A 54,705-nucleotide genomic window follows, 5' to 3' on the forward strand; every position below is an offset into this window, starting at 1 on the left:
ATATGGCGCTCGACTCATTGATCAACAGTTCCAACACGCCACAGCGAAAAACCGCACCGACCTCCTCACAAGACAAACACGGGACACAGTGGACAGAGTACCCTTCGTTGTCCAGTACTTCCCCGGAGCGGAGAAGCTACGGCATCTCCTCCGGAGCCTTCAACATGTCATTGATGAAGACGAACATCTCGCCAAGGCCATCCCCACACCCCCACTCTTGCCTTCAAACAACCGCACAACCTCAAACAGACCATTGTCCGCAGCAAACTACCCAGCCTTCAGGAGAACAGTGACCACGACACCACACAACCCTGCCACAGCAACCTCTGCAAGACGTGCCGGATCATCGACACAGATGCCATCATCTCACGTGAGAACACCATCCACCAGGTACACGGTACATACTCTTGCAATTCGGCCAACGTTGTCTACCTGATACGCTGCAAGAAAGGATGTCCCGAGGCATGGTACATTGGGGAAACTATGCAGATGCTGCGACAACGGATGAATGAACACCGCTCGACAATCACCAGGCAAGACTGTTCTCTTCCTGTTGGGGAGCACTTCAGCGGTCACGGGCATTCGGCCTCTGATATTCGGGTAAGCGTTCTCCAAGGCGGCCTTCGCGACACACGACAGCGCAGAGTCGCTGAGCAGAAACTGATAGCCAAGTTCCGCACACACGAGGACGGCCTCAACCGGGATATTGGGTTCATGTCACACTATTTGTAACTCCCACAGTTGCGTGGACCTGCAGAGTTTCACTGGCTGTCTTGTCTGGAGACAATACACATCTTTTTAGCCTGTCTTGATGCTCTCTCCACTCACATTGTTTTGTTTCTTAAAGACTTGATTAGTTGTAAGTATTCGCATTCCAACCATTATTCATGTAAATTGAGTCTGTGTCTTTTACAAGCTCTGTTTGTGAACAGAATTCCCACTCACCTGAAGAAGGGGCTTAGAGCTCCGAAAGCTTGTGTGGCTTTTGCTACCAAATAAACCTGTTGGACTTTAACCTGGTGTTGTTAAACTTCTTACTGTGTTTACCCCAGTCCAACGCCGGCATCTCCACATCGGTCAAAGAAGACAGAGGGTAACAGTGGAAGGGTGTGTTTCTGAATGGAGGACTGTGACAAGTGGCGTTCCTCAGGGATCAGTGCTGGGACCTTTGCTGTTTGTAATATACATATAAATGATTTGGAGGAAAATGTAACTGGATTGATTAGTAAGTTTGCGGACGACACAAAGGTTGGTGGATTTGCAGATAGCGATGAGGACCATCAGAGGATACAGCAGGATATTGATCAGTTGGAGACTTGGGTGGAGAGATGGCAGATGGAGTTTAATCCGGACAAATGTGAGGTAATTCATTTTGGAAGATCTAATACAGATAGGAAATATACAGTAAATGGCAGAACCCTTAAGAGTATTGATAGGCAAAGGGATCTGGGTGTACAGGTACACAAGTCACTGAAAGTAGCAATGCACATGGAGAAGGTAGTCAAGAAGGCATACAGCATGCTTGCCTTCATCAGCCGGGGTATTGAGTTTCAAAATTGGCAAGTCATGTTGCAGCTTCACAGAACTTTAGTTAGGCCGCACTTGGAATAGAGTGTTCAATTTTGGTCGCCACACTGCCAGAAGGATGTGGAGGCTTTGGAGAGGGTACAGAAAAGATTTACCAGGATGTTGCATGGTATGGAGGGCATTAGCTATGAGGAGAGGTTGGAGAAACTTGGGTTTGTTCTCACTGGAGCGACGGAGGTTGAGGGGAGACCTGATAGAAGCCTACAAGATTATGAGAGGCATGGACAGAGTGGATAGTCAGAAGATTTTTCCCAGGGTGGAAGAGTCAATTACTAGGGGGCATAGGTTTAAGGTGCGAGGGGCGAGGTTTAAAGGAGATGTACAAGGCAGATTTTTTTTATTTTTTACACATAGTGGGTGCCTGGAACTCGTTGCCAGGGGAGGTAGTAGAAGCGGATATGGTAGTGACTTTTAAGGGGCGTCTTGACAAGCGCATGAATAGGATGGCAATAGAGGGATATGGTCCCCGGAAGGGTAGGGGGTTTTAGTTAAGTCGGGCAGCATGGTCGGTGCAGGCTTGGAGGGCCGAAGGGCCTGTTCCCGTGCTGTAATTTTCTTTGTTCTTTATTAGCTGACAAAGATTTTATCTTGGGGAGGGGGGTAGGAAAGAGGATGGGGGAAGATTATATCAATTTTCCCTTTCCTACATATGCTGCCAATCAAAGTTAATGATCCTCCCTCGCCCAGAGCTAACCAGCTTAGATGTGCCCGGCAGTCACCATCACATCTCTGCCCACAATTATAAATAGGGATCAGCATGTGAAGCCAGGCAACAGGAGTTTGATTAGATGGGGTTATTTCAGACACAGACCGCACAGCCTCTTAACTCTCTTCACCTTCCTAGCCCTTTGACTCCCTGCAGAGGCAGAGGTATAACTGCAGTTACAAAAATTACTTAAGTGGTTTTCATAACATGGACATAAAAATGTAGATTGAAAAAAAAAGTTGACAAAAAGGGCGCACAGATGTAAGTTTTTTAATATATTATATATTTAATATTACAATGTCAGTGCCTGAATCATAACAAGGTAACAAATCTTATTTGTATACAAAGATGACACTGCAAAACACTCCCTCAAGCTACAAAGGATTTAATGTAGCACAACATTGCCAATAAAAAGTTAAATTTTATTGCATTTTGAAATATTGTCACAACCACAAATAAACTGCTTCAAATAATTTACAAATAACATTACAATAAAGCAAAAAGCTAAATAAAATAAATTCTCTTTCATTTCAAATAAGCGTAACATTATTTTGATGTTTTTACTTGAGCAATTATTCATGCTTCCAATTATTACAATAAACCCCAACTCAACAAGAAAACGATTGCTGAGATACTAAATTAAAGACCACTAGCTGTGTGTCAGCAATGCATTGCTTAAATATGAGTAGGAGTTAAATATTGACAAGTGGATTCTCCTTGCTGGCAGATTATCTGCCAGTTCAGAAAATAAATGGTCATTCAGTACAGTAGAAATATATTTGTTACACAGCCTGAAGCATTCAAAAATATATATTAGTTCCTGCTTTTGTACACCACCTCACAGGATGCTGTAAATTATAACTTGAAGTAGGTTGAATGCCAACACTCCTTATTGCTATTGGATTATTTCTAATTAATAATAAATGTGGTCAGAAGTTATGTATATATTTCTCATTTCTTTCCCAGTCCAAATGTGGGAGATTTTTTTTTCCTGTTTCTCAAGTCTTCTCTGCGCCACCTACAATTCTTCAACTGAGAGGCCTTTGTCAATACTCCTGAGTAAATGGTCACAAATGAGGCCTGGGCTGGAGATGTCTTTGTGTTTTACACTCCCTGTATGGAAAAGCACATTCCATGAGGAACCTGGCTGTGATCAGGAACTGTGTGTGAGTAAAAGTACAGAAGCAGTCTCAAAGTTTTTCCCAACTTAAAAAGAAATACACTATGTATATCCCCTTTTGTTTCATTCTCAAAAATTCATATTCATTTATACTGAAAACAAAACTGCAAGAAAAAAATCAGTTCAAATAAACATGCACAGATAATTCCTAGAGATCTGAAGGTGTGTCAATTAATGCAATGTTTAAGATGTGTTCTTTCTCAAAGTATTTATGGAACATAGTTTTGAGAGCTATGACAGATGATATAAAATTGGGATCAAAGATACTCGTGAAAATTTTAGCCCATTTGCGTCTCCCAAAAAATATATAATTAGGAAAATGCTACCGCATTCAATTTGCACAGGAATGCAGATCACTAACAAGCGCATAGGAGTTCAGTCTGGACAAAGCAAAAGTAGGAACCTACTAATTAATTAACAACCAATTTGAAAATTGCAAGAAACTTTTGTACAAAATGTTAATTCATAAAATCAAGATTTATAAATCATAGCACTCTTGTACAATCTTGTAGATAGTACAAGCTAATAATGGAGTAGTGCACCATTGCATTTAACTTCACAAAACAGGTGGATTATTGCTTGGTAAACTTCTTGCTAAACACCCAGGTAACTATGTACAGCATAGAAGTTTTACAGAGAAAACAAGGCCACATACTTACCACGAATGACTTAGAAAGAGAAAACTGGGGGAAAAGAGATGTGGTGGGGAGGGGGCAGAAAGTATATTTAATACGTCCTAAGATACTTCATAACAGCAAACTCATTTTTCAATGTGAAATATAATCTACAAAATTTGTGCTTTTTGCTGGTCACATTTTAAAACTGCCATCAAGCTCGTCTTTCTCCAGCATATATTCTTGCCACCATACTGCAGGGAATACCACAACTGGATTTATATTTCTGATGCCACTAGTGCAGAGCTCAACCAACGGAAATGCAATTCACAAAATGAGCAGCAGTACAATTGGAGCTAACCACGGAGGTGGCAGAGGATCAACAGGGATTCAGTTTACAAAAACCACTTCCATTCTTTAAAATGGAAAATAAGGCCATTTACAACACTTCAGAGAAATCAAAGCTGTGTTGAAGAAAATGTGATGTACTTTATGTTTTGAATAAGGACAAAACAATTACATCAGAATATATGATCTATTTTCTCTGCCTTCTTTCTCATTCTGCAGTAACTGACTAGTTGGAATGGAAACTTTCCTCTGCAACATTATTTTCTTCAGAAAACTTCACTGTATTCCACAGGCCAATTGTGAAAGTCACATGCAGTCGACAACATTGCTGGATCCTTGACCCACATCTCTGATTTGGCTGACCAGACAGGCACACACGGCAACCCCAGCTCCAGCCCTGCAGTGTGAAATAGATCCAACCAACTCCCATCTGGAATACAAGTAAATGCAAAAGAAAACAAAAAAAGACATCATGAAAAGCACCATCTGATAAAGCCATTGGATTTCTTCCCTGCCGGGGAGAAATTATCTACATTGATCCTTACCATTCTTGTGACCTTAATGCAGGAATGCATCCTGATCATTGTTTCTCTCTTTTAAGTAACTTTTGTCAGTATGCTCTGATGCACCAGAAAGGTAACTAAATTGAGTTAACTGCAGGCAGCCAGTCTGTTAGTATCACAGTGACCTTTATATAAATCATGATGTTTCCTACTCCAGCTGGAAAGAAACATCCAGTCCAAATGCTTTGTATTTGTATTCCCACTACATAGTATGTAGAGACAGAGTGGAAAGATATCCACCCAAATATTAGATTTAAGATAAAAAGGTAAAGTTGCCATAGTCTTCCCTTTGTTAGCATGGGGGTGGGGGGAGAGAGAGAGAGAGAGAGAACCGCTGCTGGTGTCACTCCACATCCGAACCAGCCATCCAGCCAACTATGCTAACCAACTTCCCATTAGATTTTAACCTCTTTACCCAGAGGATGGTTAGAATGTGGATGTCGCCACCCCAACGCCACCACGGGGTGTTGTCAGCTCTGCCACATACTCCCTTTCCTAGTCCCCATATGTTGTATACACAAAGGAGTTTAGAAGAGACGTGATTTTTTTTTTTAAACCTAAGAGTTAGCTCCATTTTCTCAACACCCACAGGAATGATCTATTGCCTTCACTAGTGACTCTCAGGATAGCTCTCATGAATTCATAAGACTATTGCAAGACTTAAAAGGGATTCGGAAGCATTGTGGGAAAGAGCCAGGAAAGTCGTAGAGGGACAAGTGCATATTTTCAGTCCAACAGTAGGGTTATGCTCAAGGCACTAAAGAAAATCATGTCACAGAATTGTTACGGTGCAGAGAAGGGCCATTTGCCCCATCATGTCTGCACCAGCTTTCCAAATGAGTAACATGACTTAATGCCATTCCCCTGCCTTTTCCCTGTATACCTGCACATTGTTTCTCTTCAAGTATTCATTTAATGCCCTCTTGAAATCCTTGATTGTACCGATGGGGTGGGGGCATCATGTTTCATCAAACAACCAAGTTACAGAAGTGTTAACACTGACAGGGGTTAGAGTATCCAAATGTTAAACTATGTAAAACGATCACAGGACGTTTATGTTACGATGATATAATAGCAGATGTGGTTACATTCTCATTCATTTTAATGTTGAAATCATCAGGTGAAAAGTAATTTCCTTGTTATTATTTTGGCAATGTATACATTAGACTACAATGCTCAAACTGATACTTCAACCCTGGACCACAGAATTTGTGTCAGGGAGGGGGTGACACGTTCTCTGTGAAAAACAAAACCCACAACACCAACTGATACAAAATTGACATTAAATATGTGGCAATACTAGAGGGGATTGGAGGGGTGAGTTTTGAAATTTTGTGTGGGGAAAAGGTTGATCTCAAAACGTAAAGAGTCTTATACTGTATCAAGTTACAACTTATGCAAATGAAATGTAGATCAGCCAAAATTTTCCTTTCTAGAATGCGCATTAATGGACAAAGTTACTAAAACCAATTACAACGTTCACATTTTGTTCCACATACAACTTGCTGAAAAACTAGACAGACATTTACCTGTTCCCCACCGGATCATAAGCTTCCACAGTATTCAGATAAACGTTGCCATTGTGACCACCAACTGCGAAGATTTTACCCATTAGAGTCGCCACCCCAACGCCACCACGGGGTGTTGTCAGCTCTGCCACATACTCCCACTTGTTCATACGAGGGTCAAATCGTTCAACAGAGCTGAGTGGAGAGTTATCATCAAAACCACCTAAATGAAAAATGCAAACATACCATGGGTGTGAGTACAAAGGGATAAAAACAAAATGACTGAACAGTGTGAAACATCACCATGTGTGAGGATACAAGTTACACTCTTTTCCAACATTAGATCTTGACAGCCGGGAGACACCAAGTTCAACTAATCAACTGTTAGCCAACAGGCCCTTCACAGAACAAACATTGTGTATAACACGTCAGCCAATTAAGAGTGCATTGGCCACGAACTGCATCCTTCTTCCCAACCACAGAAAGGTGAAGGAAAGGAAAGCTATTTAACTTCATAAAACAGAAACATTGTATACAAGAAAGTTAAAGTTCTGTTTTCAAAATTATGAAACAAGTAAAAGAGTAGTTACTTTAGTGTAATAAAGTGCAATTAACATAAAATATATCGATGCAGCAGCAGTTCTAACACCGATTAAAAACTGTCCAACCCAGAGATGATGCTATATTTCCCTCTTCTGGAGACAATGGGGCTGAACCAGAAGATGTTATTTATTTCTCAAAATCAGAAACACTCCTCCCAAATCTTGTTTTTCATGAAACAAAATTAATAAACAAGTTGTAACTAGAAAAGAGACATTATTCCACAAACAGGGGCTTCTACTGCTCCACAAGGTGCATTCATTGCTCCTTTAGGACTAAACAGCGGAAGATTAGACTCTTGTAGTTATGCAAGTAGATAGTAATCACATTGCAACAATGCAATGGTAAACCAAGTAGGATATTTAAATGCATTAGAGTTCACAAGTAGGTTCAACACAGCTTCTATTAACATTCCCATATTTTTTCCATTTCTTTCCTAGTCCCCATATATTGTGTACAGTTAAACAGGCTAACTATTACCAACTTCAGCCAATGCCTTTATGAATTAACCATAAGGATATATGAAAACAATCAAACATCTACATTTATTAAGACAGCATCTTGTTAGTCTATTGATGCATATTTATTATACGTTTTTCAGGAAAGTGCATCAATATACAAGGTTAATACTCGCCTACTATGTACAAGCAGCCATTTAATTCGCCAACTCCATTTCCAGCTCTTCTTTGTCCCATGTCCTTAATTTCCATCCACTTGTCCAAATAAGGATCGTATCTCTCAACGCTAGATAAAGATACCACCCCATCATTCCCACCAACAGCATACACGTAGTTCTAAATGTGGTGTAATGAACAAAAGATTAGATGCAGTTCCATCATGAAACAGGAAAACGAACTGGAGTAGGAAGTCACATGGAGGCAAGACCTGTGCTGCAGACAGAAACTCAGCATTGTGCTCTCACAACTATACAAAACGAAGGGTGATGCAAACAAGATATGATAGGGATTAAAATCCATTTCTGTTTGTGTTCAGATGGCAGACTTTTAAAAAAGACAAAATCGCAACAAGTCCAATAAAGGGAAGCAAATGATTGTATTAGACTCAGTTATTTGAAAGGTATTGCAGCCGATTATCACATCTAGTCTGCATATACAATAACGGAAATTTAACTTCTTGATGGGACCTCCAGGCTCTTGTCACAACTGAAATCCAGGATAGCTGCCAATGAACAAATTCTGCCCAATGTAATGGATAAGCTGCATCCAGGATTGCATTCAACATGCTCCGCGAGGACTGGTCATGTGATATTCACTATTTCCCCTGTCACATTGCATGTTTCATCATATCTCATAAACGACACCGATTACCTGTTATCCTCTCTTTCTGTCAACCAATTGCTCTCACCGGATGGATCTAGGCCAAAACCCCATTCAGAATCTGCACGAGTTATTTAACATAAAGGAAACTGAAATGTTGCAGGGGCAGAGGTTAATTCTTCAGCTTTAAATTCATACACCCCATACAGAACCTTTCTCACCAAGGCCCTTCGGGGCAGCATGGTGGTTAGCACTGCTGCCTCTCAGTGCCACAGACCCAGGTTTAATTCCAGCCTTGGATTACTGTTTGTACAGAGTTTGCAAGTTCTTCCTGTGTCTGCATTGGTTTTCTCTAAGTGCTCTGGTTTCCTCCCATAGTCCAAAGATGTCAGGTTAGGTGGACTGGCCGTGGTAAATGCGTGGGGTTGGGGTGGGCCTGGGCAAGATGCACTTTCGGAAAGTTGGTGCAAGCTTGATGGGCTGAATGGCCTCCTTCTATACTGTAGGGATTCTATGGGTCCAAGTTCAACATCACCTCTTTTTCAAATCAATGCCTTTCAAAATGAACAAGTTTTTCTTAATTTACAGGTTTAGAATTTATATTCATAACTTTTCAATGGATACCAGAAAGCACCTTAATATTTATTATTGACGTCAATTGCTAAGCCATTTTAATAATCTTTTTTAAGTCTTCAGAAATAAAGATAACTTCTGAGTTAAGAAATGAAGCAATACTTGCCCTAAGCGCAACTGAACCTACACCGCCCCTTGGTGTGTTCATTGCTGCCACGGTGCTCCACAGGTCTGAGTCAATGTCATATCTCTCAACATCACTGAAGCATGTATGGTCATCTAGACCACCTATGGCATAAATTGGACCTCCAAGTGAAGCCAGTGAAATGCCCCTCCTGTAAATAATAAAATCACATTAAGGATATATACTAAAAAGTAACTTTGAAAAAGTTACAATTTCTTGTGTTCTTTACTCAACATCAGCAAACTCCACTAGAGTAGCAAAAATAATGCAATGTGGTGAAGACAACAACAACTTGGAGGTAGATATTTAAACACAATTTAGCTCATGCAAATAATCTCAGCCCAACATCTGCCTTCAGAGGGCTGATTATGTGGTCACTGACCGCAAACGGTAAATTATTTCATTCTCTAGTACCAATAACCTGTCTACCAGGAGGAATGGGAATAAATATAGAGTGCAAAAGAAGTTATCTATTCATTCATTGGCCAGCATTTATTGCCCATTCTTAACTGCCCTTGAACTGAATGCTCAAAGAGTATTTTAAGAATCAACCACATTGCTGCGCATTTGGAGTCACAAGTAGGCCAGACCAGACAAGGATGGCAGGTTTCCTTCCCTAAAGGACTCTAGTAAACCAGATCGATCTTTACGACAATCGGCCTTCATTATTAAACGTTTTTAAATTTTAGAACTTAATTGGATTCAAATTGCATAATCTGTTGTGGTGGGATCCAAACCTGGTCCCCAGAGAATTATCCTAGGTTGCTAGTCCTGGCATTGCTAGTATTGGCATTGCTATTCCAGCAACGATCCCATAATCTCCTCCATTATTAAATTGAAATTCTGAAAACAAAAGCCCAATTTATCATTTTATAGGACGCCTGTTTTAAAATGGAAATGAAAGGGCAAAACGGAATACCAAGTTGATCAAAAGGACTTTTCTTACACCAAATATTATAATTCCCTGGATTTCTGAATATTTCACGGAATCTTTTAATCTGTTTACTGCACAATGCCAATCACGTTTCACTTGCTGCCATGCAAATCACCTTAATCAACTGTATCATATCCTGGGATTTGGACAGGTCAATTGGCAAGTCTGAGACTAAGGGAATGAAACTGCCACACTAAATGATTGTGTTATGACATCTTACAGCGGTTATAGTAATGTGGTGATAGTGTTAGAAGAATTTATACAACACCTTCACCATAGAAGAAGTCCCAAGCTGCTTCATACAGATGTGAGGAACATGGATACAAGATCAAAGAAATAATTAGGAGGGATGCCAACAGCTTGGTCAATGAAGTGACTTTTAAAGGAGAGTTTTGAAAAGTGGAGGTGGAGAAGAGGAGGTAGGCAAGTTCAGGAATGGAATTTCAGATTGTGGGATGAATGTCATTGAAGGCAGTCACCACAAGGTAAGAAATTGGCCAAGAACAGTTTGAAGAAAAAAGTTTGTAGAGCTGCAGGTGATTGGAAGTCAAGAATGAGCTTAGAGGGAGTTAAAGACAAGGGCAAAAATTTTAAGAGCCAAAGTAGTGAGCATGACTTAGTGCAGGATAGGACACAGGCAACAGGTGTAGTGGAATCTTCTGGGTGTTTCCAGGGCGGCATAATGGCACAGTGGTTAGCACTGCTGCCTCACAGCTCCAGGGACCCGGGTTCAATTCTCGGCTTGGGTCACTGTCTGTGTGGAGTTTGCACATTCGCCCTGTGTCTGCATGGGTTTCCTCCAGGTGCTCCGGTTTCCTCCCACAGTCCAAAGATGTGCAGGTTAGGTGGATTGGCCATGCTAAATTGCTAGTCAGGGGGACTAGCTAGGGTCAATGCATGGGGTTATGGGGATAGGGCCTGGGTGGGATTGTGGTCAGTGCAGACTTGATGGACCAAATGGTCTTCTTCTGCACTGTAGGATTCTATGATTTCTATGAAAATACCATCACAACCTATACAGGTTGGAGATTTAAATTTTTGTACCAAAATCAAGTCAGAACACCCAGAGATTAAATGCACCCAATTAAAGATAACCCTACCTTTTAGTATTCATGGAAGCTTTCATCATCCATTTGTTTGTCAGTGGATCAAATACTTCCATGCTGCCTAAATGTTCATTTCCATCATGCCCTCCAACTGCATAAATTTTCCCTGTGGTTCAACAAAATAAAAGTGATTAGAATGTGTTAAGTTTATCAAACATAAATGGAATATTTAAATTATTATTCACCATCCACTGAGATTACTCCAACATGTCGCCTCCGGCTGTTCATTTCGGGTGCAAAGAACCAGCTGTTTTTGCTTATTGAGTAACACTCAATACTACGGAATGGATCACCTGCTCCTCCTCTGCCACCAACACAGAACAAGACACCTGTACCAAGTAGAATAAAGACAAGTATTGATTTTTATACTTTTTAAAAATCGCTTTTTAGTAGATCAACAAAATAATAACATGGTTGACATCAATCCCAAAATGAAGTTAAATATAGATTCTAGTAGAGATCAATCTTCCCCTTTTATTGGTATTTTTACAGTAATGTGCACAGCATATGCACCAAGGAAATCAAAAGTAAAAAATTGATAATGTATTATGCAAGATATTGTTTCACTTTACAAGTCATTCCTCCAGAAACCTGAACAAGTTTGCAATGAGAGAGACTGATTTTGAAAAGGCAATAACTAGTCTGGTCTAAACGTACAAGCTACACAGCTAAATTCAAATGAAAATTAATAGATTAACTGGTAGAAACAAACCACTATCCTTCTCGGGCATAAAATTACATGGTCCTGTTAAGTGAGAATATGTAATTTGAATGTTTACTGCATTGTCCACAAGGAAATTACATTAGAATTCCAGTGTTGTACCTACAGTCAATATAAATAATTTAATATAACCTATTTTAAGAGAACAATGCCTCCAGAAAAACAACTGCTTTTTCCCAATTGGAAACTTTTGACAGTAGTGTAGTAAGAATATGGCTGATTAAAGGCTCTCAAATTTTATATGGTGTGAAAAAAAACTTCAAGATAGACAAAAAAAACCTGTAGATTTCTTTGTTTAAATGAAGGATAATGATGCTATGGTAAGGTATAATCTTGTACATAAAATAGAAAATGCCTTTTGTTTCAACAGCTTTTACAACAGCCCCTTTCGCAGCCATATTTAATTCTATTACTGAATCTAGTTTTTTTTTTAGAACCATAGAACCTTAGAAAAGTTATGGCACAGAAAGAGGCCATTCAGCCCATCATGTCTATACCATCTGAAAAAAATTAGCTGCCCATTTTAATCCCACTTTCCAACACCTGGTCCATTGCCTTGCAGGTTACAGCACTTCAGGTGTAGACCCAAGTACCTTGTAAATGGGTTGAGGGTTTCTGCCTCCCCACCAAACCAGGCAGCGAATTCCAGGCACCCACCACCATCTGGGTGAAGTTTTACTTTATGCCTCTCTAATCTTTCATCCAATCACCTTAAATCTGTACCTTCTAGTAATTGACCTCTCTATTAAGGGGAACAGAGTATCCCTGTCCGCTCTATTTAGGCCCCTCATAATCTTGTACACCTCAATCAGGTCACTCCTCAGTTCCCAGGAAAACAACCCTAGCCTACCCAATCATTCCTCATAGCTGCAATTTTCAAGCCCTGGCAATATTCTTGTTAATCTCCTCTGTACTCTTTCCAAGGCAATTATGTCCTTCCTATCTAGTAGTGACCAGAACTGTACACAAAGCTATAGCTGTGGCCTTACCAGCATTTTGTACAGTTCCAGCATTAAATCCCTGCTTTTGTATTCTATTGCTCATCCAATAAAGGAAAGCATTCCACACGCTTTCTTTACCACCTTAACCACTTATCCTATCACCTTCAGGGACCTATCAACATGCACTACAAGGATTCTCACTGCCCCGAGTCCCTCAATATCCTCCTGCTTATTGTGTTTTCTCTTGCTTTGTTTGCCCTCCCCAAATATGTGTTCTCACACTTCTCTGGACCGAATTCCATTTGCCTCTTTTCTGACTACTCAACTAAACCATTGATCTAAATTTGGAGTCAATAGCTGTCCTCTTCACAATCTACTACATGGCCAATTTGTGTGTCAACTATAAATTTCTCAATCATGCCTCCCACATTTAAGTTCAAATTACAAATATACAACACAAACAGCAAGGGACCCAACGCCGAGCGCCATGGAATACCACTGTAAACCGCTTTCCCTTTGCAAAAACATCCATCAACCATTACCCTTTATTTCCTTTCGCCGAGTCAATTTTGGACCCAACTCGCCACATTCTCTGTCTTCCATGGACTTTTACTTTTCCAACCAGTCAGCTAAATATTTTACCAAAGTGTCTTACCTAAATGTCTTATTACATACAAGTAAACATCCACTGCACTACCCTAATCAATTCTACTTGTTGCTTCAAAAAAATTAAGTTAGCAAGAGACAACCTTCCCCTAAGAAAATTGCAGATCATCCCTGATTAATCCATTTCTTTTTAAATTACAGTTTATTTTGCCTCAAATTGATTTGAATAATTTGCCCATCAACAAAGTCAAACTTACTGGCTTATAATTATTTGGCATATCTCTTGCACCCTTTTAAAATAATGCTACAACATTCATTGACCTCCAATCCTCTGACACCTCTCCTGTATCTAGTGAGGACTGGAAGATGATCTTCAGAGCATCCACTATTTCCTCCCGAACTTCTTTCAACATACAATCCTCTGGTCCTCGCGATTTATCCACTTTCAAGGATGACAGTCCCTCCATACTTCCTCTCTCACTATGCTTAACCTGTACATCCCTGATAGGCCCTATCCTTTCCTTGGTTATTATCCTCTTGCTCTTAATGTATGATAAAACATTTGTGTTTTCTTTGATTTTACTGCCAATATTTTTTCATATTCTCGCTTTGCTTTCCTAATTTCCATTTTTACTTCACCCCTGCACTTTCGATACTCCTCTAGGTTTTCTACAGTATTAATTTTTTTTGTGACTGTCCTCGGCTTTATCTTACTGTGTATGCTTGTTTTATTTTCTTCTGCCTACGCAGACAATCTGACTTTTAACCCTTTCATCCTTCAAGTTGCCATTCTGTAACCTGGATAAGATATAGCTTTCTGTGTTTCATGCACAAGTCCCCCTAGTCCCTTTGTGTGGCAGCTTTCCCTGATCTGCATGGCTCAGATGAGATTATGATTTTACTAACTGAGCCACCAGATTACCATGCGGCTTGAGGTTGAAAGAGTCAAAAATAGAATAAGAATTACAAAAGGAAATTTGAACTTGAATTCCAGAAATAATTGGAGATTTGCTCATTGTACGCTATTCCAATACTGTAAATACTCCCAACTTAAACAAAAATGGCACAATAATGCTCAAATCTAGCCATAAATTTGACTCCAACAATACTCCTTTCCCCTTGCATTCAGACCCACCATAATTTTCCCTGCTCCCAGGTACAGCCACTTTTACAGAGCTTGGTAATTTTCTTTTGTGGAAATTTGCAATTGGAGGCTTCCTACCTTTGTCATACCTATTAGGAACATAAAAATATAGCAAAAGGAGCAGGCTATTCTGCCAGTTGAGCCTGCTCCACCATTCAATTTGATCATGACTGATCTTCCACCTCAATGCCACTAACCCCATGTTGCTTGATGTCATTAGTTTCCAGAAATCTATTGATATCTGTCTTGAACATCTCAAAGCTTCCACAGCCCTCTGGGGTAAAGAATTCCAAAGATTCACTACCCTTAGTGAAGAAACTCCCCTCATCTCAGTTTTAAATCCCCCTTTTCCTGAGATAACATCCCCTGGTTTTAAGTTCACTAGCCAGGGGAATATCTCATGTACCTGTAAGAATTTTATTTAAGTTTCAATGAGTTCACATCGCATTCTTTGAAATTCTAGGGAATACAGACTCAGTATCTTCAATCACTCCTCATAAGACAACCCCACCATCCGGGATTAATCTGGTGAACCTCCGTTGCACTCCTGTTATTGTTCACAAAGTGGTTTTGCGATGCATTTGTCAATTGAGACAATGCACTAAGATGCTGATACCAAGTGACACAAAATAGACTCTATTCTACAGGACCCAGCAACTCATATACCCCTCATCAAAAGTGCTGCCTCATTTATCCAAAGGCTTGAATTTCAAGCTCACCATTGCCAATCCTGGCAAGAGTGGCGGGGTAATGGACAACATATATGTGAAATCAGTGTTATAGATATTTCATAAAATGTTTGAATAGGATTTAATAGCAACAACCCTATTACTCAAAAGATGCGATTAACCACCACTGTTCCTGTCAATATAGTAAGAAATAGTTGGAAATCCTTCCTATATTTTCAAAAATAGAAAAGAATTAGGACTGAAATACATTTATTCTAGTTACATAAACAAAAGCAATTACCAGCAGTGTGTTTTCTCGATGTTGTGCGTATGGAATATTCAAAGTCTGGTACTGGTTTGTTGCTTAGCTGAAGATGGTAGTTTCTTGCTTCATCCAACAGGTCCCTGCACTTCAGATTCTGTCTGATTATGTTCTCTTTAGCCACAACTCCCATGAGAAACTCAACAGGTAACAAAGGCAATCGAACCTGTTTATAGAACATATCTGCATGATATTTTATGTTTACACAGCAGTTGAAGTATTTTCATCTGTACTTGTATCTAACAGCTACTGCACATCAAAAAATAATTGAGTGTGTGAAAATGTATGTGATGCTGACAATGTGGTAAGATACTAATAGGTTATACTACATGCAAATTGGTGCAGGTTTGTGCAGCTGCCACAGAACTGCACCTGTTTTTAAACTTTTGTATTCCCCTTGTGCATGAACAGTTGTCTATTTAAATGACAAATAGGTTTTAATGGAAGTACAGAAACCAAAAGGAATAGTTGTGAAATTGCAAAAAGTACAGGAGATTTTACCCTTCTGGAAATAGTCATAAGGGATCTTTTGTTCCTGCTATATTTGGCTTGAAGAACAAATATTACAATGAAATTCAACATAGCTTCTGGAGGATCATGTTACCCACTCATCCAATCGGTAACAAGTGCACGGGATCACCTGAGCAGAGCATGGACTTTTGCAGTTAGGTCCCAGAGGCAGGACTGGAAGCATTGACTCTGCACATCCGTGTAAATAGTTGGTGTTAATAAATGTTTATAGTTCGTTTGTAACTGGTGGAGCCAAGTTATTACATTTGGCAATGAGGTAAAAAAAAAAGCAGCAACTGTGCCTGCAAGATCATCAGCACAGAACCTGGTCCAGTCGAGGCCAAGCTTATGAAGTAGAAAAGAGCTGCAGAGATTCCTGTATTTGGTAGACTGGATGCCTTTGATGCCTCTGAAGACTGGGTACAGTATGTTGAGCGATTAGAATATTTCTTCAAAACAAACGGAATTGAAGAGGGAAAGGAGGAAGCAATATTAAGTGTGCATAGGACCTAATCCCATAATTTAATCCGTAGCTTTACGTCCGCAAACATACCTGATACAAGCTTGTTTACAGAGCTCATGGATTTGGTAAAAGGGCACTTTAGGAACATAGGAATTAGGAGAAGTAGGCAAATTCAGCCCTTCGTGCCTGCTCCGCCATTCAATCATATTATGGCTGATTATCAACACCCCAGTCAGTGGAGTTGCACTCTCTATGAGGAAGTGGAAGTCACCAGAGAGACTTGAGTTTTTTGATGGACTGATTAAAAATGTTCATTGTAAATTATGGGGAACTGAACAAGTTAACTATCATTTTGTTTATGAAGGAAATGGGGGTGGGGGAAGAATAATGATGTAATAGTTAGCCCCTTTGAAGGAGTGATCTTCTGGAGGGTCATGTGACCCACTCATCCAATCGGTAACTAGCACATGGGATAACCCGAGCAGAGTGCGAGTTTTTGCTTAGTTAGATCCTAGAGGCAGGATTTTGGTTTGATTTACTGTCACATGTATTAGTATACAGTGAAAAGTATTTTATTGCGCACTATATAGTCAAAGCATACTCTATATAAGGAAGGAGAGAATGCAGAATGTAGTGTTACAGTCATAGCTAGGGGGTAGAGAAAGGTCAACTTAATGCGAGGTAGGGCCACTCAAAAGTCGGATTGCAGCAGGGATGAAGCCATTGTTGAGGTGGTTGGTGTGGGATCTCAAACTATTGTATCTTTTTCCTCGATGGAAGAAGGTAGAAGGGAGCATGCCCGCGATGCGTGGGGTCCTCGATTATGCTGGCTGCTTTTCCGATGCATCAGGAAATGTAGACAGAGTCAATAGATGGGAAGCTGGTTCGCGTGATGGACCGGGCTTTATTCACAACCCTTTGTAGTTTCTTGCAGTCTTGGGCAGAGCAGGAGTCATACCAAGCTGTGATACAACCAGAAAAATGCTTCCTATAGTGCATCTGTAAAAATTGTTGAGGGTTGTAACGGACATGCCAAATTTCCTTAGTCTCCTGAGAAAGTAGAGGTATTGGCAGGCTTTCTTAACTATAGCGTCCACATGGAGGGACCAGGACAGGTTGTTGGGGATCTGGACATCTAAAAACTTGAAGCTCTCAGCCATTTCTACTTCGTCCACATTGATGTGGACAGGGGCATGTCCTCCACAATGCTTCCTGAAGTCAATGACTATCTCCTTCGTTTTGTTGACATTGAGGGACAGATTATTGTTGTCACACCAGTTCACCAGATTCTCTCTTTCCTGTACTGTGTCTTGTCTTTGTTTGAGATCCGACCCACTACAGTGGTGTCATCAGCAAACTTGAAAATTGAGTTGGAGGGGAATTTGGCTATACAGTCAGAGGTGTATAAGGAGTATAGTAGGGGGCTGAGGACAGAGCCTTATGGAGCACAGGTGTTGAGGATGATCATGGAGGAGGTATTGTCGCCAATCCTTACTGACTGCAGTCTGGGCGTTAGGATGTCGAGAATCCAGTTGAAGGGGGAGGAGCTGAACCCCAGGCCACAAAGTTTGGAGATGAGTCTCATAGGAATAATGGTGTTAAAGGCTGAGCTGTAGTCTATGAATAGGGGTCTGACATAGGTGGAAGCATTGAATCTGCATCACCCTAAATCGATGTTGTTGTTAATAAATGTTTACAGTTCATTCACAACAGGCGGAGCCAAGTTACTACAGAAGGTTAAAAAATCCAACATTAACACAGATGTGCAAAAGGAAGATGAAAAGCAACATTTTTAATACTGAAAATTTTATACAACAGAAAATGCTGGAAATAAAAAACAGAAATTAACATTGATTGTACCATTCAACATGGCTAATTATTCTCTTCATAAACCATAAAAGTTCTCAGATGACAGCTTTCAGCATGTGCCCCCTTTGATGAGAACACTGGAAAGTTTTCAATGGTAGAGTTTCATGCTGTTAGAACACATGCGCCATCTGCTCTATTTACTATTTTTCTCATTGCCGTCAAGCTGGTGGTCTTCCCCTCTGTTGGAGGGTTTTCAGAAGCTAAGTATTGAGCCTAACTTTAGCTAATACAAAAACTCGTGAAGTCTGTATCCTGGTTAAAGACGTATCTTTATTTGGCCAACGATCGCTGGGAGATAACATTGGGCAGTTCAACACCTCTCCGCCGAGAAGGCCCTGAGCATTCCAAACCACTCAAGTTACAATGCATCCGTCAAAACAATTTTACATTTCTCAAGTTTGCTTTTCCCACCTTCCCGTTAGTTATGAACCAGTCATCATTAGTACAAATCAATCATTGTTAACAGTTGTCATATACCTTAGCCAATTACATTCTACCCTCTGACATCATGGGATTTCATTGGTCCGTAGAATCCGGATGCTTCTTCCCCCTGACGCTTCGCTATAGAGTTCAAAGGTACTGCTCTCACTGACTCTCAATTATGTCAATGGTCGAGCCAGACAGTTGATATTCCTATGTCTGAGAAGCACTGTCTTATCAGTACAAATTGAATAGCTCTATTCATACTATGGCTTTGGGAACCCATACTGTCTGTAACTTATGCTGATAAGAATATACGCGTCTGTGGTTTCATTGTTCCAAAGAATGTGGTTCGTCTTCATCCCATCATGCCCTTGGAGCAGCCTGCTTTTTAACTAAAGTGTACATACATTTTAAAATCCAAAACACATGTTTAAATCAGAAATACTTGTTTAAATCTCTTACGTGATTATGTGTCTTTATGCAGATAGCACCTGTATTAGTCTGCAAGTCTGAGCTTATGTTAATTCACTTAGTGCTAGTAGTTTTATCAGTGTCTTAAATCCTTGATTTGAAGTTTTTCTAACACCTCCTTACACTATACATCTCCTTGAAGCATGTTGTGAAATTTTAATTTACGAAGATTTCTAAAGATATAACATTTCTCAGCGATTATTTCTGCAATGCTGGAGGCAGTATAAACATTTGGTCTTTTGAAAAAATATTGTAATTCATATTAATGTGGTTCTCCTGTCACAGATTCCTGTTGGGAGGAACAACCTAATTACTACAACTATGACTCTATAACAGGTTGAATTCCTGCTGTTGCATTGACTGATTAAGAAAGTAACAAAGAAAGACTTGCATTTAGGTAGCACCCTTTTATGACATCCTGAGGGAACTTGATAGGATGGATACCGGGAAGATGTTTCCTCCTTACCCACCTATTTAATGCAATAAAGCATCTGAAACAGAATGCCTTGGTGAAATCTGGATGGGTAAGCACTTTTGCAAATTTCAAGAACAGTTGCCAGAGCACTATAAATTCTTCATGCTCCCAAGGTTCAGAGTACAGGCGAGACTAGAATCACTCTTTCAGCCAACTCAGAAGATGATTGTTCTTTTGTGCAGGGCCTCCAAAGTTACTTAATTGATGAGGCAATTCTGATTTGTATGCTTATCATGATGTTGATCTTTCTTCGACAGTAACACAGTTTATAAAAGATGGTGACACCAGATAACCACCCATCAAACCAGGTGTGTTCCCAGAGCATCATGAACTTTGCACCAGCAATTTGTGACCTGATCTCTTAATGTGGCAAAGTCAACTCGCTTCACTTCGTGTGTGCATAACTACCCAGCAAGACCAGATTTGTTCACGCTGTACCTAGACTGCCTAAACTGTCCCATCTATAACTTGCACACACCCTTCCAGAAAGACTCTGCCCTGGAACACAATCTCACAGAATTTACTCTCGTCAACAAAATGAAGGATCAGAGTAGATGTGCAGAAACAGGCTACAAAATTTCAACTCTCGACCAATTAAATGATTCATAGAATCATAAAATCCCTACAGTGCAGAAGGAGGCCATTCAGTCCATCGAGCTGCACTGACAACAATCCCACCAACTATCCCCATAACCCATCTATTTACCCTGCTAATCCCCCTGACTCTAAGGGGCAATTTAGCATGCCCAATTAATCTAACCTGCTGGCATGCTTCCAGATTAAGTCAAAGAAACGGAGTATGTATTTTTTAACCTGGAGACTGGCATGATATAACTTCAGACAACAGAATCCTCTGCCACTTAAACTAAGTTGACAGATGGTTACATTGCTTTGACACCAAAGCCATAACCATGTGACAGCCTTTTTAATTCAAGTAGACAGGCACATTAGAGGCAGGGCACGAACAGCGACATGAGCAACATTCATTCTTTCCTTCCTTAGCTATTAAGAATTTCAAACTCAGGAATTTTTCCTGTAGAGCTGATATAAAGAATTACACATTAATAACTGAATGAATAACAAAACCCTGTTACAGAGTAACCATAGTGTGAATGTCAAGAGTCAAAGCTTTGTGCCTCCGAAGTTGACAGACAATCTTCTAATAAAAAAGTACAGTGTGAGCATGAAACAAATAGAAGTAATTGATAAAACATTCTCGTCCACAGAGTTCAGCTTTTTTTTTGAAAAATTAGATACTTTTGCATACGGAACACTTTTCTCCAGCTAAACTCTACCTAGTATCACTGCATGCACAATCTTGTGATGTGAAGTAAAACTGTATGATAAGACATAAATAAAAACAGGAAAGACTTGAAATGCTCCGCAGGTCAGGCAACATTCGTGGAGAGATAAACAATTAAAATGTTTCACGTCAAAAGGCCGTTCTTCAGAACTGAGGAAGAAAGAATGCAACAGATTTTACGCAAGTGAAAGGGAGGAGGGGGGAGAGAGAACAAAAAGGGAGGTCTGTGATAGGGTTGAGGGTGGGAGAGAATAACTGAAAAAGATTTCATGGTACAAACGGCAGTGGTAAAGGCTGCAATAAAGAAACAAAAGATTTGTCTAGAGTGGGTGTGAATGGCAGAATAATGAACAGTTGTGCCCAAAGCATGAAAATAAGTTTAAAGCCAACAAAGGAAGGTCAGAATTCTCAGTCTAAAATTGCTGAAGGCAATGTGGAGTTCAGAAGGCTGTAAGTGTGTAAACTTTTTTTAAAAATGAGACAGAAACTGAAAATGCTGCAAAACCTCAGCAGGTCTGATAGTATCAGTGGAGAGAGAGATGCCAGCTCTGACAAAGGGTCATCCAGACTCAAACTCCACAGATGCTGTCATCAGCTGCTGAGATTTTGCAGCATTTTCTAGTTTTGTTTCAGATTCCAGCATCTGCAGTATTTTGCTTTTATATAAAAAAATAAGGTCTTGTTCCTTCTGCTTGCATTGAGAAGGAACATATCGGGGATGCAAGTTTACAGCTCAAAATTCTTTGGCACTTACTCTACCGGCACAAGTGCAGCACACCAGGGCTTCCATTCGCAGTCTATCCTATATTGGCCCTGCCCCAAGCTCAGTTAGCAATGGGTGCAAGTGGACATGCCATGGTGCTCTGCTCCAAAAAGTCACATTGGGCTGAAAACAGCATCTCTTTATCTTTCTCCACAGAGGTTGCCAGTCCTACTCAGCACTTTGCTTCCATTTACAACATGGTGCTCTCCAAGGCTTCAGAGTGGCACTTTTCCAGTCTGTTGGAAAGGAGGCAGAGTGCACACAAAAGAGAGCGAGAGCAAACATAGTTAACAATGACCGTCATGATGTGGAGATGCCAGCATTGGACTGGGGTAAACACAGTAAGAGTTTTAACAACACCAGGTTAAAGTCCAACAGGTTTATTTGGTAGCAAATGCCATTAGCTTTCAGAGCGCTGCTCCTTCGTCAGATGGAGTGGATATCCACTCCATCTGACGAAGGAGCAGCGCTCCGAAAGCTAATGGCATTTGCGACCAAATAAACCTGTTGGACTTTAACCTGGTGTTAAAACTCTAACAATGACCCAAACAGACCTTTTCTTCACAAATGAAGGAGGGGAGAAATGAGAGGGTTTTATGCAATTAAAAAGGGGGAGGAAGAGCACAAGGATAGGACTGGGATAGGGTGCATTAAATGACAAAATGTCATGGAACAAAAGGTTGTAGTCAAGAAATAATGCATTTGTTCAGAGTGAGTGTGAATGGCAGAACAATGAACAAATCAAAAAAAATGAAAATCAAGATTCAGACCAGCAGATGGCAGAACACACAGGATCAAAATGGAGGACAAAGTTCATGGTCTGAAATTGCTGAACTCAATGTTGAGTCCAAAAGGTTAATTAGAAGATGTGATGCCGTTCCTCCAGCTTGTGTCCAAATTCACTGAAACACTGCAGCAGGCTGAGGACAGAAATGCAAGCATGAGAGCGAGTTGGTGAATTAAAATGTCAAGCAAACGGAAGCTCAGGATCAGTCAAAGCGGAGGTGTCCCACAAAGCTGTCACCCAATCTGCGTTTGGTTTCCCCAATGCAGAAGAAACCACATTGAGGGGAGAATATAACAAATTAAATTGAAAGAAGCTGTCAAAGTCACTGCTTCACTTGGAAGGAGCGTGTGGAGCTTTGAACAATGAGAAGGCGGCAGGTGTTACACCTCCTGCAATTACATGGGAAAATGCTGTGGGAAGGAGATGGGATGGGATGTTGAGGGTAATTGAGGAATGGACCAGGGTGCAGCAGAGGGAATGGTCCCTTCTGGAGGTGGGAGATTTGTTTGGTGGTGACATCATGCTGGAGGTGGTGGAAATAGCAGCGAATAGTTCTTTGAATGTAGAGACTGGTGGCGTGGAAAGTGAGGATGATAGGTACTTTACTGCAGTTCTCAGAGTGGGGGGTGCACAGGGATCAGAGCAGAAGGTTGGGAAATGGGTCAGAAACAGTTGAGGGTCCTTTCAACCATAGTAAGGGGGTGGGAAATCCTAAGTTGAGGAAAGAGAAAGACGTATCAGAAATGCAGTTGTGAAAGTTTGCAACATCAGAACAGATGTAATGGAGAAACTTTGGAGAATGGAACAGAGTCCTTTCGGGAGGCAGAGTGTGAGGAAGTGTAGTCAAGCTAGCTGTGGGAGTTGGTGGGCTTATAATGAATATTAATAGACTGCTTATCTACAAAAATGGAGATAGAGAAGTCAAGAAAAGGAAGGAAAGAGCCAGACAGACCAAGTGAAGGTGAAAGGAGGATGAAAATTGGGAGCCAAGTTGATGGGGCTTTCCACTTGCTCGTGTGAGCAGGAAGCAGCACTAAAACTGTCATTATTGTACCAGAAAGAGTGTTGGGAGCGAGGGGGTGATGTGCACAGTAGGACCGGAACAAGAAATGTGCAGACAGAAGGACAGGCATAACTGGGACCCATGCAGATATCCATAGCAATACATTCTATTTGGAAGAAGTTAAATGAGAAATTGTTCAATGAGAGAATAGGCGCAGCCAGAAGGGTAGTGGCCAATAGGGATTTTTAGAGCCGCTGTTCAAGGAAGGAGAGCCCCGAGACTGTCCTGGTGGTGGATGTAAATGCAGAGGAATTGGACATACACAGTGAGGAGGCAGCTATGTCTAGAAACTGGAAATTGCTGAAATGCCACAGGGCTTCAGAAGAATCACAATTGTAGGTGGGAAGAAACTGGACAAGGGGAAAAGTAAAAAGTCAAGATAGTAAGAAATAAGTTCCATGGGTTAGGGACAGGCTAAAATGCTGGGTCTGCCAGGACAATCCATTTGTAGACTTTGGGAAGGAGATAGATGGAGGCTGTTTCGGGTCTATGAGATTAGAGGTCATGGAGGGAGGATATCCAGAGGAGCAGAGGTCACTGACAGTCCTGGAAACAAAGGCTTGATGTTTGCTGGTAGGGTCCAGGAGAAGGTACGAAGAATTTGGCGCTCAGTCTCTACAAGGCAGAGGTCAGAATGCCAGACAACAACAACACCACCATCCTTGTCAGCAGGTTTGATAACAAGTCAGGGTTGGACCTGAGAGAATGGAGTGCAGCAAATTCAGAAGGAAACAGGTTAGAGTGAGTGAGTAGAGCAGGGAAATTAAGATGGCTGATGTTAGACCGACAGTTTTCAATGAAAAGATCAAGATTGAGTAAGAGGCCAGAAGGAGGACTCCAGGTGGAGGGAGAAAACTAGAGACAGTTGAAAGGATCTACTGATCAGGGGAAGGGGGTTGTCGTGCAGAGGAAACTCCTGGTCAAAGAGAGGCGACTGGTGAAATATGTTGGTTGAGACCATCCTGCCGATCTCAATCGGCATGAGTAGTTCCTTAGTCAGTGCCCTCACCTCCACTGCAATTTTATGATATACAAAATGGGCATTGGCCCACTGGAAACATGTCCGGTCTCAATTTCTAACTCCCCTGTCTACTTTACACAGCTGCAGTACCCCAAATAACCCAAGCATTCCAGGGGCTTAACATCCTAAAAGAAAACAAAGATTTTCCCTAAACTCCCCAAGTGCAAAATAAACGCGAACTCAAATCTGTGAATAAAATTCACAGCCATTTCCACGATGACTAGGCACCCGGCACTCAAATTAATGAACAGACTTGGACAATGGGTAAAACTATGACCAATTTAGAGCAAACAAGAGCATCCAGGAGAGATAGGACCACTAGTGAGCCAGAGTCCATCTGAGTAGTAACAGTCAATGATACAGATTATAGTTACTCTTAAAAATTGTGTTATGAGTACGTCAGGCCTTTTGTTTCGCTTCAATATAACCCATGCCTCCTTAATGCCCATGAGATCCTTCTCATGCTGCTCGAATATCACTGTTCACTAAGCTTCTTGTTTTAAATAGAATTGCATGGAGCAGCAATGGTCAGAAGTTACCTAAAAGACTATTTTCTACAGCATTAATACCTCTGCCTCAATAATGTTTACTGAATACCACATTGGACCCTGGACATTGGTCAACAGTGCTATAAGTTAATAATTCTTCATTCCATTCTAAAAAAGTAATTAGATCCCTTGAACCGTGTCAAAAAGACTTCCAACTACATCACCAAACTCCAATGATAACTTAGAGTCAACCTACCTGTGCAACCACTTGGTCCAACCACTTTGTGTGATGCTGTGGATTTGAGTGCAGCCACTTCATCGCAGCATTGTAGACTTGCTTTTCTTTTTCCACATTCAAATCACTGGATGAAAGGAGTGCGATGAGGTGCTTCGGTGAAACGTTTACAAAGTCTTCACATTCTACAACTTCATTAAAATGTTCACAGGCATACTTATCAGCCATGCCCATCAAGTCAACTCGGTTGTGGCTCTCAGCAAACGACCGGACTGCTAAGCAGTTTGATGGGTGAAAATGGGCTTTCATGTATTCACAACAAGCCTTAGCCACAAGTTCTACCTGCAGAATGCAAGCAGCATAAAGAAGAGGTTGCACGTTGTCTACAGTAAGTGTAATCCTGGAGCAATATGCGAACTTGACAAGGTCATCCATCGCATCACCATCAAAATCTTTAATCTCTATTAGGTCCTGTTTGGCTTCAGCCATGTCAGAAAGAAACATTGCTCTGAAGTATGGAATCACACAGGCTAGCACCAATTTGTGGCATGGTATTAATTTGGACCCAACCTATTTGGAAGAGGGAACAAAGAATTTCACTTTAGGAACACAATTTAAAATGGAACCAAACCAAGCCCTTTAGATGTGTTCACGTCCTTGATAAATACCTAACTCTGCTAGGAATGATAGTTAAGGCATTACTTTCCTTACAAAACTACAATATGCAATAAACAGCAAATTCTTTTTGTAAGAGGTGAACATGAAGAATTTGAATGCTTCTGCAAGCAATTTATTTAGCAGTTTGACTATACATAATCAGATAATTCTGTTTACGTACAAATCAATTTAAGTTTAACACATAAGGTGTGAAATCTAGCTCCTGAAACATCAAACATTAATTAAGGTTATTCATTATAAAAGGAAAGTTAATAAAATAATTTAAACAGAAATTACTAGCAATCCTGAAAGAGGTGAAAGTCAATAAGAGTTTGAGTGGGTGTGATGACACACACATTGGGCAATTACTGCTACTACTTGAAGAAAGGAGTCAGATAACTCAAAAAACCTATTTAGAATTAAACTGACCTATTACTAGCAATATCAGAAACAGTTAACCACTAGTTTAGAAAGCTGGTAATTTGCAGCTAAACTCCAGAAGGCAAGTTACAGTGAGATTATTGCTGGAATCAGCACAAGTCCACTCAAACTGTAAAGGGAGGAATAACAAGTTCTTCATTAATGTATGTTAATAGAATTACATAGATGCACAAAGCAGAAACAGGCCATTAAGCCCAACTGATCTACGTGATTAAGCCAATGAGAGAGCCATTACTGGTGTTACTTGTAACAACCTGATTATTTCAAGGAAGATATCTCAAATGAATATTTAGCTCTCTTCACTAGAACATTGGCACCATGGGAGAATTTTGTCACCTCAAAATTTACATGAATCTGTTATAACGTACAACTTTTCTAGCCTTCAAATATGAATTTCTAGCAATGCATTAATTTATCAGTACTTTCCCTAAACCAACTAATGACAAAGATAATCCTGTAGTAATTATACATAAATGATTTTTTAACTGTTCACCTGAAGGCCATCCCCATATCCCCACTTCTTGCCTTCAAACAACCGCTCAACCTCCAACAGACCATTGTCCGCAGCAAACTACCCAGCCTTCAGGAGAACAGTGACCACGACACCACACAACCCTGCCACAGCAACCTCTGCAAGACGTGCCGGATCATCAACAGATGCCATCATCTCACGTGAGAACACCATCCACCAGGTACACGGTACAAACTCTTGCAACTCGGCCAACGTTGTCTACCTGATACGCTGCAGGAAAGGATGTCCCGAGGCATGGTACACTGAAACCACCATGCAGACGCTACAACAACGGATGAATGAACACCACTTAACAATCACCAGGCAGGAGTGTTCTCTTCCTGTTGGGGAACACTTCCGAAAGCTAGTGGCTTTTGCTACCAAATAAACCTGTTGGACTTTAACCTGGTGTTGTTAGACTTCTTACGGGGAACACTTCAACAGTCACGGGCATTCAGCCTTGATCTTTGGGTAAGCGTTCTCCAAGGCGGCCTTCACGACACACGACAACGCAGAATCGCTGAGCAGAAACTGATAGCCAAGTTCGGCACATGTGAGGACAGCCTCAATCGGGATCTTGGGTTCATGTCACACTATCTGTAACCCCCATGACTTGCCTGGGCTTGCAAAATCTCACTAACTGTCCTGGCTGGAGACAATACACATCTCTTTAACCTGTACTTAACCCTCTCTCCACTCACATTGTCTGTACCTTTAAGACTTTAAGACGTTTAGGGCGGCACGGTAGCACAGTGGTTAGCACTGCTGCTTCACAGCTCCAGGGACCTGGGTTCGATTCCCGGCTTGGGTCACTGTCTGTGTGGAGTTTGCACGTTCTCCTCGTGTCTGCGTGGGTTTCCTCCGGGTGCTCCGGTTTCCTCCCACAGTCCAAAGATGTGCAGGTTAGGTTGATTGGCCATGCTAAAATTGCCCGTTAGTGTCCTGAGATGCGTAGGTTAGAGGGATTAGTGGGTAAAATATGTAGGGATGTGGGGGTAGGGCCTGGGTGGGATTGTGGTCGGTGCAGACTCGATGGGCCGAATGGCCTCTTTCTGCACTGTAGGGTTTCTATGACTTGATTACCTGTAAAGACTCGCATTCCAACCATTATCTTGTAAATTGAGTTTGTGTCTATATATGCCCTGTTTGTGAACACAACTCCCACTCACCTGATGAAGGGGCAGTGCTCCGAAAACGTGTGGCTTGTGCTACCAAATAAACCTGTTGGACTTTAACCTGGTGTTGTGAGACTTCTTACTGTAATTTAAGAAACTGAGTGCATAGTCTTTTTGATGTTACATTGAGAATGCACTGGCTGCTATGTAGACTCTCAAAACATTAAACATGTATGGGTTTTCTGCATTTACGCTTGCACAAGCTTTTCCCTGAACAAGCTTAGTGCACAAAGGTCCGGTGACCTACAACATGAAGTACAATCTGTTGAGCTTTATTAGCAAAACAATAACATTGATCCAGGCTGCATTAAGGCAAGTTGTAGCAGACAATTAACCCGGATAGTTTTAAAGAATTAAATTTGTAAGTCAGAAATTTCTCTCTGCATTACATGTTCCACCAATCCTGTCTGAAAGTCAACATCTTTACATGCAAGGATGGGCAATGACACAGCCAGGAAGAGTTCCACTAGCAGCAAAAGGTGTGTATTAAATTGCCACTGGAAAGATTAAAATACAACATCGTAGTGCAACTGCTACAAATCTTGGTTCTAATAAGCATAAATTCTGAAATGTTGGGACTTGCACAAGTGTATTGAGGCATTTGAAGATCACTGTTCAACATTTTCCAAATTGCACTGGTAGTAAGTCACTGTGATACCTCAATAAAATAATTTATAACCTCAATGAATGTTTATAATTCAAAGTTTTCTAATCATATTAAAATTGATTTTCACGTTCCAAATGACTTTCCATCCAAAGCTGTCAGGAGTTGGTATTTTGATGAGAGAAATTGGGTTTTAGAATAAAGGCACAAAGATAGAGGTGCAGGTATTCCTCTCACCTTCAACGTTACATCACATAGTTCTTTGGCTTCATAGAATTGATAGAGAGCACGGTGATATTCCTTCCAAGCTTCATCTGCTTCAAAAAGAAAATAGCCATCCGGCTCAGTCTCGTGGTTAAATGACCTACTGGGAAGCCTCCTGCTCTTTAGCTGATGGTGCTTCAAATTTTCTGGAATCATATCACTTGAAGCCATTTCTTTAAATATTATGCCTTCAGCTGGAAGTACCTAATTGAGACCTTCAAGATACTACTCTCTGTGGATCAAGCATCTTGATAATATTTGCATATGTATCCTTTCCTGGGTAAAAAAGAAAAACACCAATTAATTAGTAATTACGCAAATTCAAATACACACCAACATGGTGCAGTATTTGTTAGCCAGTTTCTAAGTGAGAAAAACAGAATACTACAAGCTCCAAGTTTTTATATTAACACTGAATAATGTGGGTTATTTTTAAAAACATTTGACGACTGTAGAAAGTTTTGCTCACTAAAGTGTATTTAATATTCCCTGAAATTATTCTCTACACTGTATTCAATCAAAACCAGCTTTTCCAGACCCAAGGGAATCCACTGGGGATCAGAGAGATCATGGAATTTGCTCAGGTATTGGTCCAAATGGTTGTCCAGGTGCGATGATGCATTTCAGCGCATGAATGGCAATACTTTTTTTTTTAAATAGAAGAAATCTGAATTTCCTCTGGTCTTTTGGCGAGCCAGGAATGCCTACTGTGCAAAAGGAACACCAACTCCTGTTGAGGTCTGATCCCCCATTTTAAATGAAAATCAAATTTCCTCCCACACACCATTTTCATCTGGTGGTGCAGGGTTTTGGAAGCCCATTAAAGATTTGCCAGGTTTGGGTTCCTGAGGAAAATGGAAAGTCTGCTGAGGAGTCTGGAACATTATGAATGTAAAGTAGTTTCACACATTTAAATTTCATTTAGTATTACTTTTAAGGGACGTCTAGACAAATACATGAATAGGATGGGAATAGAGGGATATGGTCCCCAGAAGGGTAGGGGGTTTCAGACAGGCAGCATGGTCGGTGCAGGCTTGGAGGGCCAAAGGGCTTGTTCCTGTGCTGTAATTTTCTTGTTCATATTATTAGGAAATGCGTGGAAATGTGTGTTTTTAATGTAGTGATTCATCATCGGGATCTGCCCTTCAAAGGTATGTCAACCCTTACATTGACCAGCCTTGTATATTTGTTCATATGTATTATAGTGCTTTTCCAATGAAAATTGGTGAAAGCACAATAATGAACAAAGAACAAAGAACAGTACAGCACAGGAAACAGGCCCTTCGGCCCTCCAAGCCTGTGCCGCTCCTTGGTCCAACTAGACCAATCGTTTGTATCCCTCCATTCCCAGGCTGCTCATGTGACTATCCAGGTAAGTCTTAAACGATGTCAGCGTGCCTGCCTCCACCACCCTACTTGGCAGCGCATTCCAGGCCCCCACTACCCTGTGTAAAAAACGTCCCTCTGATATCTGAGTTATACTTCGCCCCTCTCAGCTTGAGCCCGTGACCCCTCGTGATCGTCACCTCCGACCTGGGAAAAAGCTTCCCACTGTTCACCCTATCTATACCCTTCATAATCTTGTACACCTCTATTAGATCTCCCCCTCATTCTCCGTCTTTCCAAGGAGAACAACCCCAATGCAATTACAAATTTTACAATTTGTTCCGTCAGCCTGTGCAGTCATCCTTCCTATGTTGTGAAATAAATGGCTCTGTCTAATAAAAATAAAGGCCTGGATTTGACATTTGGAAAATAAATCTAACTACCTGCTCCCTTGCATTGATTGACAGACATTTTTTTTAAAACTGAAATGAACAGCTTCTGTTCTTTCCATCCAGAAAAGAAGTCTACTGTTTGGATAGCTGTGGCTTTTCTGAATGCTTAGCTGACTTTCAGCACACTAGATGTTCCATTCATCTGAGAATGAATAACGGTTAAGAAATTTTAGTAAAAGATTGTCCCTTTGACGTAATTCCTGGTTAGCTAGCATGAACTAATAGGATTAGAAGCAAAGTATTATAGGATATTTTTCACATGGTAGCATGCATTTTTCCATAGAATCAATTACATGGAGGCTTTAACTGGATGGTGCGCACTTTCCCCAAAGAGTGTAGAATAATTTCTGCTGAAATTGCATGGTACATACTGGGTGAATGGCTATGGAGGATACATGTCGGTAGGATCACAGGCATGAGCAATCTGAGGCAGCATGTGCTGATATGGGTGGACGAAGGGGCATTTAAAACACCGTTCAGAACTTATGTGCTATGTTGGTGAACAAAGATTGGCACCCACACTCCTCTTGCACTCCACTGCGGCTCCTCAACTGTACTGCAAACCTGGTCCAGGTGTGAAATGACAAAATGGCATGGAAAGTCATACAAGTGTCAAGTGTGCAGTTTGTGAGCTGTGCACATGTGCAGGTCAGGTTTTCCTGAACCCAGAGGAAGACTTGCCTATTATTATTTTGACTGGTGCATATGAACTCTAGTAAATATTTCCTGAAAATCATGAATAACATTAATTGTTAGTAGTGTGTATAGATGGAATAGCATTTTGGAGTTTCAAAACCTTAAAGCAAAGCAATGGGACACCATTCCAATTCCTACAGCACTACATTCCCGATCTTCCTACTTCACTTTCCTCATTTTAAGCCCATTCCTGAAAACCTACCTCTTGGCTATGCTTGCCCTAATATCTCGTGGTTCAGTTCCATATATTATTAATACTCCTGTGAGGTGCCTCGAGATGTTTAAATACTTTAAAGGTGACATATACAAACAAGTTGATCTTAGCTGCAATGTTGTCAAGGAAGTCACCAAGTGGAGACCAGAAGGAGAGCTGCTCTGCTTTTCAAATCTCTCTAAGCCAGTTTTAAGCAACACCAACTGCATGAATGAATTGCACATAGTTGCTCTTGGTACACTGGTCAAATCTGAATTTTTGGGGGGTTGTGTGTATTGAACCATATTTTGAGCATACACAAATTCCTTCTGGGCCATATCAAAAATTACTTTTCATTTTGAAAGAAGAGATTTCCCATCTAACTAGTCTGTGGATTGGTTTCAATGTCAGATGCAACTAACAAAAAAAAAACCTTCAACAATTTATCCTTGCAAGTGTTGAAAAAGCTATTAGATGTCTTTCTATTGCTGCTCCAGCAAAAATAAAACACCCAGTTTTGAGTCTTCCATGACTACAGTTTTGAGAATATAAAATGAAAAAGTACTTTGAGGATGGCCATCTCCATGGATGCTGCCAGGCCTGAGTATTCCCAGAACTTTGTTTTTATTTCAGATGTCCAGCTTAATGCAGTATTTTGCTTTTAGTTTACTACTGGCAAATAGTTATGCCCCAGTTCTTTCCGCTTTTTGCACAAAAGTTGGCAAATTTTCATGTTTCAGATTGAAATCTGTTACTTCAGTAAGGGGAAAAATGTAGGCTATGCACCAAATAGGAGCAGGTTTGCATATAAAACAGCTAATTAAATTCCCAGCTGCTGACACATTCAGACAATTGTACCTGCTGTGATCAGATTCACTCCTCCTGAAAATCAATTTAATGCAGATTTCTGATAATTTCCCATCTCTTCAGCAGCAAACTATTGCAATGGCTTCAATAAGCAAAAGAATCTGACAGTCACCCCAAAATGCAAGGCCTGCTATACCTCAAAGATTTACTCTAATGTTGGAAATTAATGACAAACAGTGCGCACTATTGAAGGTCTATGAGGTCTATCACTGATTTTTTTTAGAAGTGTGTTACTTCACAATCCAACTTGTTAAAATTACACACCTCAAGTTAATTCCCTGTCCTCACTTACAAAGAAAACGTAACCTTCAACTACCATTCTGAATATTTCCATTTCCCACTGGATTTGACTCTGCTTCTTACATAGTTGTCATTATTCAGAACGATAAACTGCATTTCTCTACTGGCACAGATCCAGATGGAAAGTTATAAAAGGACAGATAGTTTAATAAAGGTTGTCCAAGCAAGAACTCCAAGAAACATTTTCCGCATATGCACGGTTAAGGGATTTTTAGAAAGTCTGTTAAGATAATATTTTGATGGCACTGCTGTGTTAGGAGATGACAAAATGATAGATTACATTTTCAGGAAAAAAAAATCAAAATTGCTGGAAAGGTTCATTTTGGGTATAACTCTGTCAGAACTGAAAGTTCCTGAAAGTGAAGGAGGTTGGGGTTGCCAGGATACTCCTGAAATTGTGTTGCTGCTGTTTTGCAACACAGAAAACAGCAGCAACACAAGGGACCCAAGGGAAGAACCAGGAGAAAGGTAAACAAGGACAAAGAGTGCAGTTTAGTTTAACAGCGTAAATATATCAAGCTTGTGTCAGAGCAGTGTCCTTTTAAAAAAGATAGCTCCACAAATATAATTTGCTAATTAGCTGAAGTGCCTAGATTAGACATTTCTCACTAAGCCAAGTGACAGAAACAAATGAAATAGATTCCTGATCGGAGACAGAGACATACCAATGATTCACTAACCCGGACATTAACTAGGAAATTTATCACTTAGTTTTTAATGACTTACTGGACACGTTTATCCTTTTCTGAACCACAGTGGGAAACGAGTGGACGGTGGATGACAGAATCTATAAACAGCTACTGAAAGTTACTTGATCTCAACCTCAAAAAAAATCCAGCTTCAGGATACACTGGAAGCTGGTGGTCAAGAACACTCAAAATAAGGACAGATCTTTGATTGCAGAAGGAAGTTATGTGCAGCATTTATGCACTGCTAAAGGAAACAGTCCCTTACAACTAGCATCTGTTACCTCTGATGTCCCCCAAAGACCCACACTTGCCCCTATCTCTCATCTCAAGTTGGTCTCAGCAACGTAACATGTCAGCAATGTCAGTTTCTACATGTACACTGATGACACTCAGCTCAAATTCACTACCATCTCTTTTGACCCCTCCGCTACCCAAAACCTATCAAACTGTTTGTCCAACATCCAACTCTGGATGCACAACAGCTTTCCCCCCATTTGTCACATTGATATGTCTTGTGCATGAGCAATATCAAGCTGTAATTTCACAGGCTCAAACATATACTGAACTGCTTTAAAAGGACTTTTTTAAGACAACAGACACTGACTAAAGGCGGCAGCCATGAGTCACCTGATGTCTGGTATTGCAAATTTGACTAGTTTCTTGAAAGTTTTAATGTGAATTAAAATTCTGACACCCTCATGGAATTTCACACCCAAATATGTCAATAACCACTTCAAAAAGGATTTAGTGAAATGGACTGAACATTACATTCCTATAAGACCACTTCTCCAGTGGAGACAGAACAGCTAGAACAATGCTTATATGGAGATACATTTTCCAACACATTTAGGGGGTTAATGGCTCAGACGTTACAGAATCTACTCACACACTTGGCCATGAAACAAAAGCAGCCACCATTTCAGACTTCAGATCAACAAACACCTTCTGAAATTATTACGGAGCGAGAGAAGTTATGTGACTGAAGTAACCATGTGAAACCTCTTTAATACAGCTGCTAAACACATTCGTCTGGAAAAGTTGCCAATGAAACAGCAAGGAAATCCTTTCTCTAGTCTCCCTCAAGTCAAGGCCCTATCTCAGGGAAAAATCCAGCTCAGAGATGGTGAATTTCCATCGAAAGGAACCTCTGGTGCAAAAATCATAAATATTTTAGAAAAGACGGGTTATGGTTTTAAAAGGGAATTGTCTCTGGCAATTGCAATTTTACATGGGCTTTAACTCAACTCGGTAAACATAGAAACTAGAAGCAGTAGTCCATTCAGCCTTTCAAGCCTGCTCCGCCATTCATTTTGATCATGGCTGATCATTGAATTCAATATCCTGATCCTCCCCCCAATCCCTTGATCCTTTTAGCCCCAGGAACTATATCGAATTTCTTCTTGAAATCAGACGTTTTGGCTTCAACTACATTCTGTGGTAGTGAATTCCACACATTCACTACCCAGAGGGTGAAATTTCTCCTCACCTCAGTTCTAAAAGGTTTACCCCTTATCCTCAAACTATGACACCGAGTTCTGGACTCCCCCATCATTGGGAACATTCTTTCTGAATCTACCCTATCTAACCCTGTTAGAATTTTATAAGTGTCTATGGGATCTCTTCTCACTCTTCTAAATTCCAATGAATATAATCCTAACCGACTTGATCTCTCTCGATATGACAGACCTGCCATCCCAGGAATCAGCTTGGTAAACCTTCGCTGTACTCCCTCTCTCGCAAGGACATCCTTCCCCAGATAAGGATACCAAAAATATTAAGACAAACATGAAAAAATCTTCTACCACAGCCAAGGATTCAAACACTGGACTCTTTCTTTTTTTTAACCTTTCTGTAATGAACTTTAATTTGGCAAAGAAAGCAAGTACCTACAATATAACCTGTAAATATTACATGTGTGAATGTGGTTGAGACACACAGAATTACCTTTTAAATATTTTTATATCTTTACCTGGGTGGATTTTGAACTCAATAAAAAAAACCTTTTTGTTTTAAGCTCAGGGGTGCCTCCTGAACTCCTTTCTTTGCAATCAGTAGGTAAATGGCTAAACACATGACAATGAGCAAGTTCCTTTATCCTTAATCCTCCTGAAAACCTGTTATGGTCAGACTTAGAGTGATTATCAAATGGGACTCAGATTTTACCTCTTCTCATGTAGCCATAACAAATTAAATCGAACAAATAACATAACAAATTTGAAGTCGAAATAGCTCAGTTGGAAGAGCATTAGACTGAAGATCTAAAAGGTCCCTGGCTTTGGCATGAACCCACCTGCTGGCTTTCTTTGCCATCTGTTAACTGGTACTGTTTTTTGGCGGCATGGTGGCACAGTAGTTAGCACTTGCTGCCTCACAGCTCCAGGGACCTGGGTTCGATTCCCGACTTGGGTCACTGTCTGTGTGGAGTTTGCACATTCTCCCCTTGTTTGCATGAGTTTCCTCCAGGTGTTCCAATTTCCTCCCACACTCCAAAAGATGTGTGGGTTAGGTTGATTGGACATGCTAAATTAACCCTTAGTGTCCTGGGATGTGATAGGTTAGAGGGATTAGCAGGGTAACTAAGCGGAGATAGGGCCTGGGTGGGATTGTTGTCAGTGCAGACTCGATGGGCTGAATGGCCTCCTTCTGCACTGTAGGGTTTCTATGTTTAAATATTGAGCAGACTGAAGCCATTGTTTTGGGTCCCTGTTACAAACTGTTTCTTAGCTACTGACTCAATCCTCCTCCCTGGCAAATTTCTGATGCTGAAACAGATGGCTTTCAAACATTCTGTTTAACCATCCATACTACTTAATTTTATGGAGATGGGAATATGTGAGTTATCAGCATTCTCTTCTGCCTCAGTTCATCTTCATCCACAACTTTCTTGCCTCTCACCTTGATAATTCCAATGTTTTTTTTCTGGCAGGCCTCTCATGTTCTACCCTTTGTAAACTTAAGGTCATCTAATCTTTGCTCCCTTGTCCTTACTTGCACCAAATCCCCATTAACTGTAGGTTTTAAGGACAATCGTAAAAGGAGTAAAGTGGGGGAATTCCAGAGCTGGCTTCACCCCTCCAATCGATCCACAACCCTCCAAGACATCTGCGCTTCTCTAATTCTAGACCATCCCCGATTATTGGTGGTCATGCCTTCAACAGCAACATCCTAAGCTCCTGAATATCCTCCCTAAAGCTCCGACTCTCTTTACTCATTTAAGACATCCCTTAAAATCTACCTCTTTAACCTAACTTTTGGTCATTTATATCTAATATCTCTATGTAACTCATCAGGTTTTGCTTTATAAATGTTCCTGTGAAGTACCTGTAACATTTTGTCACATTTAAGGCACTGTATAAGTTGTTGCTATATCACGGTCTTATTTTTCAACAACACTAAAACAGCAACTTCTGATACTGCACCACTTTTTGGAATCAAATGCTAAAGTTAGATAAGTATCACACAGCCAACATGTTGAAATACAAAAAGGCTGTTTTGCATCTACATTGTGGCAGATGGACCAGGAACTGTTCAGATTGCAATACAAAATTGAGCACAAGTTGCAGTTAAAGGAGAGAATTAAGACTTGTCAAGGGTGTTTTAAACTAGTTTTATTGACCCAATAGTTGCTTGGCAAAGTACGAGTTTAATAAAAAGAAATACATGTTCCTGACAATCAGGTCTTGAAAGTGAGGTTATTTTAAAAGATATCTTAGTCATTGCAAACTGGTTAATTTTCCAACATTAAACATTTGGTTTTTTGTGATAAGTTTCTCCATTGCTTTTAAATATCCCTCCAACATTACTGTGCCATTTTATCAGCAAGCAGTAGAAAGTTTGTGGCAAGTCAAATGCCAGATAGAAAACTTTTTAAGGGAATTCCCAAATATCACGCCAGCTGTGTGTTCTGCTATAAATACAACTTCAACTGAGTCAGTGGAGAAGACCACTTCAAAATCTAACTTCTATTTTTCAATCCAAAATTTAGGAATTTGTGACGGGGCAATATTAAAATTCACAAGAAAATCCAAAATTTATTGTTGCTAAATTATATTCTTTAACATTAAATAATGCTCTAATTATAATGCCCTCATCCACCATTCTAACATTATCCACATTCTGCATGACCTCAGTCAATCCACGCATCCATGTTCAGCTATTCAAATCTGCTCCCGGTCGGCCTCCAAGTCTCTCCCCTCCATAAACTCTTCCAAATATCTCCTCCTTTGGTTTGACACCCATTTATTGATTACAACTATGAAGTGTTTTGGAGCGTTTTTGTACACTTGAGGCATAATAGTTGTTGTTATACTCCGGTACCTACAAAGGTACTAGTCTGGAGTGTCAAAATCAGTAAGAAGTCTCACAACACCAGGTTAAAGTCCAACAGGTTTATTTGGTAGCAAATACCATAAGCTTTCGGAGCACTGCTCCTTCGTCAGATGGAGTGGAAATGTGCTCTCAAACAGTGCACAGAGACACAACATCAAGTTACAGAATACTGATTAGAATGCGAATCCCTAAAGCCACTGTTTGAGAGCAGATTTCCACTTCATCTGACGAAGGAGCAGCGCTCCGAAAGCTTATGGTATTTGCTACCAAATAAACCTGTTGGACTTTAACCTGGTGTTGTGAGACTTCTTACTGTGTTCACCCCAGTCCAACGCCAGCATCTCCACATAGTGTCAAAATCATCCAGATTGCATCTCAACAGATTTCCCCACATGCCTTTTGTACATTTACACAATCCTTGGTTATTTGTACAACTGAAAAACAGCCAAATATTTTTAATGCTCTGATAACTAAATTATTAAAGGCAAGATGACAAAGTATTACTATCTGGTGAGGCACCAGCAACTTTGGACAAAGTTTGAAATCCCAGTTACTCACTATGAGAAAAAAGCCACAAGATTCCATGGTTTTAAATAAACAAACTTTACTACACAAAGTCAGAAAAATAAAAGACATATTTCTTATACTCTTAATATTCACAAGTAACGAGGTAGAATCATAGAATCCCGATGGTGCAGAAGGAGGGCACTCGGCCCATCAAGTCTGCACCAACAACAACCCCACCCAGGCCCTTTCCCCGTAACCCCATGTATTTACCCTGTTAGTCACACTGACACTAAGGGGCAATTTAGCATGGCCAATCCACCCAACTTGCACATCTTTGGACTGTGGGAGAAAACTGGCGCACCAGGAGGAAACCCATGCAGACACGGGGAGAATGTGCCAAACTCCACACAGACTGTGACCCAAAGACAAAGAACAAACAAAGAACAAAGAACAGTACAGCACAGGAAACAGGCCCTTCGGCCCTCCAAGCTTGTGTCACTCATTGGTCCAACTAGACCATTCGTTTGTATCCCTCCATTCCCAGACTGCTCATGTGACCCGAGCCGGAATTGAACCCAGGACCCTGATGCTGTGAGGCAACAGTGCTAACCACTGTGCCACCATGCCACCCATGGTAAATATGAATAAACAGGCAACTTGCAGTTAAAAACAGCACACTGTGCATTAAATGGCAATGCAATCAAGAGAGATCCCACAGATTTCTCAGCAACCCACCCAGATGCCAGTGACACGGAGTCATAAAATCTCATTAACGCTCTGCTTTCCTCAAGAGATTTCCACTCTTATTTTTGAAGATCTAGCCTCTGAATTCCCTCAAGCTGCTTTGACTCAAAATGCATCAACAGCTGCTCACCTCCTGATGGTTCAATCTTTTCTCATGAGACTGTGTTTCGCGAGATTCACAAAGTGTAATTACCAGCACACTTCCAACTCTTTCACAGACTGCCATCTTCACTAAGCAGGCACTGCCTCACGGTTTCTCCCAAATCCAGTCTCCCAGCTGCACCAAGCTATAAATGGCTCCAGGGTTTCTCCTGAGCCCAATTGCCTCCAGTAAGAAAAAACCTTCTGTCACCTTCTCAGCTCCCCAGGACTTCTGAGCCCTAACTGCCTGCTAACAGCAGCACCTTTTTAGAAGCCAGCCTCCTATCTCCCTGCTGCAGAACACTCGCTCCTCCAGCAAACACACTGATAAATTGAGACCACAAAACGTGAAGCTCTGCCCATTTCCATGATCCAAATGGTGCTACCAAATAAACCTGTTGGACTTTAACCTGGTGTTGTGAGACTTCTTACTGTGCTTACCCCAGTCCAACGCCAGCATCTCCACATCATCATTTCCATGATGACATATCTTTCCAGAGTTCACCAAATGCTTTAAAACTAATTTAGTTCTTAACTCCCAAAACTTCTATTTGCTTGGACAAGCAGCGCAAGTATCATGGGCTAGATTTTAGGTGTCCCCATCGGGCACATTTTCAACAATAGGGCACATAAAATAGGGTTGGTACCCAGCCCACCACCTTCCCACCCCCATAACATAACTGGGCAGGCACTGAAATTAGCAGGGTCACCTCTACCGCGGTGCAGAGGGTAGACAACTTAGAGGGGTCATGTACTGAGTCGCTGTGGGTGGAACTCAGAAACAGGAAGGGTGCAGGCACTATGCTGGGGGTGTACTACAGACCACCCAACAGCCCACGGGAAGTGGAGGAAAGGATATGTCAGGAGATTCTGGATAGGTGCAGAAAACATAGGGTTGTTGTAGTGGGGGACTTTAATTTCCCTGGCACAGACTGGAAAGTGCTTAGAGCTGGGGGTCTGGACGGGGAGGAATTTGTAAAATGCGTACTGGAAGGTTCTTTGGAACATTATGTAGATAGCCCGACTAGAGAGGGGGCTATACTGGACCTAGTTCTGGGAAATGAGCCCGGTCAGGTCATCAAAGTTTCGGATGGGGAACATGTGGCAAATAGTGACCACAACTCTGTTAACTTTAGGATAGTAATGGACAAGGATGAGTGCTGTCCTACGGGCAGGGTGCTAAATTGGGGGAAGGCTGACTATAGCCGGATTAGGCAGGAATTGGTGGATGTTGATTGGGAGAGGATGTTCGAGGGTAAGTCCGCGTCTGGCATGTGGGAGTCTTTTAAGGAACTATTGATAAGGCTGCAGGATAGGCATGTGCCTGTAAAAAGGAAAGATAGGAAAGGTAGGATTCAAGAGCCGTGGATAACCAGGGAAATTGAGGATCTGATTAAAATGAAAAGGGAGGCGTACGTTAAGTCCAGGCAACTGAAAACAGATGGAGCTCTGGAGGAATACAGAGAGAGTAGGAAAGATCTCAAACGGGGAGTTAGAAGGGCAAAAAGAGGTCACGAGATGTTCTTGGCAGGCAGGATTAAGGAGAATCCTAAGGCATTCTATTCATACGTTAGGAACAAAAGAGTTGTCAGGGAGAAAATCGGACCTCTCAGGGACAAAGGAGGGGAATTATGCTTAGAACCCAAGGGAATAGGGGAGATCCTAAATGAATACTTTGCATCGGTATTCACGAAGGAGAGGAGCGTGTTAACCGGGAGTGTCTCGGAGGGAGGTGTTGACCCGTTAGAGAAAATCTCCATTACAAGAGAGGAAGTGTTAGGTTTTTTAGGGAACATTAAAACTGACAAAGCCCCAGGGCCTGATGGCATCTATCCTCGACTGCTCAGGGAGACGAGAGGTGAAATTGCTGGGCCTCTGACGGAAATCTTTGTCGCTTCTTTGGACACGGGTGAGGTCCCTGAGGATTGGAGGATAGTGAATGTGGTCCCGTTGTTTAAGAAGGGTAGCAGGGATAACCCAGGAAATTATAGGCCGGTGAGCTTGACGTCCATGGTAGGGAAATTGTTGGAGAGGATTCTTAGAGACAGGATGTATGTGCATTTAGAACAGAACAATCTCATTAGTGACAGACAGCATGGTTTTGTAAGAGGGAGGTCGTGCCTTACAAATTTGGAGGAGTTTTTTGAGGAAGTGACAAAAACGGTTGATGAAGGAAGGGCCGTGGATGTCGTCTATATGGATTTCAGTAAGGCATTTGACAAAGTCCCACATGGCAGGTTGGTTATGAAGGTTAAGGCTCATGGGATACAAGGAGAAGTGGCTAGATGGGTGGAGAACTGGCTTGGCCATAGGAGACAGAGGGTAGTAGTCGAAGGGTCTTTTTCCGGCTGGAGGTCTGTGACCAGTGGTGTTCCGCAGGGCTCTGTACTGGGACCTCTGCTATTTGTGATATATATAAATGATTTGGAAGAAGGTGTAACTGGTGTAATCAGCAGGTTTGCGGATGACACGAAGATGGCTGGAATTGCGGATAGCGAAGAGCATTGTCGGGCAATACAGCAGGATATAGATAGGCTGGAAAATTGGGCGGAGAGGTGGCAGATGGAGTTTAATCCGGATAAATGCGAAGTGATGCATTTTGGAAGAAATAATGTAGGGAGGAGTTATACAATAAATGGCAGAGTCATCAGGAGTATAGAAACACAGAGGGACCTAGGTGTGCAAGTCCACAAATCCTTGAAGGTGGCAACACAGGTGGAGAAGAAGGCATATGGTATGCTTGCCTTTATAGGACGGGGTATAGAGTATAAAAGCTGGAGTCTGATGATGCAGCTGTATAGAACGCTGGTTAGGCCACATTTGGAGTACTGCGTCCAGTTCTGGTCGCCGCACTACCAGAAGGACGTGGAGGCATTGGAGAGAGTGCAGAGAAGGTTTACCAGGATGTTGCCTGGTATGGAGGGTCTTAGCTATGAGGAGAGATTGGGTAGACTGGGGTTGTTCTCCTTGGAAAGACGGAGAATGAGGGGAGATCTAATAGAGGTATACAAGATTATGAAGGGTATAGATAGGGTGAACAGTGGGAAGCTTTTTCCCAGGTCGGAGGTGACGATCACGAGGGGTCACGGGCTCAAGCTGAGAGGGGCGAAGTATAACTCAGACATCAGAGGGACGTTTTTTTACACAGAGGGTGGTGGGGGCCTGGAATGCGCTGCCAAGTAGGGTGGTGGAGGCAGGCACGCTGACATCGTTTAAGACTTACCTGGATAGTCACATGAGCAGCCTGGGAATGGAGGGATACAAACGATTGGTCTAGTTGGACCAAGGAGCGGCACAGGCTTGGAGGGCCGAAGGGCCTGTTTCCTGTGCTGTACTGTTCTTTGTTCTTAATAGTATACGACCTGTGCTATAATACAGTTGGCTTGGGCTGGCCTTTTTTTTAGTTTTAAAAGGGTGGGAAGGAGGGGGGCTCCAGTGCCCTCTGCGTATCAAGTCACCCTTCAAAGATAGAAAGCAGACTCAATGGGTTGAAAGGCCTCCATCGCCACTGTAGGGATTCAATGATTCCTTCCTGCCCAGCTGCTCTCCATACCACCACCATTCCTTCCCCAACTAAACTGGCCAAACCTTCCCCACCCAATATCCTGGACTGACCTCACTCAAGATCCATTGTGTCCTCTTTCTGGGAATGGTTGCAGTCCTGGCAATGCCCAGAACTCTTGGCACTGCTGGAACCATCCCAGCGTACCCAACCCCTCCCCCCACCCCATAAAACAGCCCGAAGTCTCGAGCAAAGTAAGTCCATTTGCTGTTTTATAACCTGAAGTCGAATAGACTCCAAGCTGCTTCAGATGCATTTAAACAGTAATCTTCCCAGAACTAAACGTTACATCTAAAATATCAGCATGGACTAAATATTCATAGTAAGAAGCCTCACAACACCAGGTTAAAGTCCAACAGGTATATTTTGGACTCTAGCCTGGTGTTGTGAGACTTCTTACTGTGTTCACCCCAGTCCAACGCCGGCATCTCCACATCATGACTAAATATTCATCACAGACAGCTTTTTTCCCCAGAGAAACGTCCTTCCCCCGCACAACCGTTGCCATTCTGACTTTAAAGTAATTCATTAAAATTAAGATTAAATCACCTCCGCTACTGCGATCCCAAATCTACTCCCATCAGAGCAGGCCATCCATCCCCTTGAGCCTGTCTGGCTATTCAATTGCATCTGTGCCTCAATTCCCATTTACTGTACTTGCTCCGTATCCATTGATTTTTATTTTTTTTAAAAGGTGCTTCCAGCGAGGCTAACTGAATCGGATTTTTTGTTTTTTAAAGAAATTTCTTTCACAGATCTCTGGGTTTCTATAGCAGCTCTCAGTCTTTTATTCGGAGGGAAGCCTGAAAGCAGTTGTTTACCTTCTCAATCTCAGGTGATCCGGGAAGGGCAGGAAAAAAAAACCCAAGCAGGATTTACGGAAAGAGGATTTACAACCAGTCGACAACAAATAAAGAAGTAGTTTTTGTTTTGAAAAAAAAGTACAAAAAGTCTATTTTTCTCCTCCTGCGCCGTTACTCCATCGGTGTAAACAAACGTGTGTGTGTTTTATTTTAAATCGGTGGAGGAGCGAGAAGTCTAGCGTCTGAGAGAGAGTGAGCTGAGGACAAACTGCGGGCAAGTCAGTCACTGAGGAAAATATTCCCCAACCTGAGAGGAAAAACAACCGCTCACAATAAACAGAAATACACCAGAAAGGAGGCAAGCGCCCCAATTATATCAAAATACCGCGTTCAAAGATAAAACCTACCCACCCCACGGTTAAAGTGGGGACTTTACTCTTTGTTATATTGAATCCTCTCACCCCACCCACCCCCTCAGCACAATTACTGTTTAGTCAGGTTGCATTTCAGTTAAATGCGAGTTTGTCGTGTTTGTTTTTTCAAATTAACTCATCCCAACTGATCCTGCGGGTCAAACGGTCTTTTGCATCGAGTGGGGACCTACCTTGCTGGTGTGCGGCGGGAGGTTTGTGCAGCCATGGCTGATCCCGGGGAGACGGAGCTGGCACCAACTGCTCTTCCCACCTCCCCGGGTGCCTCCTCCTCCTCCTCCTCCTCACACTTCCGGGCTGCCGTGCTGGTGCCCCGAGTGTCGGCGTCCCCCCTGCCCCTGGGCGGCCGCTGCCGATGTTCCGAGTGTCCGGCGGCTGCTCCTCCTCCTCCTCCCGGGCCAGGGCTCTGAGGGGGCAGCGCGAGCGCTCCTGCACACAACACAAAGCTGCTGCAAAGCACCGAGTGCAAAAACCCATACACTCACACTAGGAAATGAATGCGCTGTACATTTACCCACAGTAACTGCGCAAGCCGCCAAAGACACCGGCGTAAGGTTTCGTGTGTTAAAGTTAATTGTTTATGGCGAGGTTGCAACTTTCACAATCTGAAGGGTCCCCCCGCGTTTGAAAAGTGTGACTCCTGAAAAATTTTTTTTAAAATAGAGTAAAGCTGGTAAAACATTGACCATTCACTTGCAAACATCACACGACACACATAAATGATGTTACCTGGCTGGGTTGAAATCATGGTTATCTGGTAGGGATGCCTGTTGGCTAAGATTAAGCGCCAGATCAAGTCCAAGATTGGGTGCAGTGCCTTTTCTTGTCAACTTGGATGTTGTTTGTTTGGATTCAATTTAAATTTGGTTTTTGGAGCAAGCAAGGAGATGGATTCAGCTGTCACCGGTCTGCTCTGTGCATTGGCTTTGTAACTTTAAGAATGGAGTGATTTTTAAAAAGATAAATGATCTTTTTCCAGCGGTTTAGCAGCAAATGCAGCCGAGTGCAAATGTAAGAACAAATGCTCACAATGGCAATACAACAAAATACACAACCTTAAAATGCTTAATGAATGAGTTGAAGTAACCCCAAAGTTTTGTCAGTCACTTCATTTATTCTAAAGGCAAAATACTGCGGATGCTGGAATCTGAAACAAAAACAGAAAATGCTGGACAATCTCAGCAGGTCTGGCAGCATCTGTGAAGAGAATAGAGCCAACGTTTTGAGTCTGGACTTTTGTCAGAGCTGATCATTTATCCTATTTGAAGCATAACCACAATACCTAAACTTAGCTATGTATATTATGAATATGAAATACTGATAACTGGTCAGAAATTAGGGCATGTTATCTAATCCAATAGATAGTATTGTAGGGAAAAGATAGTTGAGGATGCAGGGAAGTATTTCTTCCTTACTCAACATGTTAGGAACTGATAGATTTAATCAGAGATGATAGAGTACTCCTGAGATGATATCTGATTTCCATGTGGGAACTGCAGAAATTCACAGCACAGAAGGAAGCTACCTGGCTTATCATTGTAACTGCACAGCACTCAAAGAACTATCCATTTTGACCTACTTCCCATACTGCTCTATTTTTAAATGTCAGATATAGAACATTTGATGGATTCTATTCCTGCCACTGTTTCTGGTAGGGACATTCTGTGTCCTAACAACACCTCAATTCATATCAATAGCCATTGTATCATCATATTTAATAGGGTCATAGAGGTTTACAGCATGGAAACAGGCCCTTCGGCCCAATTTGTTCATGCCACTTTTTTTTAAACCCCTAAGCCCAATTGCCCGCATTTGGCCCATATCCCTCTATACCCATTTTACCCATGTAACTGTCTAAATGCTTTTTAAAAGACAAAATTGTACCCACCTCTACTACTACCTCTGGCAGCTTGTTCCAGACACTAACCACCCTCTGTGTGAAAAAATTGCCCCTCTGGACATTTTTGTATCTCTCCCCTCTCACCCGAAACCTACGCCCTCTAGTTTTAGACTCCCCTACCTTTAGGAAAAGATATTGACTACCTAGCTGATCTGTGCCCCTCATTATTTTATAGACCTTTATAAGATCACCCCTCAGTCTTGAGAAAACTATTGCTGCAGACTACTTGGTGCACCTGCTGTAAGAATGTGTTCAATTTTCAGGAAGAAAGGAAGATTTTACAAATGAAGATTGGGCTGGTTGAAGAAAATAAATTATGGAGAATAAATAGAGTGATAGAAAGAAACTTTGCCCCATGGTGGAAGGATCAATGATGGGGGGCATAGACTTAAGGTAAGTGACAGGAGATTTAGAGGGGATGTGAGGAAAAGCTTTTTCACCTAAAGGGTGGTGGGAGTCGGGAACTCACTGCCTGAAAGGATGATGGAGGCAGAGACCCTTGTTACATTTCAGAAGTACTTAGATGTGCACTTGTGATGCCAAGGCATACACAGCTAAGGGCCAAGTGCTGGAAAATGTGTGTGATTTGTCTTTGACAGGCATGGACATGATGGGCCAAAGGGCCTTTTCCTCTGCTGGAGATCTCTATGACTCTTATGACACATGACACTCGCCCATTGCCAATGGATTTGCTGCAGATCCATCATCTCATATAGATGAAAGGATGCCTGTGTTGATTATCCTCGGTAAGAAGTCCAACAACGCCAGGTTAAAGTCCAACAGGTTTATTTGGTAGCAAAAGCCACGAGCTTTCAGAACAGGCTGCCCCCTTGTCAGGTGGGTGGGAGTTCTGATTACAAACAGGGCACAAAGACAGAAACTCAATTTACATGAATAATGATTGGAATGTGAGTCTTTACAGCTAATCAAGTCTTAAAGGTACAGACAATGTGAGTGGAGGGAGCATTAAGCACAGGTTAAAGAGATGTGTATTGTCTCCAGACAGGACAGCAAGTGAGATTTTGCACATCCAGGCAGGTTGTGGGGGTTACAGATAGTGTGACATGAACCAATATCCCGGTTGAGGCCGTCCTCATGTGTGCGGAACCTGGCTATCAGTCTCTGCTCAGCGACTCTGCGCTGTCATGTGACGTGAAGGCCGCCTTGAAGAACGCTTACCTGGAGATCAGAGGCTGAATGCCCGTGACCGCTGAAGTGCTCCCCAACAGGAAGAGAACAGTCTTGCCTGGTGATTGTCGAGCGGTGTTCATTCATCCGTTGTTGTAGCGTCTGCATGGTTTCCCCAATGTACCATGCCTCGGGACATCCTTTCCTGCAGCGTATCAGGTAGACAACGTTGGCCGAGTTGCAAGAGTATGTACCGTGTACCTGGTGGATGGTGTTCTCGCGTGAGATGCTGGCATCCGTGTCGATGATCCGGCACGTCTTGCAGAGGTTGCTGTGGCAGGGTTGTGTGGTGCCGTGGTCACTGTTCTCCTGAAGGCTGGGTAGTTTGCTGCGGACAATGGTCTGTTTGAGGTTGTGCGGTTGTTTGAAAGCAAGAATTGGGGGTGTGTGGATGGCCTTGGCGAGATGTTTGTCTTCATCAATGACATGTTGAAGGCTCTGGAGGAGATGTCGTAGCTTCTCCGCTCCGGGGAAGTACTGGACGACGAAGGGTACTCTGTCCACCGTGTCCCGTGTTTGTCTTCTGAGGAGGTCGGTGCGGTTTTTTGCTGTTTTTTGCTACCAAATAAACCTGTTGGACTTTAACCTGGTGTTGTTAGACTTCTTACTGTGTTTACCACAGTCCAATGCCGGCATCTCCACATCTTGATTATCCTCAACACTGGTGCCGCACAAGGCTGCGTCCTCAGCCCCCTACTATACTCCTTATACACCTTTGACTGTGTGGCCGAATACCCCTCCAATTCGATTTTCAAGTTTTTTGATGACATCACCGTAGCGGGTCAGATCTCAAACAATGATGAGACAGAGTATAGGAAAGAGAATCTGGTGAACTGGTGCAATGACAATAATCTCTCCCTCAATGTCAACAAAACGAAGGAGATTGTCATCAACTTCAGGAAGCATAGTGGAGGACATTCCCCTGTCTACATCAAGGGGGATGAAGTGGAAATAGTGTCCCTGAACTCTCTTTATACTCTGAGGCCACGATTCTCCCATCCCGACCCGCTAATTCTTTGGTGGGTCGGGCCGGGAGAATCATGCGTGCACCAATTTGCAGGATTCGCACATGCTCTTATATGTACTGGCAAAAACTAAGGGTGAAAACAGTTTTTCATGTACCAATGTATCTTTATTGTAAACAGTTGATGATTCATACCAATTAGGTTGGTAAAAATACCACAACAGTAATCTTGTATATAAGGAGAGCCAGACAAACCGCCCATCTGAAAAGGGACACATGGATTTCTCTAAAATTACTCAGACTGAACCAATTCTGCTGCATTTTAGAAGCAAGTTCAAGTAAAGCTCAAGTAAAGTAGAGAACTGGCAAGCATGGTGGGAAGAGGAGCTTTTCATTGGCAAACACAGTTTGGCCCCCAGCCTATTCTGCATTTTGCATAAAGGTCTGCAAATTTCCACATTTCAGGTCCGTACCGCATTACTGTTAAAAGGGGAAATTGTAGATTATCCACCAAGTAGAAGTAAATTTGCATATAAAACAGCCAATTAAGATTCTCAGCAGCTAATGCATTCAGACAATTGTACCTGCTGAGATTGGATTCACTCCTGGAAATCAATTTAAATTTCTGGTAATTTCTCATCACATCAGCAGCAAAGGATTGCAGTGGCTTTGATAAGCAAAGTACCTGATGCAACTCACTCCAAAAAGCAAAGTCAGCTATACCGCAAAGATTTATTCTAATGTTGGAAAATAAAGACAATGCACAACACTTTAGGGACAAGAGGTCCATCACTGAATTTTAAAAAGAAAACAATACCTGCACAATCTACCTTTTTAAATTTTACCGTACTGTAGTTTCATGCCCTGACTTGTGCAAAGAAAAAAAATCACCTGGAAAGGGCTCAGCTTCCATTTTTAGCCTATTATTCCAAATTCCTCCATTTCACACTGGATTCAATTCATTTGCAGCATAAATAGTTCACATTATTCAGAATTATAGACAGCATTTCACCACTGACACGGTTGGATCGAGATAGAAATTTATAAAAGGATTGTTCCGTTTACCAAAAATTCCCCAAGCAAAAGCTTTAAGCAATTTTGTGCATGCGTAAGGTTGAAGGACTTTTAGAAAGGCTGTTAAGAGAATGTTTTAACGGCATGTTTGTACTGGGAGATAATAAAATTGTGCATTACATCTAGAGAAGAAAGATATACATTCATATACTGCCTTTCACAACCAGAGGATTTCCCAAAGCACTTTACAGCCAATGACATACTATTGAAGTGTAGTTGCTGTTGCAATATAGGAAACACAGCAGCCAATTTCAAACAGCTAGCTTTCAGAAGCAGTAATGTGATAATGAGCTGATTATCTGCTTTTCGTGATGTTGATTGAGGGATTAATATTGCCCCAAGGACCAGTGATAATTCCTCTGCTCTGATGCAAAATAATGCCTTGGGATCTTTTATACACACCTGAGGGGTGAAATGTGACCCTGGTCATCCCAAAGATAGCATCCCAGACAGCAGTACATATTGCACTGGAGTGTCAGCTTTGATTTTTGTGCTCAATTCTTGGAATTGAACCTACAGCCTTGTGACTCTGAGGTATGTAAGCTAACCACTGAGGCATATCATTTACTGGAACAAGACCAGAAAATGCTGGAAATGGGCAAATCAGTCAGATGAAAAAAAGAGGTCAATATTTTGGGTGAAACCCTGTCAGAACTGAAAGTTCCTGAGATTGAAGGAGGCTCAGTTGTCAAGAATCTCCCAAGGTTCTGTGTTTCTGCCATTTTGCACAATTTAGCCCATCTGGCTGCCATGATTCCCAATGCAATGAGTCAGATACAGAAAAGGTCCCTGGCAGCAGGCTGACTATAATGTTGAAAACTTATGCTATAGAACTGTTATATCCCAAAGCTGTTCTAGTACAGTACATCTACTTGACCATGTGGAAAATTTCCCAGGCAGATCTTGTCCACAAAAAGCAAGATGGTCTAATCTGGCCAATCTACTCCTAATTCAGCCTACTCTCAAACATCAGAAAAGTGATGGAAGATGTTGTCAACACTGTTCTTAAGAAAATCAAGAGTGCAATGATAAATTCTCTAATTCCATAGATGAATGCAACTCCAAAACTGAATAAATTTGATACCTTTATGACAAAGCAGTCCACTTGATTGACACCCCATGCACCACTTTAAATATTCACTCTCTCCAACATCAGCACACCATGGCAACAGTGTGTACCATCTACAAGGTGCACAGCAGTAACTCAACAAAGTTGCTTCAGTAGCAGCTTCCAAACCTCTACCACCTAGAAAAACAACAGGAGCTTCAGAGTACCACCACCTGCAGAATCTCCATCATGTCAGGTACAATCCTAGAAATACATGGCTCTTCCTTTATAATTTTTGGGTCAATATCTTGGAGCTCACTACGTAACAGCATTCTGAATGAACCTGTACAACATGATGTGCAGCAGTTCAAGAAGGCAGCTCACCACCACCTTCTTAAAGCCCGCAACCTAAGAGTGAGTGAGAAAAACAATCAACAGTAGTGCAACTAGTAGAATGTAGGTAAAAGCAAAACACTGCTGATGCTGGAATCTGAAGCAAAAACAGAAAATGCTGGAAAATCTTAGCAGATCTGACAGCATCTGTGGGGAGAGAATAGAGCCAACATTTCGAGTCTGGATGACCCTTCGTCAGCTCTGAAGGGTCATCCAGACTCAAAACGCTGGCTCTATTCTCTCCCCACAGATGCTGTCAGACCTGCTGAAATTTCCCAGCATTTTCTGTTTCTTGTTGTAATAAGATGTAGGAATTGCTATGGTGATTAAAGCAGCAATCAATCCAGAATTGGCTTGTGTGCACCAAATTGCAAGCACAAATAAGGAACATGCATTACTAGTAAGTTTGACATGCAACCTTAATGAACTCATAAATTACTACTCGGATTAAAGTAGCAATCAATCCACAATTTAAGTACAAAGATTGATTTGTAGCAACATGGCCATGAATTCCCATTGAGATCATGCATTAAAACAGTAATCAACAATACTATGGATTAGCATTAAGGTTAAGCTTGGCAAAGCACTGCATTGGTTTGGCGATTATACACCAAAGCACAGCCAAAGGCACCAGCGTCCAAGATGCAAGCAACTTCAGAGAATAACACAGCTGACCAATGTAACCAAAGAATTTGGATGGAAGCTAACTTGTTCAGAGTCGATTTTCTATTTCAGCAGCTGCACTGACACAATCTCTGTCTCCCCTTCACATAAATGAAAACTAAAAAAAGTTGTTCACCATCTTTAAAAAATAATTTCATTCCCAAAGTCATCTAATTATGGTGGCCCAAAACAGAAAATGCTGGAAAATCTCGGCAGGTCTGACAGCACTCTCCACAGATCCAGCATCTGCAGTATTTTGTTTTTATAATTATGATGGCCGTTGTACAATGGAACCTTCCACCCCAATACCCCTCTACAGAAAAATCTGCCTTATTAACAAATGAGTTGGCAAGGTGACTTGTCATCAATCGAATCTGTTCACAATCATTTTCACTGAGTTTTTCTGTACAAAATTGTGCAAATGGGACATCATATGTGTGGTAAGTGTAGATGTTCACAGATGTTGTTGTGAGTTGTTGCAAAGGAATTCACCATTTGTCCTAACACTGAGGACATTTGTAAAACTACACAGATTTTTGCAATTGAAGTAGTGCTGCATTTTTACCACAGGAACAATCTTGGAAAGAATGGTCTGCTGTTTCGGGGAGGTCTATTTCCCAGTTTGTGTGCGATTTTTATAGACAGTAGCACCATTTACAATCTCAAGAGATCCCTAAATTTGTTACAACGAATGACATACTTCTGAATTGTAGTCACTGTTGGAATTACAGCAGCCAATTTGTGCACAGCAAGGTCCCATAAAAAGCAATGCAGGAATGACTAGATAATGAGTGGGGGTCTCTGGCCGCGCTTGCTCCAAAACCGGAGAATCCCACCCGAGGTCAATGTGTAGTCTGCCCCCCCGCCCGCTACGATTCCTGTGACAGGCAGGACGGGAGAATTCTCCCCAACGTGTTTCAGTGATGTTGATTGAAGGATAATTGTTGGCTCTGATACAGAGAGCAGAATTCTCCCATCCTGCCTGTGGAGGGCAGTGGCAGAGAATCTAGTGGAAACCAAAAAGGGAGAGACCTGCTGGTGTAAAATCACATTGCAATTCTCCCAATGGCAGGTTAATAGCAGATCGGTCATCCCACTGGCTGGCTGTATGAATGCAATTTGCAATCATTTGCATCTCATGGATGCTCATTAAAACACCCACCAGTGTCCGGTCAGACCATTCAATCCTGCATCACACCAGTGGGAAATCATGTCAGCGTCAAACCCAATTGCTAGAGTGTGGCAAGCACAACACAGTCCTCAGTTAGCAAGAGGCTTTGAGGTGAGTGTAACAAAGCTTCCTGCCATAGTGCTGCACTGCTCCTGATGCGCTGGACACCACTCTTCTGGGACAGTTCGGTTCCTGCCCCCCATAAAGCTGAGCTGATCTTCATGGAAGGAAATTGTGCTGTTGGATCAATGGATCCTCCTGTGTCACTGTGCCAATTCAGCACAGCACTGAGGTTGGGGAGAACAGGGGTCTTCTTTGCACCAGTGTGTATCTGCATAGCACTGTGTTGTGAGATTCATGCAGCCACTGCCACAAAGGTGTGAAGTTGACCAGAGTGCAAGGTGAGGTTGGGGAGAAGGGGAGAGCTGGAGGTGGCCTGACAAAGTCAAGGGGGCAATGTGGAAGGGGGGCTGGGCAAGAAGGGGGGTGGGGTGAGGGCTCATGATGGCAGGCAGGGGGCAAGAAGGTGGATGAAAGGGATGAACATATGAAGACTGAAGGGAGGAAATTTGGATCCCGGCAAGGCTGCTTAGTGGCTCACAAACAAGGGGGTCAAAGGGACAGCACATCATTTCTTGGGAGGGGATGGATCCCGAGGCGGGGGTAGAGGTCCAAGTGGGGCATGGGTATCTTGGAGGTGATGGGTTCAGAGGGAAGGGGATTGAATTGAGGAACAGTCTTCTTCTTGAGGCTGCTAGCCTTTTTCCTGGGCTTCTGACATCCTGCACGGTCTGGTGAAGACAGGTGAGCTGGAGAGAGTGGTGTGAGTGTGCTGGACTAGTATTTAAATATGGCGCCTGGACATTTGAACCCATCAGCTGAAGACGGGCAGACAAACCTGCTGGCGCCCATCAGGACAGTCAGAGGGGAACTCGCCTGAGCACAATTAATGAGTTTCCAAGTGCTGAATCTAGCATGGGATCCTGCCATTATAGCCAGTGGGACAAGCCCCACCAGAGCCCCACCATCACACTTAGTCTCAAAATAGGAGAATTCCACTTGGAGAATTTCCCTGCTTCTCTTCAAAACTTTGCCCAAGGATCTTTTCCGCCCTCCTGAGAAGACAGAAAGAGCTTTGATTTAATGTCTTATTCAAAAGAATGCCTTCTGGCAAAAAATCCTTATTCTGTGTATTCAACCAGCACAAAGAATGCAGATTAATGTTTAACTTGCAACATTATTTCCAAATAATTACATCTGACTACAGGAGAACTCACACAATGAAATAATGAATATGAAGTGAACTGTTTTACCACACTAATTTTAAAACTGGATGTCATTGTCTATTTTAAGAGATGTAGTCATGAGATGTCCATGGGCATGTATTCAAATTGTCACTAATTTTACTGCCCAACTGCACAAAGCACTTAATTGTGAAGAATATTTTTATTCACATTAAGATCACTGTACAAATTCCAGGATCAGTTCAACACTAATTAGTGATAAATGAGGTACTTATCCAGTTAAGTGATATGATCCTGCATAATCTGTTACTTAAAACTTTTCACGCTGCAACTGTATCAATTGTATTTGGTGTGAAGCGGTTTGCTTTTGCACTGACGCTGCAACCCATTATCATGACTGGACTCTGGATTGAAACTGAGTTGAACTCCCAGGAGGTGCTGGTCTAAATGTCAATGTCAGCATCAGCGCTGAGTAGCTTGAACTTGTAACAATGCTAAGCTTGTGGACTAAGAAGCAACTAAGTTTTAATATGCAAACCCTGTTATTTTCAATGTAAACTAATGTTCAAATCTTAATGACGAGTTACAATACATTATAAAACAATCTTAAGTAACATTTTGTTTTGTTTAATGCAACACTCAAGTATTATATTTCATTGGATGGTAAAACAAATCTCATGCATAAAATATTATAGAAATAGCAATTGAACATAATGGAGATAAAGTAAATTTGAAGCAGTCACCCAACAAGAAACATAAAATATTTTGTCTTTGCAAATTAGCATATAGATTCCACACTATATGGATTAATACTTACCATTCGTTTTAAATTATTAGTTAATATACTGCTGTGCAGTACATTAAATCAATCCCACATTTACAGAAAAACACATAGGGCAGAATGTTACTCGGTTG

General features: G+C 41.7%; 1 protein-coding gene across 2 annotated transcripts; it reads right to left on the minus strand.

Moving 5' to 3' along the window:
- Positions 1-2,547: 2,547 nt before the first annotated feature.
- On the minus strand, positions 2,548-44,593 carry klhl8 (kelch-like family member 8). 2 transcript variants are annotated; one of them, XM_078214121.1, is made up of 10 exons: positions 44,319-44,430; positions 29,079-29,381; positions 25,475-26,023; positions 15,562-15,748; positions 11,366-11,509; positions 11,175-11,286; positions 9,123-9,291; positions 7,741-7,900; positions 6,528-6,729; positions 2,548-4,865 (listed from the first exon to the last, which is right to left on the minus strand). In XM_078214121.1, exons 2-10 carry the CDS (start codon positions 29,274-29,276, stop codon positions 4,742-4,744), a joined length of 1,845 nt encoding a protein of 614 aa, XP_078070247.1. In that variant the 5' UTR covers positions 29,277-29,381; positions 44,319-44,430; the 3' UTR covers positions 2,548-4,741. The 2 variants fall into 2 exon arrangements, with proteins under 2 accessions (XP_078070247.1, XP_078070257.1); XM_078214131.1 differs by lacking the exon at positions 29,079-29,381 and having other exon boundaries at positions 44,319-44,593.
- Between the last annotated feature and the right edge of the window lie 10,112 nt (positions 44,594-54,705).

Source organism: Mustelus asterias, chromosome 1 (genome assembly GCF_964213995.1).
Source record: "Mustelus asterias chromosome 1, sMusAst1.hap1.1, whole genome shotgun sequence".
Classification (NCBI taxonomy): Eukaryota; Metazoa; Chordata; class Chondrichthyes; order Carcharhiniformes; family Triakidae; genus Mustelus; species Mustelus asterias.

Excerpts from the sequence above, each read along its gene's own strand:
- klhl8 (XM_078214121.1), bottom strand. The coding sequence starts at position 29,276 with ATGGCTTCAAGTGATATGATTCCAGAAAATTTGAAGCACCATCAGCTA. Across the intron at positions 26,024-29,078 it reads TATGTGATGTAACGTTGAAG|GTTGGGTCCAAATTAATACC; the intron begins GTGAGAGGAATA and ends TCTTCCAAATAG. Across the intron at positions 4,866-6,527 it reads TATGATCCGGTGGGGAACAG|ATGGGAGTTGGTTGGATCTA; the intron begins GTAAATGTCTGT and ends CTTGTATTCCAG.